At 33.8% G+C, this 72,089-nt stretch overlaps 1 protein-coding gene and 1 long non-coding RNA gene across 5 annotated transcripts in view; one reads left to right on the top strand and one right to left on the bottom strand.

The window, feature by feature from the left end:
- Positions 1-36,502: 36,502 nt before the first annotated feature.
- LOC114171930 (uncharacterized) lies at positions 36,503-41,928 on the bottom strand. The gene is made up of 4 exons (XR_003601737.2): positions 40,948-41,928; positions 40,779-40,848; positions 38,491-38,828; positions 36,503-36,882 (listed from the first exon to the last, which is right to left on the bottom strand). It is a non-coding gene; the product is annotated as an uncharacterized LOC114171930 (long non-coding RNA).
- A 28,799-nt stretch (positions 41,929-70,727) lies between these two features.
- Positions 70,728-72,089, top strand: part of LOC114164137 (RNA pseudouridine synthase 7-like) — a 14,500-nt gene continuing 13,138 nt past the window's right edge. The window contains exon 1 of one of the 4 annotated variants that reach the window (XM_028048678.2): positions 70,728-70,746. The gene's annotated coding sequence lies outside the window, so the exon portion shown is untranslated. Of the gene's footprint in view, positions 70,747-70,843 lie in introns of those variants that run through there. The other 3 variants (XM_028048677.2, XM_085666546.1, XM_028048679.2) reach the window with 3 other exon arrangements.

The raw sequence follows: 72,089 nt of genomic DNA, 5'->3' as shown, positions 1-72,089 counted from the left end.
GAATGAGGGCAAAAATACGCACTCATCCATCCAAAATTTGGTTTTGCAATTTCTTAATTCAATTCCTTTAATATTTCAATTACTTAATTCAATTTTCCAAAATTTCTCCCCCTTAGATTCATGAAACAAAAGTAAGGCAATTAAGAATGACAATAAATGACAATTTTCCATTAATGAAAACACATGATACATTGCAACAAAAACTAAGACTAGAAAGAGAAATTAAAAACTGATAATTTAATAGACTGAAATTTTAAATCAATCGACTAAAAAAATGATAAAACTCAAAATAAGACAATGCAACAATACAAATGTAATGCATGATCCTAAAGGCCAACACACTCAGTCGTCTCGAGGATTGTTTCTAGTCTAGAATGATGTCAACAGATCATATATGCCATGGATTTGGCCGTCCAAGTCATTGAATTCATGCAGTTGGTGAAGAACCATCCTCTCAAACTTGGAATACACAAGGCCTCTATCTTTTGGGGGGTTGTAGAGGACTATGTTCATTGCTCAACCAGTGGGTTCTTATTTTTCCTCTTGATTTAACCCACTTGGGCCAACTTCATGGTCATTGGCATCACCAACTGCAGCACCACCAATACCTCCTACACTCTAAACATTTCCAACCTTTGTAAAGCCCATTTTACGCAGATTGAGATATGATGTCTGATTAAAGAGCCCTGTGGACTCTTCAACTTCATCTTCCACATCTACTCCAAAGTATTCAATGAACTTAGAGACCAACATCACATAAGGAAGCCTGAAATTTGTGAGCCTCTTAGCCTTCAGCATGTGATCACGAAGCACGAAAATCTAGTCTACTTATACATTGTTTTGGATGCAGTACATGAGAATCAATGATGGAGGCATGGTTAGGGACCGTCATAGGGATTTTAGAGTAGTTGATATAATGATGCTCATGATCTTCAGAGAGATCTCAAATTAGCTTCAAATTGTAGAATAATAACTCTTTTTGTAGTTTTTGTAATATTTATGTTTGAGCCTTATTGAACCGTTAGTTATGTTGGGCTTTTTGGTGTTTTGGCCCATGTAACATCCCTAAGGAATATTACTAATATTTAATAAATAAATACGAAATGAAAGTAAATACCTCATTTAAAAGAAATACATTTCCAAAAAAAAAAATGCGGGAAAATTAAAAACTTTAATATACATGTCATAAAACTAGGAGTCCATAATTCATAAAACTAAAGCAATATTCACATGGCTCCCAAATGTTACATATTTATCTCAAAATCAAAATAATAACATATAAACACAAATCCCCGGCTATCCCTCGCTCCGAGTCTATGCATCTCCTGGCCCACCTGTCAAATCATCTACTCCCGGATAACGAATCATCCGATCATCGCCACACACACACAGAAAGGGTGAGCTATGCACAAGATATAAACAAAATACATGAAATAAATATGGAACCCGTCCCAAAATAACTTAATTAAATATCTCATTGTTTTCAAATTATTCATCCATGATCTCACAGTCCTTCATGATTCATACACATGAACTAGGTCTTGGGACTTCACTGTGCTCCCACGAAACTAACTCATTCGTGGTCCAACCCTATGAGCCTATCCCGCTCATAGTCCTGCCCTACAGACTCCTCGTCTGTAGTAAATCATCCAAGCCTCCTCAACTTGGACCTTGGCATGCACGCAATCACCATACTATGGACTCCTCGCCCAATAGTAGCCAACGGGAACATAACAGTTCCTTGTCCATCGTGCGCCCGACACATGTAATCACCATACCAAGGACTCCTCGCCCATTGGTAGCCGACGGGAACTCAACCAGTTCCATGCCCATCATGTGTCCAACCATCAAGCCCATCCCATACCCCTATTGGACTTAGTCCTTCAAGCCCAAACACCACACCACATGCATATACTCCTTATACTTAGGAAAAAGTAGCCAAATCATACACACAAGCACACACAAACATGGGAAATCGCATAAACTCGCTTAAGCCAGGGACTCTCGCCCTAGCTAAGCCCTCAGCCTCGCTTAGGCTAATTCACCTCGCCTGAGCGAGCTTAAAAAAGCAACATCATCACGTTATATCGCTTAGGCGATGCCTGGGTGAGCCATACCTTCGCTCAAATTAACCCACACCTCGCCTGAACGAGGATTCAAGCAACCCACACCAATTCACATTGAGACCTCGCTTAGGCGAGCCATTCTCGCCTAAGCGAGCATGCCCTTCGCTCAAAACTCCTCGCGACCTCGCTTAGGCGAGTGCCTCTCGCCTGAGCGAGAGACCATGTCGCTCAACCCTTTTCTTGGTCGCCTAGGCGAAAATCACGAACCAGAAACCAAAGTGATACTCTACAACTCTTTCTTAGGCGAGGGGGCCTCACTTGGGCGAGACTTGCAGGGTTTCAAGTTTGTTCACACACTCAATTCACTCCAACCTTGCCCAATTCACACCACAAAACAGCCAAAACAAAATTCTATCATTGCCCAGCATAAAACAACGGATAACACACATCAATCATGTTATTTCATCCATTCATATTACCCCAATTCGAGATTGAGTCATCCTTACCAAATTCCATACCAAAACCCTAATTATACCCTATATAATCACAAAGACTTTACACCCAAATGTCAAACCAACCAATTTACATTCATAGTACATAGGATACAGAAATGTACATCCTTCTGAATTCATGTGAGAAAGCCAATAATTCCAAAATCATAGCACACACATAAGAGAATTTACATGCACAAAAACAGCTCCCCTAACCTGTGATTTTGGAATGAAATTGGGAAGAAGATGATTCCTTATTCTAATACTTTGCTTCAGCCCTTTTGCACACCCAAACTCTCCTCTCCTTCTCTCAATTCGTGCTCCTCTCCAAAAGCCAAATTAACAACTCCAGAAACCCTCATTCTCTCCTAAAATTTGGCATTTATAGGTGCCTTAATTATGGGTTTAAAACTAAAACGAAAAATGGGCTTAATTATGTTTTTAATTTCCTATTCATTGTTAACTATGGTTTTTCAGCCCTTTGGCTGCTCCTCCCTCTAATTTTTACCTTTGCCCTTTCAACTCCATTCCAAGCTAGAATTAGCAAAAATAAAGCCTAGTTTATGTCCAACAAGGTTTGAACCCGTGACCCTCCACTCATGAGGCCAAAGCACTACCACACTATGCCAATTCACATTTAGTGTTACACTCCAATCAATGTAAGTTTACAATACCAATTCCATACTCATACTTATCATTAAAATCAATAAATAACCACAACACAAAATTGGCATACATAGGATTCGAACCCAAGTCCTCTCCCACAAACCAAGTACTCTCAACCACTTGAGCTAGTACCTTTCCATGTCACATTAAACAATAATTAATGCCATAAAGGCGCTTTCTACCTGCATTTATTAATTAATTAATTTTCACGGGTCTTACAGCCCATAGTATATAAACCCATGTGAAACACTTTGTATTCATATTTGAGTTTTATGAAAAGTGAGTTTTCTCTCAAGTCTTGAGGTTCTCCTTAGAACCACCAATCTTTATCTTTAAATCTCCGATTCAAAGTGTCAGATCTTCCTCAATTATCTTGGAACCTTTTCCAAGTGGTGTGCTTTCCTCTTGTATTCCCCCCATCATTCTAGGGTTCATACCCAATTTTGTTTGAGACCCAAATTCACCCCAACTCCAGGACTATCCTACGTCAATCAGGTCTCCTTCATTCAAGGTTTCCATGTAGGACTATAATTTTGGTAATGATCATAGCAAGGATCCTTTCATCCACCTTCAGACCTCCAACATGGAAGGTTTGATCGTAGCATCAAGATTCCTCAAACATTGCCCATAGTATTGCACTTTGTTTAACTCTTCAAGAAACCCAATTTCACCTTTCCTCACTTGAACTCCTATTTTCCTAAGTCCAACAACATCCTTCCAAGCCTTCTTGGAATTCTACATTTGAACTCCTTTAACACTAGGCAATAGAGCATCATTTTTGAATTACAGGTTGGTGAAAAATACCTTCACCAAGTCAGGGTATATTTTCCCCAAAAGCTCAAGGAATGTCTTCAACTTTTGATGCTTGAGTTGTTGGAGGAGAGACCCTTCAGTTCTTAGCCATGAGTATCTCAATACCTTAGGAATGCTTATATGTTTCTTGGTCATCTCGATGAGGAACACTTGGATGTTGTCCTCATTTCCTTCAAACCAAGCTTCAATTCTCCCTTGGTGTTCATGATTTGGAGAGCTAGGAGTGGGAGGAGTAGAGTGTTCTTTATCTGATTGGACATGACGTTGTTGACGACGAGGCATGATGACTGTAGGTATGGCTATTTCTAAGAGATATGGATGCAAATGCATGTTTACAAGTGCAATATTTATAAATTAACACGTTGAATGCATAATCAATCAGTTGAATTGTGCATATTTATTTCATTTAATTCTATTTAGGTTACCAAAGCGTAGTAAATGCATCATATTTAAGAATCAAATTAAAACATTATGTTTCCAATGAGTTTTCATGAATAAATTAATCAATTCAAATCATGTAAGGTGCATGAATATTGGAATCACGCGATACATATGCTTTATGGTCAATGCATTAAAAAAAAAAAGCAACAAATAGCTGATGCAATAATTGTTTAGAGTAGTTTGTACGAGACCACGTGACCTTTGCTTTGACCTAGTCAAATTTTGAATCTATTTTTATTCAAATATTTGTTGTTCAAGTGTGATGAGTGTGTATTTTTGCCCTCATTTAATGTTTAATTCTGGGTATTTAATTGAATTTGTGTGCTTAAAGATTGATTTAATTGGGATTTCCTATAATTGGGTTTATTGAGCATGAGATACAAAAACATGTTAAAAATAGCTTTTTAGTTGCATAAATGTTCTTTGGATATTTTGAGGTGTGTTAGTGTAGCTGCAGCTAAGTTGAGCTCATGGAAGTGTGGAAATAAATTGATTAAAACTTCATGACACCTTAAAGATAAATCCAAAGAATAAGAAATTAACAAAAGCACAAAAATTCAAGCCAAGCATTGCATGAAGATGGCAAGAAAAGCTTGAAAAAGTGAAGAAGTTTGGCTAAACCAAGAAGAAAGGAACAAAAAAATTGGACCTTGCGGTTTTCTTTATCTTTATGATAGAAGATAATTTGTGAAAAATATATCTTTAGATATTTTATTTGATATTTTTAAATAATTATCTTATTTAATTATATCATAAAATATTAAAAGATAATAACTACCAAATCTTTTTAAATATGACAAGATCTTCTTGAATCTTTTTAGTTCCACAACAAACAAATATATCTTGAAGATATTGGATTATTTAGAAGATAATTTAAGGAGATTGCAAATGGTTGATTTGGAAAATTAATACAAATAGTAATTGGTGATAATTTATCATATATCTTTAATTAATTAATTAATTTAATTATATTAGATATTGATATTATCAACCAATTATATTTGTCAAATAGTCTATATCTCTCCAAATATTTTTAAATATTTATCTTTATCTTTATTTTAAAAGATATTTGAGAGATTTTAGCAACAGAAAAGCCTAGTCCAATTCCTATATAAAGAGACCAATGGAGAAGTAAAAAGGACAAGCTCGGGACTTCGGAGTTTAGGAACCCTTAGGGGGGCCTAATTTCGTTTCCTTTCTCTTTCTATTCTTCTTCTATTTTTATTTTGCATTCATGGAGTTCTAAACTTCTTGGGTTGATTCCATTGTAATTTCTTAATTGGATTCTAAGGTTAGATCAATTAATTTGTTTGTTCTTTTGATTCTTGTTGAGATTTATTTTCATCTGTCTTTTGTTCTTAATTTAGAAAAAGTAATGATTTTTACATTGTAGCAAGTTAGCATGGTGTTAAATCTACATCACATAACAATCGTATGAGTCAAAGGGTTTTTAAATTTTAATTGAGAAGTTACGTTGATTAATTTTAGAAACTTTCATATGATTGAATGAGTTTTTGCTAATAATTGGTAAGTTACTTTGATTAAAGGTTAAAACTTAGATTAGAATTAATCAAAAAGTTACTTTGGTTAATTAGCTTTTTACTAGATATAAGAGGTAAAAGAATGGAGATGATTAGGATTAGTAATATTTAATTGAGAAGTTACTTTGGTTAAATTAACTAATATTAATCTACAAAGTTCTTGCTTTTGATTGAGAAGTTACTTTGGTTGAAAGTAAGGACGCCAACAAATTAATTAAGAAGTTACATTGATTAATTTGAAGTCTTAAACAAGAAATCAATAACAACAATCTTTAGGAAACCAATGATGAATCATATTTTGAAAAAGCAGTGGAATCGACCTATTTTTCTTTACTATTGTTTTTTTTATTTTTATTTTATTTATCTTTTCAATTCTACTTCTTTCTTTGTTTATCTTAATCCTTTCATAATTTTTTTACTTTATTTGACTAACTCCTTTGTATAGTTTTTATAAGAACTAATTTGTTAAAAATCAATTCCGTGTTCGTTGGGAGACGACTTTGGGTTACTTTACCCTATCTATTTTGTTGACTACTTTCTTAACAATATTGAAGTTATTATAGATAAGTAGTATTAATTTGATCGCTTGACGACAGTGTTGTCAGTGAAATCAACACATAGATTCTAAAAATCAACAGGCTAAAAGTTCATCAGACGCACATAATTTGGTTAAGTGAAAGCACATAGATTTGAAAAATCAACAAATTAAAAGTCATAAAATTTAATTTCTTGTACCTAGATATTGTTTAAGTGAAATCAACACATAAAATAGTAAAATCAATAGATTAAAAGATGTTTCAGATTATGTTCTCAGAATACAATGACTGTTTAAGTAAAATCAATGCATATGTTTAAGTGAAATCAATGCATAGATTTGTAAAATCAACAAACTAGAAAATTTGACAGATTATATTTTCAACATATAGTGATTGTTTAAGTGAAATCAATGCATAGATATGTAAAATCAAGAAACTAACTATGATAGTTCACATTTTAGGCACACATTAGCTTATGAAATGAAATCAATACATGGATTAATAAGATTAACAAGCTAAAAACATATCAGCTTACATTTTTCATATCTAAATGCCTAATTAAGTTCTTAGCTTGTTGAATCCATCTCAAGCTAATGCTTTTTTGAACAAATCAGCCAATTGATTTTCAGTTTTAACAAACTTAATTGCACAATCACCTTTTTGAACATGATCTTTAACGAAGTGATATCTTATCTCAATATGCTTGGTTTTAGAGTGTTGTCTTGGATTCTTAGTTAGATTGATTGCACTGGTGTTATCATAATAAAGGGTACCTTTACCAACTTCACTCTATAATCTGTGAGTTGATGTTTTAGCCAAATGATTTGAGCACAACCATGACCAACTGCTATGTATTCTGCCTCAGCTTTGGAGAGTGCCACATAGGCTTGCTTCTTGTTATTCCATGATATCAAGCTTGAGCCAAGTAATGAACATGTTCCACTTGTGCTTTTCCTAACCAATTTGCATCCTGCATAGTCAAAATCTAAAAAACCACTAAGCGTTATCTTAGAATCACTTGGATACCATATTCCAACGTTGATGGTCCTTTTCAGATACTTGAGAATCCTCTTTGCAGCTTTATAATGAGACACCTTTGGATTGGATTGCAATCTTGCACACAAGCATAGACTAAACAAAATTCCCACTAGACATTAAGTTGTTTAAGAAAGCTTTTTGAAAATTTCCACTGGACATTAAGATAACAAACTATCTAGATGTGAAGGTTCATTTCTCAAGCTCAGGAAAGGAAGAAGAGAGTTGGATTCAAGCTTAAAACACACATGACAATAACAACACTTAAAGAGCAAAATGAAAGAAGAAATAATAAAAATGGAAAACATAGAAGATGAATAATGGAAGAAGCACACCACTCATAGCTAGGGGGGATCTAAGCCAATCAAACCCTAGAGTTGAGTGATGGTACCGCAACTTGCAAGCAAGATAAGGCAAAGGTGAGTTCACTTCTAGGAAGGAGAGCTCACGAAAATAGTGGTTGAATGCACAAAGTTTATAACAAAAGGACCAACCCTTTTACAAGACAAGGAGCACCCTTTAAATAGGAGTTCATAGGGGTCCTTTAGCAAATACAAAAACATGAAAAGGATTAACTAGCAAACCCTAAACCTAATGTGAGAGTGATTCTCGGCCAAGTGAAGGGAGATGATTGATGGATGCATTCCCATGAGGATTCTAGGCCAAAGGCGAAAAGAGGAAGGAGACCAAGTAGCCTTCTAAGGAATAAACCAAAAAGGCAAAAGGAAACAAGGTACATGTCTACTTTTGCTTTTACTTTATGCTTTTTACTTTCCTATCTCTTCCACTTCATCCATGTGCTCCAATCACCATGTACCACCTAGAGATGCTCTACTCTCTCTTAATTACCTACAAAGCAAGACAAACAAGGATTAGCATGTTGGTTTTAGTTAATCTAATCTTGGTCAAAGGTCAACTTTGGTTCAAAGTCAACAAGTCAACCAAAATAAGTCAACTAGAAACCAACTTAGGGAATTCAAACTAAAGTAATGCAAAACAAAGATAAAGGTGATGGAATAGAAGACTCCCCTCTAGACATGCTTCTAGTGATCCTTCTTGAGGGAGCTTCTAAGGATGTGGTATGATGGGTCACGCCTTCATCATCCTCCCCTTCTTGGAGAGAATTCGACCATGAATTCTTAAACCCTACATCAAAATGAGAAAGGTCACAAACATTGAATGAGTTACTTATGTTGTAGCTTAGGGGTAAGTCTAACTCATAAGTATTGTTGTTAATCCTCTTAATGACTTGAAAGGGGCCATCTCCTCTTGGGAGAAGTTTAGACTTCCTTTGAGTAGGGAATCTCTCCTTTCTCAAGTGAAGCCATACCTAATCTCCCTCTTGGAAGATGACTTACTTTCTTCCCTTATTACCATCCTTTTGTTGTTTCTTAACTCTCCTATCAATGGTTTCCTTGACTTGCGAATGCAAGTCTTGGATATACTTTGCTTTGGCCTCACCATCTTGGCAAGTCCATGCCTCATGAGTGGGTAGGGAAAGGAGGTCTAAAGGAGTTAGGGGATTGAACCTATACACAACCTTAAAAGAGGAATGAGAAGTAGTGGAATGCACAACCCTATTGTAGGCAAACTCTATGTGGGGAAGAAGTTCCTCCCATTCTCTAATGTTTTGCACTATCAAACACCTCAACATTTGCCCTATGGTTCTATTAACCACCTCGATTTGGCCATCACTTTGGGGGTGGCAAGTGGTGGAGAAAAGAAGCTTGGTGCCAAGTTTTCCCCACAAAGTTCTCCAAAAATGGCTTAGGAACTTGGAGTCCCTACACTCACAATGGACCTAGGTAGGCCATGTAGTCTCACCACTTCCTTGAAAAAAAGATTTGCAATATAAGTTGCATCATCAATCTTATGGCAAGGTATGAAATGAGCCATCTTAGAGAACCTATCCACCACCACAAAAATTGAATCCTTACCTTTTTTTGTCCTTGAGAGGCCTAAGACAAAATCCATAGAAATGTCAACCCAAGGCTTGGAAGGGATGGGCAATGGGGTATAAAGACCATGGGGTATAAAGACCATGGGGTTGGACTCTAGACTTGGCTTTCATGCATGCTATGCAACTCTTGCAATGCCTATCTACATGCTTCCGCATGTGAGGCCAATAGAAGTGTTCCTTTAAGACTTCCAAAGTCTTGTTTGGTCCAAAATGCCCCATTAAACCTCCCTCATGTGCCTCTCTTATGAGTGATGCTCTTAAAGAACCTTAGGGAATGCAAAGTCTCTTACCTTTGAAAAGATATTGATTGAGAAGGTAAAAGTTTTTGTAAGCCCCTTGGTGGCATTCACTAAGAATGGGGGAGAAATCAACATCCTTGGGATACAATTCCTTAATATGATCAAAAATAAGAAATTTAGTGTCAAGAATGGAAAGGAGGGAATGCCTTCTTGAAAGTGCATCCGCCACAATATTAGCCTTTCCTTGCTTATGTTTGATCACATATGGGAATTGCTCTAAGAACTCTACCCACCTAGCATGTCTCTTGTTTAACTTGCCTTGGCTTTTCAAAAATTTGAGTGACTCATGGTCACTATGTATCACAAACTCCTTTGAAAGAAGATAGTGTGCCAAGTTTGCAAAGTCCTCACAAGAGCATAAAGCTTTTTGTCATAGGTAGAGTAGTTAATGTGACTCCCCTTGAGTTTCTCACTAAAATAGGCTATGGGGTGTCCTTCTTGGAGAAGCACGACCCCAATACCTACATTGGATGCATCACACTCAATTTCAAAAGTTTTGGATAAGTTAGGGAGGGCTAAGAGTGGTGGATTGATCAATTTTTGTTTCAAAGTTTCATAAGCCTTTTCTTGATCTTTGCCCCACTTATAGACCACAACTTTCTTGACCAATTCATTGAGAGGGGCGGCTATGGTGATAAAGTTTGGCACAAATCTCCTATAAAAAACTAGCCAACCCATGGAAGGACCTAAGCTCACTCACATTCTTTGGGAGAGGCCAATCCTTGATGGCCATCACCTTTTCTTGGTCCACATGGACCCCATGTTGATTTATTTTGAACCCTAAGATCACATGATCCATCCCAAACAGACATTTCTCCATGTTAGCATACAAGGATATCTTCCTTAAAGTCTCTAACACACTCCTTAAATGATGCAAGTGGTCATCTTGAGACATACTATAAATGAGAATGTCATCAAAGTACACCACAACAAACTTCCCTAAGAACTCTCTAAGAACATGATGCATGAGTCTCATGAATGTACTAGGTGCATTGGTCAAGCCAAAAGGCATGACTAACCACTCATATAATCCAAACTTAGTCTTGAAAGAGGTTTTCCATTCATCACCTTCTTTGATTCTAATTTGATTGTACCCACTTTTCAAGTCTATTTTGGAAAATATGGTTGCACCATGTAACTCATCAATTAAATCATCTAATCTAGGAATGTATACTTGATGGTTATGTTGTTGATATCCCTACAATCTATGCACATTCTCCATGTTCCATCCTTTTTGGGGACAAGAATCATAGGCATTGCACAAGGACTCATGCTATGTGGCACCCACCCCTTTTCTAACAACTCATTCACTTGCTTTTGGATTTCCTTAGCCTCCTCGGGACTAGTCCTATAGGCTGGCCTAATAGGCAAAGATGAGCCTTGTATGAAATCGATTTGGTGTTCTATACCTCTTAGGGGTGGGAGACCCTTTGGAGGTTCTTGAAAAACATCTTTGAACTCATCTAAGACTAATGACAAGTCTAGGGGACATCTAGAGTGAGGGTTTTGGAAGCAGGGGGAAGATTCACTAGGATAAGCTAAGAAGATAGGTTTTGAGGCAAGCATTACCTTTTTCACCCCTTTGAGGGTGATCATGCTCTTCTTGGACTCATTGCCATGCTCTAGTGCCTTCTTTTGCGCCTTCTCTTCTTTTCTTTTCTTTAACATTTGAATTTGGTCCTCATTGAATTCTCTTAGTGAAAGAGGTAGTAATGTAATCTTTTTGCCTTGGAAGCTAAAGGAAAACTTGTTGGCATGGCCATCATGAAAAGCTTTTCTATCAAATTGCCATGGCCTTCCTAGTAAAATGTGAGTTGCTTCCATAGGCACTAAGTCACATAACACCTCATCCTCGTAGTTTCCAATGGAGAAGTTAATAAGGACTTGCTTGTCCACTTTGATCTCACCTTCCTCACTAAGCCAAGAAACCTTATAGGGCTTGGCATGAGGGATGGTTTCCAAGCCAAGCTTGTCCACAACCCTTGTGCTAGCCACATTGACACAACTTCCACTATCAATTATGAGAGAGCAAGTTTTGTTGTTGATTTGGCACCTTGAGTGAAAAATATTTTCTCTTTGGTTTTCAAATTCTTTAGGCACTTGGCCTTGCATGCGCCTAACCACCAACAAACCTCCTTCATTAGGTTTGATTTCATCCTCACTTGAAGATTAGGAAGAAGTGTGGGAGGAAGAACTTTTAGGGGAGGGGGGAGAAGAATGTTCACTTTCAACCTCTCCTTTAGGGTTCAAGATCATGTTCCTCTTTGTTGGGAAATTTGAAGCAATGTGACCATAGCCCAAACATTTAAAACATTTGATGGAACTAGTTCTTGAACTTTGAGAAGAGTTTGCACTTTCATGGGAGGTTCTAGACGAATTATTCCTAGGTGGGTGGTCTTTGGAAGGTGGTTTCTCATCCTTTCTTTCTTTTCCTTTCCAAGTTCTAGAGTAGTATTCATTGTAAGAAGTATTCCTCTTGGCCTCTTGTTTCTTTTTCAATTGACTTTCAACTTTTAAGGTCAAGTGTAAAATTTTGTCAAGAGTGGAATACTCATACAACTCAACTACATCTTGAACTTCTCTTCTAAGACCACTCACAAATCTAGCTACCTTTTCTTCTTCACTTTAAAATTGGAGTCCTACTTTGAGAAGCATGGACTCCATCATTTTAAAATATTCATTCACAGACATAGACCCTTGTTGAAGCCTTTGGAGCTTCAAAAGAGTCTCCCTGCTATAGTAGGAAGGAACAAATCTAGCGCGCATCAAAGTTTTAATGTCCATCCAAGAGGCCGCGGGTGGCTCTTGGTTAATATTGTCCATACACAATTGATGCCACCATGTCATGGCATAATCTTCAAATTCTAAAACTACTAAATCTACTTGTTCTTGATCACTAACTAAATGAATATTGAAGATTTGGTCCACTTTTTGCTCCCACTCTATGTAGAGGTTTGGATCATTCTCCCTCTTGAACTTTGGAATCTTGATTGGTGGAGGTTGTCTTTGTGGGAGTTCATTGCGCCTTCCACCACCATCATAGCCGTGTCTTCTTCTTCTTCCACCATGGCTAGAGTCCTCGGAAGAGGACCTCCTCCTTTTCCTCTCATCTTCCCTAAGCTCAAGTCTTTGGATGTGCTCTTGTAGGAAGATCTCACTTTGCCTCCTATCCGCCCTCAATTGGTCAAAAGTTTCTCTCCTACTCACTTCCATCTCACGTAAGATGTTGGCAAGGGTCATTTGTCCACTTTCTTGGGCCATAGGAGTCACCATGGGAGGGGAATAAGGTGAGGCCGACTCCTCCTCTTCTTCTACCTCCAAGATTGGATCCATATTCATGTTCCTACACCAAAAACTCACCAAAAATCGAGACAAGGAAGAGGTTAGCTAACAAACAATTCCAAACCCGAGACCAAGTGTGGTCTTCTCAAGCACCCAAGTGTTTTTTATCACACTCCCAAAGCACACAAGCAAGGCTAGCACTCAAAAACCTTCCAAACAAGTGAAAACACCTTTAAAGAGATGAAAACATTTTCAAAGCTCAAACAAGTGGCTCGGCCAAACACTCTAGGAAGACAAGGAAAAGAAAACTACTAAGACAAAACAAAGATTACCTAAAGACAAGCAAGCAAAGCTCAAAAAAAACAAGAAAGTTTAACTTCTAAGGAAACTTGTTTTTAAAGACAAAACTTGAACAAGACTAAAACAATGAAAAGCACTTTTAAGGACTCTATGGAAAGCATTTGAACAAGCCAAGATTATACCTCAAATTATGCATACACCATGAAAGATCATAACCAAGTCAAAGCATGGAACTAATTTGCCAATATCACCCAAAATCCAAGTATAAATTTTGGTAGCATAACACCTAGTAAAAATGGCCAAATGGATTCACCAAGCATTGTAAAAGCTCTCGGCCAAATTGTTTTTGGTCTTGAAAACACTTTTTCTTTTCAAAACTAGGTACTTAAAATGATGAGAATGATGTTTTAGGGTGTCTTGAACACTTAGTTCCTTAAAATTAGGTCAAAATCAATTTCAAGGAGCATACAACAACACAAGGCATAGATCTCAAGCAATAGTTCAAAAACTTAGAAACAAAACAAGAAAACTCAAAGAAGCATATGATAAGAGACTCAAGCAAAAGTTAGACACATTTAAAGACTCAACATGACATACACAAAGACACAAACATGTAGCTATCATGCATTTAAACTCATGGATTTGAGGCTCAAAGAGTAAGCATCAAAAGACATGTTATCCAACCACATTTAGGAGCAAAAGAGTCACAAAACCGAAGCCAAAATTGCCACAACATTACCTGAAAACGTTGTTTTTCGTATTCTCGGCAGCTCTGACCTTTGCTCACTCATTTGATCATAACTCTCTCCACAGAACTCCAAATGCGTTAATTCTTTTTTTGTTGGAAACTAGACTCGCAGAGATTTCTTTTGATATAAAGAACGTTACTTTTGGACCACTGAGCTTGCTGCAGTATTTTTTTCAAAAACACACACGTTGCTACCAGCACTGTTTTTATGTGGACCATTCAAAGATAGCTACACAAGACAAGGTTAGAACATGAAAACACCATATTCAAGGACAACCAACGCTCTAGATACCAAATGATGAAGGATTATCTTGTTTTCTTTTAGAGTTATGAATATGGTGAAGTTATTTAAGAAAGCTTTTTGAAAATTTCCACTAGACATTAAGATAGCAAGCTATCTAGATGTGAAGGTTCATTTCTCAAGCTCATGAAAGGAAGAAGACAGTTGGATTCAAGCTTAAACTCACACGGCATTAACAAAACTTAAAGAACCAAAATGAAAGAAGAAACATTAAAAATGGAAAGCATAGAAGATGAAGCATGGAAGAAGCACGCCACTCATAGGAGGGATCTAAGCCAACCAAGCCCTAGAGATGAGTGATGGTGCCACCACTTGCAAGCAAGATAAGGCAAAGGTGAGTTCACTTCTAGGAAGGAGAGCTCACAAAAATTTAATGGTTGAAACACAATAGTTTAGAAACAAAATGATCAACCCTTTTACAAGACAAGGAGCACCCTTTAAATAGGAGTTCATAGGGGTCCTTTAGCAAATACAAAAACATGAAAAAGGATTAACTAGCAAACCCTAAACCTAATGTGAGAGTGAGTCTTGGCCAAGTGAAGTGAGATGATTGGTGGAGGCATTCCCATGAGAATTCTAGGCCAAAAGAAGAAGGAGACCAAGTGACCTTCTAAGGCATAAACCACAAAGGTAAAAGGAGACAAGGTACATGTCTACTTTTGCTTTTGCTTTATGCTTTTTACTTTCCTCTCTCTTCCACTTCATCCAAGTGCTCCAATCACCAAGTGCCACCTAGCCATGCTCTACTTTCTCTTAATTACCTACAAAACAAGACAAACAAGGATTAGCATGTTGGTTTAAGTTAATCTAATATTGGTCAAAGGTCAACTTTGGATCAAAGTCAACAAGTCAACCAAAATAAGTCAACTAGAAACGAACTTAGGGAATTCAAACCAAAGTAATGCAAAACAAAGATAAAGGTGATGGAATAGAAGACTCCCCTCCAGACATGCTTCTAGTGATCCTTCTTGAGGGAGCTTCTAAGGAGGTGGTCACGCCTTCATCATTGAGCTAAAGATTATATCATCAACATACACTTGAGTCAACACCCAATTTTGTCTGGGTGAATAAAAAAATGTTTTTTAGTTAATGGATAAAAAAAAGTGAAATAAATTTTCTTCAACATTTTCAAATTTTAATTTTAGCAAAACAGAAAGACAAAAAAGAGAGAGATGAGAAAAATAAAAAGAAAATAGAAAGAGGAGCCTAATTTGTTTTTAATTATGATTCTCCTAATGTGGTACCATTATGACCAATTCCTTCCTTATATCATTCATTACAATTAAGGCTAGAATTACATTGGTATTGCAATGTGTGGATATAAATACACAGTCTGTCATATGAAAAGGGATGAAATTTTTTTTCTCTACACTTCTCTAATTCTTTCCCATCACTACTCACACATACACACCTCTTTTTCATCTTTCTTTTGAAAAAAAAAAATATTGAAGGAGGTAAAAGAAAAAGAAAAGAGAAAAGGTAGTTGTGATGTAAAGTAAAAGGGAGTGAGATTGATAGATAAGAAGAGGAATGAAAGAGTTTGGAAGGTACGCCACTCCTATTTTTTCTTTTGATTTGTGAATTTTCAATTGTTATTATATTTTTGTTTTAATATTGTATGTGTTTTTTTCCTACACATAGCTTTGACATTTTCTAGTAGGGACATTATTTTCTACTATTTACAAATATTTTACTCTAAAAATCATAAAAAAATATTTTTTTCTTATTTCTATTAGTGTCTGTTTGGCGGCTCACGTTATGTGACACTCAATTTTAAATTTCGTTTTTAAAAAAAATATATATGCAAAGAACCAAAAATAAAATATAATTTTCTTTGTTTACTTTTTATGTCTGTTTGGCCATTCGCGTTGCATGACACCTATTTCCAAAATAATTAAAAATACCAAAGAACATAAAAAGGTTTTCAAAATCATAAAAAAAAATAAAAATCACATCTTTTCTCAAATAGGTTTTTCATAAATAACTACGTAACCCTGATTCTCCATTGTGAATGAAGATATGTAGGAGCGAGGATTAATCCTCGTTAGACCCAAAAAACCAAAAAAATATTTTTGTTTCTTTTTACATTCTTTTATTATTATTTTTGGGAAAATTAAATATTTTGAAAAAACCACATCCTTTTGCACATTTAATTAAAGGTACCATCTTAGGACGTGTACTATGTTGTGCTAATACCTTCACCATGCGCAGTTTTTTCGTAGTTTTCCATAATAAACTATGGTGGCGACTTCAAACTCAATTTTTTCAAATTTTATTTTTGGTTTGTCGTCCTGTGCCGGTTTCGATTGCAACAACTTGAACAACTATAACATCACTTTCATGTTTTCTAATGAAGAGTTTTATCAACAACACCTCTAACATATCCTTTTGATAAAATAAAATTGTTTAAGCTTTTATACGACTATCGTGGTGTTTGTTTCAAACTATGCAAGGTCTTTTTCAATTTGAAAAAAAAATGATTAGGATATAGGTGATCTTCAAAGCCAGGAGGTTGTAATACATACACTTTTTCATTTAGGAAACCCTTCTAGAATGCGCTTTTCACATCCATTTGAGACAATTTAAAGTTACACATGCAAGCATATGCCAATAGTAATCTCACAACTTCTAGCCTAACTACATGTGCATATGTCTCATCAAAATCAATGCCTTCTTCTTGATTGGACCCTTTATTGACTAACCTAGCCATGTTTCTAACTATGTTACCATCTTCATCCATTTTATTTATAAACACTCATTTAGTACTAATTATATTCATTCATTACTTATAGAATTAGAGACCACACATAATTTCTTGTGAATTCATTGAGTTCATTGTGCATAGCAATAACCCAATTACTATTACTTAAAGAATCATTCACATTCTTAGATTCAATTTGAGACACAAATGCAACATGTTCATAATAAGTAAGTCTACCTCTAATGGATTCTCCCTGATTAATATCATCAATGATGTTGTCCTTTGATAGCACTTTAGGTTCAATCCACTCCTTAGGTAGGTTGTTGTCTACTGTTGTTTCAGTTGACTGTTTTTCCTTTTCACTTGATTGATTTACTATTCCAGATTGCTTCTCCAAGAGCATATCTTCATCATCTGCATTCTTAGACCCTTGATCTTGCAACTTTGGGTTAATTTCATTAAATTCCACATGCATGGACTTTCCAACAATCATTAGCCTTTTGTTATATACTCTATATGCATGACTATGTGTAACATAACCAAGAAATATACCTTCATCCGTTTTATCATCAAACTTGCCAAGTTGTTCTTTACCATTATTTAAAATAAAGCATTTACAACCAAATACTTTTAGGTGAGTCAAAATAGATCTTCTACCTTTGAAAAGTTCATAAAGGGGTTTTCTTTAAAATAGGCATAATCAACACACAATTTAAAACATAGCAAGCTATGTTGATTGCATCAGCCCAAAAATAGTTTGGTAGTAAAATTTCCTTTAACATGGTCCTAAGAAGTTCTTCAACTGATCTATTATTTCTTTTAACTACTCCATTTTGTTGTGGAGTTCTAGGAGCTAAAAAATTTGTGTTTAATGCCACATTTTTTACAAAAATGTTCAAACTTTTCATTTTGAAATTCTACACCATGATCACTTCGAATAAACACAAACTCTTTTCATTTTCTAAAACCTTGGCAAGCATTTTGAAAGCATGGAATGTATCATTCTTGGTTACTAAAAACAATGTCAATGTAAATTTAGAGAAATCATCTACTATGACTAATGCATAAAGGTTTCCACCAAGACTCATGGTTCATGAGAGTCTAAATAGATCCATGTGAAGCAATTCCAAAGGTCTTTCAATTGAAACACAATTTTTGGGTTTAAAAGAAACCTTTGTCTGTCTTTCCTTTTGATAATCTTGACACACTTTATCCTTCTTAAACTTAAGTTTTCGTAAACCTTCAACCAATTGTTTTTTATTCAGTCGATTTAAATGTTGCATACCAAGTATCATCCTCTTTCATAATCAAGCAATGTATGCTATATGATGCATGATGCAGATCAAGCAAGTATATATTGTTAACTCTTTTTCCAATTAACACAATGCTACCACATGCATGAAAGATGAGACAATGACTAGGTTCAAAAACAAATTTAAATCCCTTATAAGAAACTTGGCTTATACTTATCAAGTTATGCTTCAACCCTTCAACTAGAGGCACATTTTTTTATGTTGAATGAGGATTCATTGCTTATGATTCCATTTCCAAGTATTCTTTCTTTGTTGTTATCTCCATAAGCTATGTAGGCACATCTTTCCTTGCACTTCTTTTTCTTTTTCCTATCAACATTCTTCTCCTTTTCTTTGTTATTATTTGGACATTCAATCTTGATATGTCCTTATTTTCCTCAACTATAACAAGAAAAACTAGGAGTATTATTTGACTCATTATGTTTAGAATTGTACCTCGTTGGATTACCTTTGTTACCTTTCCTTTTGAGATACCTTCATAACCTTTTAACTAGTAGATTCAAGTTCTCAATGTCACTTAATTCAGCCACCTCTTCCTCGGGTTCATCACTCTATTTGGTGTTAGTCTTCAAGGATATATTCTTCACCTCTTTGTCACTTGGCTCTTTCTCATTCAGCCTACGCATTTCAATTTCGTGATCCCTTAGCTTTCCAAACAATGCAGTTGTGGTCATAGTGGATAGATCCCTTGATTTTGAGATGTTTAGCTTTTCCTTATCAAACTTTTTACCCAAACCTATGAAATGAGTGACAATGTGAGTGAATATTTTTTGTACTTCAGCAATTGATTCTCCTTGTTGTATCTTGAACCACTTATACTCTTGTATCAAAGCATGGTTCCTTGCTTACTTCAAATCATTGGTTCCCTTATGCGTGACTTCAGCATATCCTACATGTCTTTTGCATTTTTTCATTGAGAGACTCTAAAGAACTCATTCATGTTTAATGAAGATGTGAGAATTTTCATCACAAGAAATATGCCTTTTATCTACACCAAAATTTCTTAGGTAATGGGTAAATTTTGTAGGTAATTCGATATTATCTACGAATTACCAATGAAGAAAATTTCGTAGGTAAACTGCTGGTAAGTAACTTTATCTACAAAAAAATGTGTTCGTAGATAAATTACCTATGCATGTAATTTATGAAACCTTGACATGGGAAATTATCTACGAAATCCTGGCATGGAAAAATTATTCGAATTACCTATGAAAAATTTCGTAGGGAAGTGATCTACGAACTTACCTACCAAAATTTTCGTAGATAACTTACCTACGAAAGTTTTCATAGATAACTCTATGAAAATATGTGTATGTAAATTACCTACAAAATATTTTGTAAATAAGTTACCTACGAAATATTTCATAGGTAATTTACATACATAAATTTTCCGCAGGTAATTGCAAAATAGGAAATATAATAAAGTCATGATCATGTGTATTTTAAAGATATATATATATATATATATATATATATATATATATATATATATATATATATATATATATATATATATATATATATATATATATATATATATATATATATATATATATATATATATATATATATATATATATATATATATATATATATATATATATATATATATATATATATATATATATATATATATATATATATATATATATATATATAGGGGTGGCAATGCGGGCCGGCCCGCCCCGTTTAGGCCCGCCCCGCATAAGGTCCGCACACCACGGGCCGGCCCGCCTCGCCCCGCACATTTTATGCGGGCCGCATACTCTGGCCCGCCCCGCATAAAGGTTGGCCCGCGGGCCGGCCCGCTTTTTTTTTAAAATTTTTTTTTTATTTATTTATTTTTTTTATGATAAAACTTTCAATGTTTAAAAATTGGGAAACTTTAAGAAGTTCACAAAATTAAGTAAAGACTTTGGGGAATTAGATGATAAATTGATAATTCAACATTTTCATCATATTCATACTATGACATACACAATGTATTCTTTAAATTTTAGCACATTAAGAATTACATAATACTTGTCTTTTCCAATTATACAAGAATTTGAAATGTTAATGCAAGAGTCCATAAAAGAAGTAATTAATATACACAAGTGCAAGTTTTTTTTCTTTTTTTTAATTTTATGCGGGCTTGCGGGCCGGCCCGCGCGGGCCGCAGGCTAGCCCGTGCGGGCCGCGGGCCTATGCGGGCCGAGCCGGCGCGGGCCTGCGGGCTCACTATCCTGGCCCACCCCGCGTTTTTTATGCGGGCCTGCGGGCCGGGCCTGCGGGCCAGGCCCTAATTGCCATCCCTATATATATATATATAATTCTAATTTATATCAAAACTAACGATACTTATGCTCATGTATCTATGTTTTTTAAGTATAATAGGAACATCTATATTACACCAAATTATAAAGTTTATGGTGTAAAATCGTGTACGAAGAAAAGCAAGGTGTTCTCAATAATAAAATAACAACAGTGATGAATACACCAAAAGTAACTCAGTAACAATAAACAAAATTGTCGCAACTGAGATCGCGACGGGACGACGCCCGTCTTAAGACAGTAACCTCTTTAATTAAGTGTGCAAGGTAGAATTTTGATGTTTAGAATATTTGTTATTCCCAAAAAATTAAACAAAATAAAAAAAAACATACAAAAATATTAAAGATTAAAACAAAATTATTTTTTTATTTTTTTGGCCCGACGAGGATTATATCTCGCTCCTACGTATTTCCATTTGGAAAATCAAGGATAACGTAGTTCTTTGTAAAAATATTTGTTGTTTGATATTATTTTTATTTCTTTAAATTTTAATATATATATATATATATATATATATATTAATATCAAGAGAACCGAGATTCTACATGATAAAAGATTTAGTTATCAAGCAAATATGAGATTTGACATGATATTTAAAAATGATTTTATAATTTTTTATTTTTTTTATTTTTATTTTTTTTAAATTAAATGCCTATGAAGGAGTGTTTTGATTATCAAGCAAGTTTGAGAATTGACATGATATTCCATACTTATCTAAAAGAAATAATAATTTTTTATTTATTATTTTTATTTAATATTATCTTTTTTAGAGAGAATTAAAGCCTATGAAAGAAACATTTTTAATTGTCAAGATAAATGGCATTCAGATAAAATGAAAGAGAAGAGTTGAGCATATTAATGACAAACCCAAAATCATCTAACGTGCGAACCCCAAACACATTTAATCATACAACATGTCAATCGATCATACATTTGATATTATAAGAGAATATGAGCGGTACATGAATAACATTAGGAGCAGAGAGAGTTTACCTTTCAGGGACACGAATAGAGCAAAACTGACTGAAAGGATAGTAAGGTGACCCCCTTTTGTGTGTGTGCTCTAGTAATAAAAAAAAGAGGGGTTTTTCGAATATTTTTGTGTGTTCTGCATTGGAGAAGTTTTGTGCTTATATAGGCACCTTGGGGTACCACTGAAATCCTAGTCTTTAATTATAATAAAATATATGAGGAAGGAATTGGTCCCGATGAAACATATTATAGAAATTAAATGGTCGCATAATATACAGTGTATTGATTATCATTATTAACAAAATATTGCCTGTAATTACTAGAATAATATATTTTCCGGTATATGAAGATCCTGATCAAATTATAATTGATTCTAATTATTACCAGGAATATTTTCTTCCAATTATTAAAATCGTACCATTCTCTAAAAGCATTATTATCAGGAATATTTGCTTCTAATTATTAAAATAATATATTCTCTGACTAAAAAAACAATGAGACACATAAGCGTAAATGCAAGATATTTATTTAAATTATTATAAAAAATATATTGCTCCTTATATTATACCCTTCTCTAAAAACGGAAATTATAAAATGTCATTTTCTGACATGTCATGTGAAGAGTGTAAATAACAAACAATAGGGTGAAAATATGTATAAAAAATTTGGGCTCATGAAAAGGGTGTGACAATTAAAAACAAATTAGATTCTCCCTCCTCTTTTTTTTTCATGGTAGAATTAAAGTTAAAAAAATCTACCATCAATCAAAAACACATTTTTTATTTTATTTTATTTTATTATTATTTTTTTATTTATTTTTTTCTTTTTATTTTAACAAATACATTTACCCGGAGGAAATTTGGTGTTGACAACTGTCCCTCTTTACTTAGATTTGACTAGATAATATGAAAGTCAAATTTTCATATTATCATAGTAAAAGATAAGTAAAGATAAAAACACTAATTTCGTTCGGATTTCAAAAAGAAATATAGACGAAAAATAAAATAAGTGAAAAATAGTCAAACATATTTAAAGATAGACATGACCACACCCAAGGAGAGGGTCTCCATCCGAAAGAGAGGAACTCAGTGACCATTACCATGTAGAGGGTCCCGATGTGACATAAGAAATCCATGATCATTACCTCGTAGAGGGCCTGGATTTAAAGAGATCGATGACCATTGCCTCGCATAGGGCCTTGATGTACCAAAAGAAAATCTGAACTCGATCATTGCCTCGCAGAGGATCGATATACCAAAAGAAAACTTGAACTCGATCATTGCCTCACAGAGGGCCGATATACCAAAAGAAAACCTGAACTTGACCATTGCCTCGCAGAGGGCCAATATACAAAAAGAAGACTTGAACTCAACCATTGCCTCGTAGAGGGCCGATATAACAAAAGAAAACTTGAACTCGATCATTGCCTCGTAGAGGGCCGATATACCAAGAGAAAACCTGAACTCGACCATTGCCTCGTAGAGGGCCGATATACCAAAAGAAGACTTGAACTCGACCATTGCCTCGTAGAGGGCCAATATACCAAAAGAAGACTTGAACTCGACCATTGCCTCGCAGAGGGCGGATATACCAAAAGAAAACCTGGACTCGACCATTGCCTCGCAAAGGGCCTATATACCAAAAGAAAACCTAAACTCGACCACTGTCTCGCAATGGGCCGATATACCAAAAGAAAACCTAGACTCGACCATTGCTTCACAAAGGGCCGATATAACAAAAGAAAATTTGAACTCGACTATTGCCTCGTAGAGGGCCGATATACCAAAAGAAAACCTGAATCTGACCATTGCCTCGTAGAGGGCTGATATACCAAAAGAAAACCTGAACTCCACCATTGCCTCGTAGAGGGCCGATATACCAAAAGAAAATCTGAACTTGACCATTGCCTCGCAGAGGGCCGATATAGAAACAACAATTTGTAACCATTCAATAAAGAGGGTCCTAATATGAAATTTACATGTGAAAGTCAAATTGAATTTTTTGAATGCATGAATGAAAGAGACTCATATTTGTTCTTGACAAATCATGTGATAAGTGTATACTTGAATCTCTAGATGGACAAATAATATGAAACCCAAAAAGTTGCACCAGGTTATATACATGAAGCAAAATAGATGGCTCAGATGAATTGGTGTGGGAACCTTGTTTAGGGTAAAATATAATGTGTAAAAAATGATGGCAATGTGTGAATACTTTGACTAACATAGAAACAATGTGTAGAAACCTTGGCAAGGTGTAGAAACCTTGGCAAGGTGTAGAAACCTTGATTAACACAAAAACAAGGTGTGGAAACCTTGGCAACACAGAAGGGTGTAGAAACCTTGACTAATACCAAAAACAAGGTAAAACAAGGATTGAGGGCTAGACAAAGCTAGGCTTGATAGCTATACAAAACTGAGCTTGGTGGCCAGATAAACTGGACTTGGGCCAGACAAAGTTGGGCTTGAGGGCTAGACAAAGCTAGGCTTGGGATGGCTAGATGAAACAAGGCTTAAAGGCTAGACAAAGCTAGCTTAAGGTGGCCAGATAAAACTAGGCTTGAGGGGCCAGATAAAACTAGGCTTGAGGGGCCAGTACGAAATTGGGCTTGAGGGGCTAGATAAAACTAGGCTTCGGGTGGCCAGATAAACTAGGCTTGGAGGCTAGACAAAGCTAGGCTCGGGAGCTAGACAAAGCTAGGCTTGGGATGGCCAGATAAAACTAGGCTTGTGGGCTAGACAAAACTAGGCTTAGGGGCCAGTGTGAAACTGGGCTTGGGGGCTAGACAAAGTTAGGCTTGGGGTGACAAGATAAAACTGGGCTTGTGGTGGCCAGATGAATTGGGCTTAGGGCAGAAAAAGTTGGGCTTAAGGGTTAGACAAAACTAGGCTTGGGGTGGCCAGATAAAGATGGGCTTAAGGGGCCATTGCGAAACTGGGCTTAAGGGCTAGACCAAGCTAGGCTTGAGGTGGCCAGATAAAACTGGACTTGAGGGGCTAGTACGAAACTGGGCTTAAGGATATGTAGGTCATTCATATGAATGAAGAGGACCATCAACCCGAGAAATATTAAAGAAGCAAAATTTGTATCTTTCTCATTTTCTTCATTTTGAAACAGTAGGATTCGACAACCGTGCATGTGAATGAAGAGGGTTTTGATCCCAAAGTGACAAAAAAAAATTATTTCATAAAAAAGAACTATGATGCAGGATTATTAAAAGATATGTTATGTATTTTTCTTTTTGAGCATTTATATGATTGTGCATAAATATGCTAATATGATATGTGCATGAATATGTTTGAATGTATATGCTTTATTTTCTTTTTGAACCAAATACTATATAGAGCTTAATTTTGCTAACATGTGTTTGGATATTTTCTGTTTGATGATTGATGTGATATGTGTAGGAATGCATGCAGATGCTAACACATGTTATGAATTTTCTTTTTCTGAGTGCATGAATATGTTGATGCTTGTTATGAATTTTTTTTTTCTAACATTTACATGATATACGTATAAAAATGCTAACACATGCTATGTATTATTTTTTTTAACATTGATTATGATGTGTGATAATGTTGTTATGTTTATTTCGAGCATGCATGGTGAATGATAATGTTGGCATGACTTATGGATTTTCTTTTTTGAACACTAACAATATTAGTGTATGATGCACATGTTATGATCTTTTTTACATGAACAAAGTTTGAAACTTTGATGTATGAATTAATGTATGAATGCATGATGAAAGTTCCTTTGTTTGTTAATTTTTTTCTTTTCACAAAAATGAATGATGTATGTATGATTAGATATGAATTTATGCATGAAGCCTGCCCTCGTGTATTTTTTTCACCTTTTACATCGTATGAAACTTATTTCAATTGATCCCCAATTTGTTGTTATTTTTAGATATATGGAATCCTTCTGTTTTAATTTTTTTTTCTTTGAAAAACATTCCTTGGTCTTATCAGTTTATTGACAAACTCTTTTCTGTATCATTGCTTTTTGAAAACTATTTGAGTGGCATACATGAAATTGCCAAAGGTCTTGGAAAGGATTAGATGAGGTAATTGACTAAGGAATTGCCCCAATTTTATAGTTAAGAGTTAACTTCAGGACATGATGTGTGTTTGGGCTTGTCCCAGTTATTCGTAAAAAAAGATGGAGACTTCAAAAGTTGCCCCAATTTGAGGGTATAGATTGGTCTCAGGGTGCAAAATGTGTTTGAGCTTGCCCTAGTTGTTGATAGCATGAGAATGTTGAAAATGATAGAAGACTTCATACTAGTTGCCCCAATATAAGTCTGAAAATCAAAATCAACAATTGCCCAAATTCAAGATAACCGATTATAATGTATGAACAACAAATGAAACATCTCCCTAATTTAGTTTCAAAGTGAGAATAATGAGTGGTAGGAGAAAGGTATATCAAAGTTTAGGCTCAAAGCAGAAAATATGATAGGAAATGCATGAAGAATAAAAGAATGAGAGGGCATGGCCTTGATTTAACTTGACTACTCGTGCTAATCTTAATCTCTATGGAAACATGTCAACCAAAAATAATCTGCCCCAGTGTTTGAAAGCAAATCTTTGAACACTTTCTCAATCTCTTTTTTTTTTTGGACAAACTTCTTAACATAACATAATTTTCTCCTCTAAATTAAAGTTTTCAAAAAACAACAACCAATCATTGATTTGTGTTGACTTTATTAGGCTTGTATTGTGGTCAAGGCTAAGGGATATAAAATAAATGGATAATGAAGGCTCAAAATAAATGGTATAAAGGTTATTTAAAGCAAGGGTTTGTATCTAACGTTGCACCTAAAATTCATTTGACTACCTTTGTTCACCACTTCTTGTTTTCCACTTTCCAACTCTTGTTTCTCTTCTTTTTTTTCTTTTTTTTTTGCATAATCAATTTTTTTTCTTTTCAAATTTTTTTATTGGTGAATTACAAGTCAAATGAAATAGATGCAAACATTATGTTAACTTCAGTGGGAAGGTGACCCTTGTTTAGGGTAATTAGAAAGAAGTTTTGATTTTGTATAGGCTCAAAATGGGTAACAAAGCAAGATCATTTTTTTACTTGATAAAGAAACATGATCACACATCATTTCAACTCATGATTGTTTTAATTTTAAAAGCTTTAATCCAAAGGGAAAAAAATTCAATCACATTAGAGGTTGCCCTTGTTTGCCCTTACTTTTTTTTGTATTATTTTCTATTTTTTTGTTGTCTTAATTTTTGCCTAGATCGCCCTCTTGGGTTTTCAGTCTAGCAGACTTTTCTTCAATTTTTTTTTTTGTGTTCAAAGACTTACTTCAATTTTAATTCATTCTAGGACACATGCCCCCTTTATGATGATCTCCATGGAATACAAAAGAAAGATTTATGAAGGCAAGGTGATGGGAAAGGAAATGAGTTTGAGCAATTCCATGTACATATATTAGAGCAATGTTTCAAAAGCATGCCACTTTTCATAAAAAAAAATCTATTTATTCAACCAACTAATTTGACCAAAGAATAATTTATTTTCTCCTCTTATTTTTTTTCACCTTTAGCAAGATTCCATGAATTTATTAACAAAAAATAGGAAACAATTAATTTTGAATTTATTATAGTGAAACTTTTTTCAAGATGTGGTGTTGATGCATGTAATGTGTTATGCAAAGTGACATGAAAATGCAAGATGCTACAAATTTAGAAACTACCTATACACATGCATGTGAGTGTATGTATGGTATGTACTATGCAAGGTGGCATGAAAAAACAATGGGATGAATATTATGCATTATACATTGTGACATGAATCCAAAGTGGATTCATGTTACGTGTCAAGTGAATGTAAAAATGTTATTTACCTTAAAACTGTGTGCATGGAACCATGAATGAAGACAAGATGTGGATGTAATGCATGTATGCGCCTCGAGAGACCCTTATTTATACATTGATGCAAATATGACACAATTGAAATTTAACTACTTATTTTTATAAAAATGAAAAGATTGAAAAAAATAAATATATAATGCACACTCCCTTTGTGTCCTAGAAGGTTTAGAGAAAATCTATTTTCTGGTCTATGGGCTTTTTTGTGATAATTCAAGGAATAGTTCTAAATAATCTCACTAGCCTCTAGAGTTGAAGTCAACCTCAGAACATAATCTACAATGATAGGCGACCTAATAGATATGGTATATCAAGAGGAATCAAACTCTAGATGAAGCCTTCACAATAGTTAAGTAGATCTGAGATCTAGCATAACAATCGTTGGACCTCCACTCCTTATGGCTAACTCAGGTCTAGGTATGGGACCCCAATATTAAAATGAATGCACTAGCCTAACATGTGTAGTGTGTGAAGGGAGCAACCTAAAACTACCCAAACCCACAGCTGCAAAACAACTAGAAAATTTCCAAACAAATATAACAATTGTCTTCTACTCTAGGGTTTAATTTCAACAATATAATCATATGAGGACATCAAAGCAAGTAAAGATGACATCAACACAAATAAAGATAGATAATATACATTAAGTAAAACAAAAACAAGGGGAAAACAAATATATAAAAACAACATACCTTTCGCATACTCAACTAACAGAATCGACTCTCCAAAACGTCCCCAGTTAAGTCACCATCTATCGCAACCGAGATTGCGGCGGGATGACAAATAATTTTAAAAAAATAGAGGAGTCGCCACCATAGTTTATTATGGAAAACTATAGAAAAACCTTAAAAGAATGGTCTTTGAAACTAAATTTGGATTTAGGAGTCGGTTACATGTGGGGAAGGTATTAGCACCCCACAATGCCCGTCTCAAGACGGTTCCCTCTTTAATTAAGTGTGTAAGGTAGAATTTTGATGTTTAGAATATTTGTTATTCCCAAAAAATCAAACAAAATAAAAAAAAAACACATACAAAAATATTAAAGATTAAAACAAAATTATTTTTTTATTTTTTTGCCCCGACGAGGATTGTACCTCGCTCCTACGTATTTCCATTTGGAAGATCAGGGATAACGTAGTTATTTATAAAAATATTTGTTGTTTGATATTATTTTTATTTCTTTACAATTTAAATTTTAATATATATATATATATATATATATTATTAATATCCAGAGAACCCGAGATTCTACATGATAAAAGATTTAGTTATGAAGCAAATCTGAGATTTGACATGATATTTAAAAATGATTTTATAATTTTTATTTTTTATTATTATTATTTAAAAAAAAATTAAAAGCCTATGAAAGAGTGTTTTGATTATCAAGCAAGTTCGAGACTTGACATGATATTCAATACTTATATAAAAGAAATAATATAATTTTTTATTTATTATTTTTATTTATTATTATCTTTTTTAGAGAGAATTAAAGCCTACGAAAAGAACATTTTTAATTATCAAGATAAATGGCATTCAAATAAAATGAAAGAAAAGGGTTGAGCATATCAATGACAAACCCAAAATCATCTAACGTGCGAACCTCAAACACATTTAATCATACAACATGTCAATCGATCATACATTTGATATTATAAGAAAATTTGAGTGATACATGAATAACATTAGAAGCAAAGAGAGTTTACCTTTCAGGGACACGAACATAGCAAAACTGATTGATAGTAAAGTGACCCATTTTTGTGTGTATGCTCTAGTAATAAAAAAGAATAGGGGTTTTTTGAATTTTTTCTGTGTCCTACATTGGAGAAGTTTTGTGTTTATATAGGCACCTTGCGATACCACTAAAATCCTAGTCTTTAATTATAATAAAATATATGAGGAAGGAATCGGTCTCGATGAAACATATTATAGAAATTAAATGGTCGCATAATATACAGTGTATTGATTATCATTATTAACAAAATATTGCATGTAATTACTAGAATAATATATTTTCCGATACATGAAGATGCTCATCAAATTATAATTGATTCTAATTATTACCAGGAATATTTTCTTCCAATTATTAAAATCGTATCATTCTCTGAAAGCATTATTATCGGGAATATGTGCTTCTAATTATTAAAATAATATATTCTCAGATTAAAAAAAACAATGAGACACATAAGCGTAAATGTAAGATATTTATTTAAATTATTATAAAAAACATATTGCTCCTAATATTATATATATTCTTCCCTAAAAACAGAAATTATAAAATATCATTTTGTGACATGTCATGTGAAGAGTGTAAATAGCAAACAATGTGGTGAAAATATGTATAAAATATTTGGGCTCATGAAAAGGGTGTGATAATTAAAAACAAATTAGATTCTCTCTTCTCTTTTTTTTTTTCATGGTAGAATTAAAGTTAAAAAAAATCTGCCATCAATCAAAAACACATATTTTTTTTCTTTTTATTTTAACAAATGTATTTATCCGGACGAATTTGAGTGTTGACAAAAATACATTAAACTTAGTAACAATAACTAAAATACATGAAACCTAAACTTGAAAAAGATTCTAATAAAGCATAATTAACTTCATCCTACAAGATCCCCCAGGATGAATTAGCAAAGCAAAATAGTGTTTGGTGGAGGAATTTTGAAGAGGCACTCATACCAATGCCATATCGAAAATAAGTTTATTATTATTTAGATTTCTTACTATGTATAATTTATTTAACTATCGTAGTGTTTATAGTATTTATTTTATTATTTCCTTTTTATACTTTGATATGATACATTTGTTTTATTGTGTTACTTCTAAATATTTTGCACCTTACAAGGTGTATTTTAAATATTTTCACATCATTATTTTAAATATATCGTGTCTATTTAAAGTATAATTGTTTATATTTTTTTAAAACCCTAATAATGATGTGAAAAAAGTCATTGCATAATATACCCTAATAATAAATTTAGTATTAAAAAAGTCATTGCGTCATAGCTTGCATTGATATTATTTATCACATAAGATGCGCTGGAAATAGGACAAGTTATTTAATTCTTTCTGATGTGAAATTTTAGGGATAAAGCATAAACACCTACAATCATCATGTGTAAAAATCATTAATAATTTTTTTTTGCTGAAAATTTTCCTCAAAAATTGTTGAATGGATATAGGTGTGAGGTTGAAGATGGTGATTGAAACTAGTATATGATGGAATGGTGGAAGAAGCATACATTGCCACATAGACATAGGAAGAAGCTTCAACATTTTATTTATTCTATCATTCTTAACTTCTTAGCTCTAACTCCATTCTTGTCTTTTTCTTAAATTATCAATGCTTTTATATTCAATAGTAATGTCAAATTTGGACTCGAACCTATTTCTAAACAACATTTGAAAAAAATAAAAGATTGTTTAAACATTTTATTTCTTTACTCACTTACAAATTGTTTTAACCAAATTTTTTTAAATTATTTTGATTAGTTGCCTTACTATTACCTTAGTTCTCAACCTGGTGATGCCTAATTTTGTAAGGAGTTCACGTGTAATAAATGATAAGTGTAGGTATCATAATTTTAATTAGTAATAAATAGATGTACCAAAAAATAAGAGATATCAGTAAAAAAAGTTATCAATCTAGTACCTTAAAGAAATTTTATCAGGAGAGTGTGACTTTAGGACTAGAACTAGGGATGTCAACGAGTAGGATACGGGTAGTAGTTCCCCCGTACCCTACCTGCTAGATAAATATTTATCCCGTACTCATACCCATATTCGTTGGGTACCCGTTATGCAGGTACCTGCCTATTTTTTTCATATCTGCGGATATCCACGGGTACCCGTAAGTATTTACAAAAATATTTTAAAAAAACAGATATTTAACCATAAATTCAAATAAAATAAAATACATCATTGTCATAAATTTGAAATAAAGTTCAAATAAACTCAAGTTCATATAAGTCCAAATAATTATAAAAGTAAATATAAAATGACGTTCAACACAATAGAAATTCTTTAATTAGTGCTTGAATCAACAAGCTCAGATTGATTTCTAAAAAACAAACAAATAAAAAATCACTAACAATTTATATTATAGTTTATTTTTGAATGAAAGATTAAAGAAATTAATAATTTCATCAATGTCCATATCTTGCAACATTGTATAAAGTTTCATGTTGTCCAATTTTAATCTAGAAGAGCCTGAAAACATAAGAAGTTCATTAAAAATTTCTAGCAATCACTTAATTAAAATATCTAAGTAAAAATGTTAATTTCATTACCTTCCATGTTGGTCCATAATTAGTCTTGGAGACACATTAATGCCTCCACAATATTTGGAAGTAATCTACTGCGATGTGGGGTAAGAATCCGACCACCATTACTGAATGAAGACTCAAAATGTTTTTTACTAATATATATATATATATATATATATATATATATATATATATATATATATATTAGGGTATTTTTGTGAATTAAAGTTTAGCGGTACGGGTATCCACGAGTACAAATACTATGATACTTGTACCCGCCCCGTTAACATGCAGGTATCAAAAATACATGTACTCGCAGGTAGCGGGTATCCATTTTTAATATCCGTTTTCTACCTGTTGGGGGTTTTATCCACAGATACCCTCGGATACAGATTTTTTTGACATCCCTAACCAGAACTTTAACCTTCTCACCAACAAAAACGTCAAGCTAGGATTTCAGATGGTGCAACTTTGTCCACAAAAAGAAAATGGATAGATATGTGCATGAGTATAAAAATATAATCTAAGACAAATTAACACACCTTAAATTTATTAAAATCATGTGCTCATTAAGATAATACAAATTTCAATGTAAAATGCACCAATGCATATAAATGAAGTTCAGTGTACTTCGAGGTTAAAGTTTAGAAACAAGTGCAAGAATTCATCCAGATAAAATGGCAAATGAAAGTACACAATCTAGGACATAATTACTACTCAAAAAAAATGTCTTGGGTGTTAGCATTTTATACTATGTAATGATAACTAGGTTCAAATCCCATTATACATAATGGAATTTTATTATTTGGTTAGGAGGGTAACCTTTTTCAACCCATAATTCAATGGAAAATGTGTTCATCACCAAACCAGTCGTAATAATGCTTTCCGTAAAGGTTGGTGCAAAAGACATTACTACACATTTAAAATAAAATAAAAAGAAACTAATTTTGTCATTTTGTTGGTTACTTACAACTCTTCTATTATACCCTGTGTTTTTCATTAATATGGTTACTTACAACATTTTTTTTTCTTTTTCTTCTATCAGCAAGTAAAAGTTATATTCATATGGCTATATAAAATAAATACAGAGTACATCAATTAGTAAAGATAAAGCATAAATTTAGGGTTTTGCATAGCAATATAATCCCCATAAACCTTTCATACTACCCATTCAAGGACAAAGCATATATATATATATATATATATATATATATATATATATATATATATATATATATATATATATATATATATATTACCCATGCAAATTTTTAGGTCTATATGCAATGAAAAGGGCTAGACATGTTTCTTTATGCATGAGCATGTGAAAGAAAGGCCTAAACATGATCAAATATGCTGGAATCACAAAATCACCTATAAAACAAAGCTTGACAACACTTTTAGTAAAAAAAAGGTTTCATAGCACATGAAAGTTGGTGCAGATTTTGTGTTCTATTTGTGTGCTATGTATGAGATGTTGTTTTTATAGTTTGAGCATGTATAATATGATGCAAACTAACTCTTAAAATACAGAAATGCCTAAGATATGCATGGATTCATAAATTGTAAATTTGAACCTAGATGAATGCAAACTATCTACTACGAATTGATGAAATTATGCATCTGAATATGAATTATGAGTTCCTTGAACTGTGAATTGTGTGAAAAAGTTCTAATACACTGAAATATGTAGAAAGAATGATCATAATTGTCTAGTAGCCACAAATTGCACATACTTCACAACTTTGTTAACACCATTGGAGTTATGTGTTTCACAATGAAAGGGCTTAGTACGATGATTAGAAAGGTTTTTGCAAAACCTGCATTGGTATCTAAACATGTATTTTTTATTTAGAAATGATTACAAAACAGTGATCATTTTTTTATCAAATAGTTATGAAAAAGTAATGTGATTTTCATTTAAAGAGCTTATGAACAAACATCAAATTCAAGTTCGTCTTTTTGAATCGTTTTCTCATATATTTAGCCACATTATGCAGTGGATAACATTAATCTTCTTCCATGATAAAAACATACCACACTAAGAAAGGAGATATAGAGGCAAAAAAAGATCAAGCATTGACCTACATGAGGAGTTTTAATCACTACATTGCCCAATCATCTTTTTCTCGCTAAGTTAAGATAAATTAAGTATAACATTAGATTTCATAGCCTTCATATATGGCTAGTTGTATCTTCTTGCTTGAAATTCATACATGATTATGGTAAGAGTGGTTAAACATCAGCATATACTCTTTTCCAGACAAACCAAATTTAGCTATAGATTTTGACTTCTTTTTATAGGTTTAACTTCCGCAAATCTCTAACAAGTTCATCAAAAATGGTGTGGCATGAAAAGGTGGAGGATTCAAGAAAACTATCATATCTAAACAACTCATTTATATTATATTTAAAATTTAAAACTATCATTTATTACTCATTACTTTTCTTATACCAACCAGTTTTTCTTAATTTCTAAATAAAAACTTTGTGCTCTACCTCCCATATTCTAAGCCTTGTAAGACAAAAAGTAATCAAATAGCCTGGGAAACAAAAATACGAGGTGGCAGAATGCAATGAGATGGAACACTAGAGCCAAAGGAAGAAGCAGACTAACAAAACTAAAAAAACAGAGACAGAATCGGTTGAAACAATGGTTTAGCCACCAACATACATCCCAAAAAGTAAAACCTTAAACCCATCACTTACAATTCTTTCCCAATTCGTCGAGGGTTTTTGATTCCTTCCCAACCGCATATTTTTGGTTGGTGAAGGGGGTTTTGTGAACGTGAACGTGAACCTCATTTTGGCCAGAGTTGGAACCTCAACCTCAACCTCGTTTTGGTTTGGCTGGAGCTGGAACATGAACGCGCAAAGTAGTCGCGTTACTACTACATTGTGTGGGATGAAGACGTCAGCTGCTACGTTGTGTGCTGCTACTCCATTGAGGTGTCGAAGTCGAGTGAGTGTGGAGGTTTGGAATGAGTATGGAGGTTTCGAGGGAGGTTCAATTTTTTCGAGGGAGGTTTGCACGATCCAATTTTTCTAACTTCTTAACTTAGAAAAAAATTTGCCTTAAAGCTACAATATTACATAATATGTTTGTAGCTTAAAAAAATTATATTTTTAATAAAAAATAATTTAACTTTTACATACGAAATATTTTCTTAGGTAAGTTTCTTTTAAATAATTTTTATTGTTTTATGATATTAGTTATCTACATTGAATTTCGTAGGTAACGCTTCATAAAAAAGATTCCCACCAAAGTTAATCATGCTTACCTACAAAAGTTTCATATGTAATGTACTGGTTTTTTTCCTCCGAACTTTTACGTTATCTACGACCACATTTTGTAGATAAAAAAAAATCTATCTATGAATTAGATAATTTTTCCTAGATAATAGGCAATTTTCTTGTAGTGGTTCTTTGTTGTACAATCATATTGAGCACACCTTTTTTCCTCATTTGTCCATTCATTCCAAGGCTTATCAACCTGCTTGTTATCAATATGTTTAGGAGTGCAAGGTCCATTAAAAATTGTAATAGGAGATTAAAAATTGTAATGGGAGATTGCATATCTCGTTAAGACTCTTGATATGAGTAATGAGAAGTTGTATACATTGTCAAGGCTCACTATGAGAGTAATGGGAAGTGACATCTTTGGTAGGTTGCCTTCAAGAATAAGTTGGGTGGTTGTATATGAGAGCATGCCATACCATTGATATTACTTGGTGGTAATATGTTGGATTGCATGCTTGGTTGTGAGGACATGTGATGGATTGTTAACTTTGTTAAGTTTATGTATATGTTGTGATAATGTAAGGTGAGTGATATGTGAATATTATGTTGTGGAATGATGTTTGATAGGGTTAGCTCACCCTTGCATGTTTGTGGTTATAGTTTCCATCTGTGATGATTGTATAACTTGTGTTATACGAGAGTAGATGTTGATGTAGATACAATTGGAGAAGCTTAGTTGTGAAGAGCTCGTGGGGAAGCTTTTGGATGTTTTGAGATATTTGAAAATGTTCCTTTAAATAAAATGTAATAGATTAGTTGTTTTGATTTTTTTGAACTTGGAAGAAATTGGTATTAAGTTTTCTCGTTATGAATTAATTTGGTTTGGTTAATTTAATGAAGGTTATTTTGAATAATAAAGTTTCATTTGGATGAACTTTTGGACCGTGGACTTTTGAAATAAAATAGTTGTGAATTTCCTATTTAATAAGATAGTAGCAGAGTTTTATGACTGGAAGTTTTGCAAAAAAAAAATAATTACACATGGCATCTCAAAGGGGGTGTTATATAAAAGAATGAAACAATTAAGCTAAAAAAGGTAACAAACAATTAACATATATCAATGTTGGCTATTTGGCTAAGTAGCTTAAACATATCAAACAAATGTCTTTATCCTTTCTAACCAATTATGTGATTATATTAACAAGAATCGGGCAAAAATTAATTTCATGGAAATAACTGCTTTCCTTACAACTCTCTACTCTCAAGTTGATAACACTTATATGCTTTCAACACTTAAATGTTTCTTACTCAAATATCCAAAAATCTGGTGATACTTTCACACTAAACAAGGACTGACTAAATATAAACATATCAAACCATCTCACAATCAATGTATGCCACAAGTTATCTCAATTGTATGCACAATTATGAGACAAGAAAATCATTACTCAAACATATTCTAACTTAGTTGACCATCCAAACATTCAATTCATATATTTTGAGGACATGATTAGAACAAGTTCAGAGAGAATTTCATAATTAAGCATGTTAAGACAAATTAAAAATATTGGGTTGCCTCCCAGCAAGCGCTTGTCTAACTTCTTTTAGCTCAACGCCTTATATTTAGTGTGACATTTTTTTTTCATTTCTGTAGGTCGCGTGTTGAACCAATACCATATGCTTCTTTGTGTCTTATCTTCATTTTCATCAATACCTATACTCACAATAACACAAAATATACTTCAACAAACAAATTATCCCAATTTTTATATAAACAAAAATTTAAGAATTGGAAATTTATAATAATAACAAAGAAACAAGTGAAAATATAGAAACAAAGAAAAAAATTTGCAAAACATAAGCACACCAACCAACTAATAATTCCAATATGTAGAATGATTAAATAGATTTTCCAAGCAACCTCACTCAGATGTCTCTTGTTGGGAAAGTACTCAGTACTCGCATTTGTAATGACTACTACTTTCTCTATCCTTTAAGATTAGACACACAAATGTCTCTTATAATGCCTATCTAAGTATGACATACCTTACCAAATCTCTTGGATTAAGCATGCATCAAAACTTGCATTAAGAACCAGAATAGTGGGGGCCAAACACACAATCCCATCAAAATATTTGTTTTATTTCTAATTTGCTTAAAAGAATCATTGTTTGCTTGTTTGGGGGTTTTATTTCTAACTACTCATTTATTAGTAACATTTTATTTGATTGGAAATGTCTTCATATAAAATCAAATTTGTTTATGTGAGAAATTTGTCACTTACTCTCTTTATTTCTGAAATTGAGGAGTAATTGAAGAATTTTGGGAGGATTCGACTTAACGGTGTAATTATAAGAAATCACAAGGTAGATTTTTACATTTCAAATCATTATAGTCAGCCATATTTGATGATGTTGCTATAGCAGCTCAAATATAGAAAATAAATTATTTTTTAGTGTTGTTTTTTTCTAAATTTGCAAGTATGTAGCTTATACTTATTTTCTTGGAACCTTTTTCTTTTTCATATTAATGGTTATTTTGACTTGATCAACAATAGGGAAGGGCAGAGGTAGGAGTAGTTGTAGTTATCAATCTAAGGCACAAAAAGGGTAACTTGGTCCATGGAGCTATGACAAGGGAAGTGGGCAAGATGGAGGTGAAAGGGAGTACAACATATTGTCGAAGAGAACGAAAACCTGAAGCTTGTTGTTAATGATCAAGAAAACCTTATTGTAAATGTTGTACTACTATGTAGATATTTTCTTCATTGTGAAATTGTAATGTTTTTGTTGTCATAAACTTTGATAAGCATTATAAATGAACAATGTTGTTTGGGATATGAGCGACCAAGTTATGGACAATTATTTTCATTTTCAATTGTTAACTTTTATGTGTTTGAAGTCATGGGTAAGACTTCAATCAATACAATACAATTAGTGTTTACGAAGATGTTTCTCATAAACACACATTACATCTAGTGTAATTTATTCCCACATTGTCCAAGCAACTAGGTAAAGAATTTTATTTCCTATAATAAGAAACACTTTAGAACCTTTTAAAAAAAGTTAATATTTTTTTTATATAATTGATAAAGTAAGCTAAGATGTCACCCATGATCTAAACAAATTTATGTTACATATCATGAAGGGGTCATTTAGAAACCGTGACCATGTTATGTTAATAGAACTTCCTGGTGTGAAAAAAGTGTAACATCACCACACATTTACATATTTACAAATATGTCATTTTGATGAGCAAAATTATAAAACTATCATTATGGACTGCAAAATTAAAAAATTGTCATTTTGACCCAAATGCTTACATGAAAATAGGGTTAGTGTGGCACTAACGTGACACTCTTCTCTTTACAAAATAAGTGTCCAAGTCCAAAAATAATTCACAACAAAACCTGAAATAATTAAGAAACGATAATTAGATCAAGTAAATTCAAATTAATTAAAATTCGAGTTACTGTTCCAATAAAGCCAAATAAAAGGAAATACACTAATAATATACAATTAAAAATTAAGCATCAATTAAGTAAATACGAAAAAATAATAATTCATCAACAAGCATCCCTGAGTCAACATAATGCTTCAGAAACTTCCACGATACAACTCCACTGTCACACCTCATCGCTCTGGTCGCTCCAGGTGTTACCTAAAATCATAATTTGAAAATACCATAACTGTGAGCTGAATTAACAATAGTCAGTTCACCACATGATGGGAATTTCGACAATAAATCTTAAAGCAATAAACCAACAATTAGAAAAGGCACAAGCTAAAGCAGAAGCGGAGCAATAATGTTTTAGAAAAGGCACAAGCTAAAACTATTTGAGCAAAGTTAACTTATTCATTTTCTCCAAATTAAAAGCTCCAATAACACACTTAATCAATGGATGGCCTACTGCAAGACTTTAACTCTAACCAAGAACAATCAACAGCATGTCAATTTATGAAAAGGGTAATCAAGTTCTGTAACGTCCCATTTAATTTAATACGTAAAATTAAAGGACACGTCACACATAGATAAATCGACAATGCAGTCCTGGGGTTCATAACGTCACCCCTACAAAACCAGGCACACCACGATGCCAACAAAAAGCAGGATGAACAGTTTGACTAAGAGTTTACAAATCCGGTAACAACAAAATACAGGGGCCATAGCCCTAAAGAAACATGAAAGAAAGACGTTCGAAATCTAGCCCGGATGGCTAAGCTGCTGGATCACCACTCCCTTGCTGACCACGAAGACCTCGCCCATCTGCTCCCATCAACCAAGTTGATGATCATCGCAAGAAGAACAGCCACATACATCACAAACATGCAACAAAACGGGTAAGCTAGAGCTAGCAACATGAATCATGCAGTCAAACATATTTTCATCATCTCATATCCACATAGCAACCAAACATGTTATGACTCTTCATCCAATACACTACGACTCGACTCGACTCATCCGGATACGTATAACTTGGTCGGATTCAGCGGATGCTTGCACTTGTGTGGGTACCTCTGCTCGATCCTGAGCCATGTATTACCAGTGTTGCAATGAATCAAATCTCTCCCACCACAAGGTTAGCCCTTAGTGAGTTTCAGGCCTCCTGCTACTCCCACCACAAGAGTCAGTCCGCTCTAACTGAGACTGACTGGCTCCTCGGAGTGTCAGGATGCAACCTTACCTTGAATCCTTACCTAGTTATACAGATGGGGCACCACCATGAACACCCACTAGCAGGGGCCATGGAATTACGTCCCGACCACTGAAGCGCAACCCCAGAGGTCTCACCGAGAGACCCCAAGGAATTACACGTTGACACGGACCAACATTCATAAAACAACATTAGGAGAATATCGAAAACATATTTACAACCTCATACTCATCCATGAGATCTATTCCTCATACGCCTCACATTTTGAATCCATACCTCTGATCATCACCGTCCCATGAGTCTAGGGTCTCATCTCATGACAACCCCATGTTCCTTTAATTTCAAACTACCCATTCATTTATTTCTCATGCCAAGTCTCATACCAATCCATTCATCCACAATTCATGAATCATGCCAAATATATATTTCATACTCCATTATATACATGTCCATCATCACATAATCATACTCAGCCAACATGGTTCATTCGGGAAACATTAAACAACCAAAACACAGCACGGTCTCGCCCAGCATCTCGCTCAGGCTGCGGGGTCTCGCTCAGGCGAGACGTGCTCGCTCAGGCGAGCCTCCCCCCTCGCCTAAGCGAGAGCGCCAAAAACAAGGGCATGGGCAACACGGGATCTCGCTTAAGCGAGATCCCTCTCGCTTGGGCGAGTTGCCTGCTCGCTCAAAAATTGAGCGAGCCGCCCGGGCGACGTTTCGCGCAAAAAACTTAGGCGAGCTCCCTGTTTCATCTCGCCTAGGCGAGATGGACTCGCTTGGGCGAGATTAACAGGTCTCGCCACTGTTCTTCACTGTACGGCCATGATTTCCGGCCAAACATCACATGCAAGGTACTCTCACACACCCAAACGACAGATCCCACCATACATTCAACAAATAACGCACAAACCATTCAAAAAGAGACTCGAAACCATAACCCTAACTTCCCGTACCTGGAAAAGAGCTAACGAAACTTCGACGCGGAACCTTGGAGCACAGTAGCTCGAGCAATGGACCTAAGAACTGGCGGAACAGCGGTGAACACAATGATTTTCGGATTTTAATCGGTGGAAACGAATGTAAAACCTCATAAGGTAAGTACAGTAGGTTAGAGTTACTTACGTGGAGCGGGAATCACTAGTCGAGCTCTCGGGATGGACTGGTTCGAGACGAAGAACGAACCCTAGCAGAAGGTGTGGCGGCTGCGGCTCAAGGTAAGGGCAAAGGTCCTGAAAATGTAGGGTACCCTAGGTTTAGGGCAGACCTAGAACTTATATGCACTGGGCCAACCCTTGGGCCCATTAAGAGGCAGCCCACTAACCTTTAGGGCTGGAAAAAGAAAAAGGGTTCTTACAAGTTCGGGCTGAAAAACAACCAGGAATGTTATAGCCCAGACCATGATCAAAATGTGGATGATTAATCAATGTGAAGTTAAGTGGTTCATTTTCTAAAATTATGAATTTCAATAGTACATGTCATCAACTAGGGTTGTCATAAGAACCACCAAACAATGACATACATCCACCACACTCTTACACACCAAAATAGGGGTTAGCACAAAACCTTAAACCCCAAACAAAAAACTCAAAAATAACAAATGCACCAACAATCAAATAAATAATAAAGATGCCAATGTGGGATACACAACGTGCAGAGGTGCGGTCAAGTTTCGTGATGACATTCGCAAATAATGTGTAGTTTTTTCTTACCGAAGTGGTTGTTCGAAAATGCGATAAAAACTCACAACTTCTTCAACGCTGGAACGATGACCTGGGCACAACAACCAATTCCACCTTTTGCCACGGTGCCAAACCTCAGGTTTTTCCCCAATTCGTAAGTGTTCGCGTTTTCAACGACAACGGAGAAAGGCAACGTTAATCAAACCCTTGCGTAATCTGCCTTCACAAACACAAAGTGGTGGCACCAATGGCAGAACAAACGGTGAGGGTGTTCTAGAAAGAAGAAAGAAAAACCACTGAGGAGGGAAGAATGACCTAGGGTAGTTTCAAACAAAATGACATTTCCTCCCAACGTGGATTTTATAAAAACAAATTATAAAGTCAAAACAATTATTCAACACTAAATATGTATTTAATTACTTTAGTCATTAATAAAATTTAAACAAAATTAAAAAACTTTGTACTAAGACTAACTTTTTTTCCTATAATATTAAAAAGAAAAATATGAAAATATGGTATTATTATACTGAATAGAAGAAAAAGTAAACAACTTAACATTTTTATTTAACATTTTTTATGAATAATGAGAATAAATCAAAATCAAAATAAATAATAAAATTAAAATATAATTAAACCATGTTTTATTCATATAACCTCGAAATAACTAGTATGGTTTGACGCTTTATAATAAAGCAAAATATTAGATAATGATTTTAATTCAATTACAAACGCAAAATGAACCCTCTGAGTTCTCCATACAATAAAAACCGTTGTAGTATTCCTGCTTAACTTCATGACAGAGGGTAAAGCACCGAAAAGGTTTACAGGGGTTCATTGGCGTGATAAATTTGCATTCCACATGATGAGGTTCCATGGCTAAGACGACCAAGATTGTGAACACCATGATGATAGCCAACTTGTTTGACATTTTTTCTGCCATCAAAACTCACTGATTTTTCCTTCAAATTTTAGGATGCTTTTGAGATATCAACACAATAGTAATTGGTTCTTCCATATTTATATATAAAAAACAGTCTTCAATAAAAATATTAGTTAATTTCTTTAACGTGACATTCAGTTTTATAAATATAATATTAACACTATTTTATTAAATATTACGTATTTTTATATGTAAAAAACATTCTTCAATAAAAATAATAGTTAATATTAATTAATTTCGTTAACTTGACATTTAGTTTTATAAATATAATATTAACACTTGTTTATTACATTAGTGCAGAAATTCCTTTTTACCTCGTCTTATATGCCTCGGTTATCCAGGAACTGAAGTATGTAATGGCGCGGTGACATTTTTACAATTTCAACCAAGTTTTATGCCTCAGTTCACCAAACACCCGAAGCCAAAGAGTACTATAGGCCTCGGTTCGCCCAAAACCGGTGCCAAAAAGTAATATTACGTAACTATCTTTTTGAATTAATTACTCAAATGTAATGATAAATCAACAACAAAACAAATAAAGATTGTAAGTAATTGGAATATAATCTTGTAGTAAATAAAAATAAGATGTGTGTCTAACTATAATAATAATAATAATACACTGTAATGATAAAAATAATTATAATAATATTAATACAACGACTTCATATATAAAAAGATACATGATGTCTTATTTTGTTTTTACAATTATATCATCTTAATTATTATTTTTTAAAATTTAAATGATTATTTATAATAAAAAATTAATTTTTAGTTTTATTATTTTACTAATTTTAGTAACTACTTTTTTTGAATTTAAGTAATTACTCGATGTAAAGATAAATCAACAACAAAACAAATAAAAATACAAGTAATTAAAATATAATCTCGTAGTACGTAATATGTATCTAAATACTACAATTAAAATAATAATAACAATAAGATTGATATTAATATAATAATATTGATATTATTTAAAATAAAAATACAAAATATAATAATAATAATAATAATAATATTAATAATATTAATATCAATATCAATACTAATATTAATTATTGTTTTTAAAATTTAAATGATTATTTATAATAAAAAAATACATTTTAGTTTTATTATTTTTCTAATTTTAGTAACTACTTTTTTATTTCAACTAATTACTCAAATGTAATGATAAATTAACAACAAAGCAAATAAAAATATAAGTAATTAAAATATAATCCTATAGTATATAAAAGTAAGATGTGTATCTAAATACCGCAATTCAAATATAAAAATGAAAATAATTAAAATATAATTTTTTAGCAAATTAAAATAATAGTAATAACATTATATTATTTATGATAAGAATAGTACTACTACGAATAAATAATCATAATAATAATAATAATGTTATTAATAATAATAATAATAATAATAATAGTAATAACAAAAATAATAATAATATTAATATTATTACAACTAATACTTCTAATAATTTTCATAATAATAAAATTAATATATAACAATAATAATTATATTATTATTATTATATTAATATCAATACTAATACTAATTATTAATTTTTAAATTTAAAGGATTATTCATAATAAAAAATTAATTTTTTAATTATTATTTTACTAATTGTAGTATTTACTTTTTTTAATTCAACTAATTATTAAGATGTAGAGATAAATCAACAATAAAGCAAATTAAAATGAAAGTAATTAAAATATAATTTTGTAGTAAATAAAAGTAAAATGTATATGTAAAATGTATATGTAAATACTACAATAATAATACTAACAATAGTAATACCATTATAATAATATAATAATAATAATAATTACTAACATAATATATTATTAAAAATATTAATAATATGAGTAATAATATTAGTAAGCATAAGAGTAAGAGTAATAACTATAATTATATTAATAATAATTATTAATATTATAATTATAATAAAAAAAATAATGATATAATAATAATTCTCGCTTATTATAACTAATAATAATAATATTTTTTTAAATTTTTTCTTTCCCATACTAATAATAATAATAATAATAATAATAATAATATATTATATATTAATATTACTAATAATATTTGGAATGTTATTACTATTAACAATATTAATAAATTTAATAATAACAACAATAATAATAATAATCATAATAATATATAATATATAAAAGCAATATGTAATAATAATAATAATAATAATAATAATAATAATAATAATAATAATAATAATATTAAGAATAGTAGCAATATTAATAATTTCATTATTAGTTTAAGTATTGATTTTCTATATTATAGTTAATAAAATAATAATATTTTTTCAAGTTATTTTTTCCCATATTTTGATATATAAAAAGATTAATATATTATATATTAATATTACAAATAATACTATATAACTATTTTTACCGCTATATGTATTAATTTAATAATAACAACAATCATATAAAATAATAATAATAATATATTATATATTAATATTGTTAATAATACTAATAATAATAATATCAATAATTTTACTACTACTAATAATGTTAAAATTTTTAATAATATTTTTTCTAGTTAATATATTATACATTAATATTACAAATAATACCTACAATAATAATATTCCTAATAGAATTTAATAATAACGGTAATGATATAATAATTATAATATATATTAAATAATAGTAATATATAATATTAATAATACTAATATAATAACAGTAATATTAATAATATTACCATTAATAATATATATAATAATTATTGTTATAATAATATAATATCTAATAATAATAATTGTAATATTACTTTTAATGAAATTTATCATAATAATATTACTAATAATTAGAATAATATTATTAAAATTTATAATAATAATAATAATACTTAAAACCATTTTAATTACTTTTTCAAACAACATATCTTAGAAATAGAAGATACTGTTGTTCTCTTTAAAGTATACTAGTAAAAATACAGATGCTATTATGTTTGTGTATTCGCATTTTTTTAATTTTTATAAAAATTTGAGTTAAGATCAATAATATTTATTTTTAAAATATATATAATAAATTTTAAAAATAGTGGTTAAATAAAATAATTATTAAAAAAAGTTTTTTAAAATAACAGTCTAACATAAAAGAGATTTAAAAAATGTCAAAATATAAATTAATTATAAAATAATTAATTTCTAAAATAATAATTAAAGATAAAATTGAATATAAAAAGAAGAAATTCTTTTTATATATTTAAAAAATAAAGAAAAAAGATAATTTTTTTTTATATATTTATATATTGTTATAGATTATATATTATAAAATATATAAATCTGTGAATTGAGTTTCTTACGATTTATTTTATGGAAGAAAATTAAGATTAACTTTCTTAACGTTGATGTGACGCAATCTACAAATTATTTTTAACTCATGTGAACTGTATATACGGACGATGCACTTAAAAAGATAGATAAAAAAAGAAAGTTAGAAAGTATCTAGTCTAACATTTAATGTCCTTAATTCTTTATTTAATGTTATTAATGATGTTATTTAATGTTATTAATGCATTATTTAATGATACACAGGTAACATGTGTTCAATGACGTTATTTTGTGCAAAGATTATGTTAACAAGTGTCTTTAATAGTTAATATATATTAAATTTTACAAAAATACACAATCAGTGATATTAAATAAAATATAATCTAATAATTATTAATACAATTTTATTTTATTTAAAAAATAAAAATATTCATAAAAATTATATATGTGTTTAATATTTTATTTAATGTTGACCAATAAAAATAAAAATATAATTAAATAATAAAATAACTATATTTTAGTGTGGTTAAAAGTTAAATATAATTAAACATAAAAAAGTTTAAATTAACAAAAAAATAATGTTAAACATCTAAAAAAATTACAAAAAAATAATTGAAGTAGAGATCTTAAAAATTTCAAAGTCCTTGTTTTATATCATAAAATTATTATCTAAGAATTTAAAATGATACTTTTATCTTTATAAAATATATTATATGCATTTATATTATTTTAATTAATGTACTTAATTATTTCAATTTTTAATGAAAAAATTGATGGAACCAATTTGCATTAGTTATTCCTTAATCAGTGTTCTTAGGATAGTGATTAGCACTCTCCTTTATATAATGATATTGTTTGAGATTACGGTGTAAATTGATATGCAGGTGATAATGTTGTCGTTGAGACGATCAAATTAGGATTAAAATAAATTTTAAATTAAAGATAAAAAAATATTATAAAATCTTAATAAATATTTTTTTATTATTTATTTAATTTATTTTACTTATTTGAATATTAGGAAAAATTAATACTTTCATTTTGAATATAATATCATAATGTTTTAATAAAATATTAATAATATAATATTATAAAAGTTTTCAAATGTAAACGTGAATAATAATAAAATATGTTATGATGGATAATTAATTGATTTAGTACATATTAATTTATTTTTAATATAGTAAGACAACAAATTATATTATTGGTAGAAAAACTTTAACTATGTTCATTTTGTTTGACTTTGGTTACTGTTTAAAGTAATTGAACTTCTGTTTGATCTTTAATATTTAATAATTATCTCATGGATTTATTAAATAAAAAATAATAATATTAATATATATTAAAATTTGTTATATATTAATTTTTTTCTTTTTATAATTATTAAAGACCAACACGTTAACAAATTTCAAACCAAATTAATGCTATTGTGTATTTTCTTTCTTAATATATTGAAAACAAATATTTTAATTCTTATTTTAGTAAATTCAATATTTACCCTAATTAATTAACTATTACAAAAAATTATCAATATATAACATCTAAAGTTTTATAACAAAAAAATTTATCAATTTTTTTTTTTCATTTTTGTGTGTGCTACCGTCACAATCCTTTCTGCATAAAAAGTAAATATTCTTACCCAAACACATTATTAGTATTTAAAAATAACACTAAATTTTAATTTTAATTTTAATATGATCGTAATAAAGCATAAAGAGTAAAACGATGGTACAAATGTGGGGTCTTAAAATTTACAACTGGAGGACTATTGCTGTCTGAACCCTTCATCAAGAAGAGAAAAAGACTCAAATATCCTTCACCATTACACTGCATTACCTCTGTTGCTGCTATTCCTGCCATCATAGTCACCATCATCACTGCTGCAGAAGAGAAAGAAAAAGAGTAAGAGAACGCTGCAAGGAAAGAAGAAGAGAGAAAATGTGGAAAAAACTCACTGAAAAACTCATTCAAAAAACATATTCTGAAATACATTTGGAAATTCTGTTTCAAAAATCATTTTTCTGAAAATTTCATTCAGGAAATTCTGTTTTCGAAATTTTGTTCTAAAAATCTTGTTCTCAATTCCAAAAGCCTTGTTCCAGAAAGTTTCTGGGATATGTAATCCCAATTTCACTTTTCAAAAGGGCAGAATTGCTGTTTTAAATATTTGAGGGATGTATGAAAAAATTGTGGAGGTGCAAAAGTAAAAGCCCAATTTGAGGTCGGTGTGTTTGCACATATTTAGTGGCTTGAGTAACAACATTAAGGGGCTTTCATCTTGCATCTTTAAAGATTTCTTCCCCACCTCTAAAATTTTTTAAATTCTAAAAATATTCTTTGACCATTCAAATAAAATTACATAAATCACACCTTTAAAATTATTTTTAGATGTCAGTTTCCAATAAAAAATACATTCAAAAATCATTTAAATAAAATTTTAGACTTCTAAAAATGTCAATATATATATATATATATATATATATATATATATATATTTCTTTTTTTCGCATTTATTTTTGTTAAATTTAAATTTTAATGACTTTTAATTTTATTCACTTTTCAATATATACATTATAAAAAAACAAAATTATATATAAAACTTTATATATAAAAGAAACTTTATAGGATTTAAAAAATATAAAAGAAAAAATCTCACAGGCAATAATTTAGGATGCTGTTTTTAATTTAGAAGTTGAATATACTTAATAGGAGTAATAAAAATGTGGAATATTGCATTTTCTATACAAGTTATCTCCAGGCCGATTTGTGTATTTTTTAATTATATATTGGTGTTCTTCCTTGTATGTACTGAATGATAAACATTTTAATGTATTCTGGGAGTATAATATTATGGGTTGGTTTATTAGTTGTGTTAAAAATGAGGAGTATAATATTATAGGTTGGTTTATTAGAGTTGTATTACAAATTGTCTATTCAACCTCATTTATTTTTCTTTGAGTTAAAAAATTTGTAATTTATCCTAACTTATTTGTAAGTTAGTGGATTGGATCATTTAAATGTTTTACTTTTTTATATTTAAAATTGAGTCAATTATATTTTTTATACTGATATAATTTTTATTTATTTTATTAAATATTATTATAAAAGTATCCAATTTATTTAAATATTATTAATGAAATATTTTAGTCCTTTCAAGAATTTATGGTCTATCTACATGATTAGATTATAAGTTGGAGTCTATTAGTTTCAAATCCGTTTAATTTGTGAGACAAGAGAATTAGATTCAATTTAGTTCACAATTAAAAAATTGAACATTTTTTGAACCTAACCTTAATTGAATCTTTGATAAGTAACATTTAATTAAGAGTTAAACCCATTTATACATCTCTAATTCTACATACTAATATTCTAACCATACAATAAACTAAGGTTAGCATTTTGATTTTTATATTTCTAATTCGTCTTGATTATGCATACTTAAGTACATTTATTGTTCGTTTCAGAAGTTACTATAGGTGTGCTCATCGAGAGTGCAATGTTAAGAAACAAATCCTACGCCATTCGAACGACGATGAACAGATCATGGTCACAACGAAAGGACACATACTAAAAGTGTATATTAAAGTATAGATGCAAAAACTGTGTGTATATTGCTTCAAAAAAGGCTACTTTATAGCAAGTAAAAAAAGATAACATACTAACATCAGACTAGCATACGTGACTAAGCTAATGCCTACAAAATAGGAATCCTATAGACTCGCATTTATTAAAAACAAAAAAACAACCCACTAATAAAACCGCTTCATTCCCTCCCTTAAACCAACTGCAGGTGCAATTAGTTTATTTCACTGAGATCAACCATTCCCATCTTGTTTCTGGGTTTTTGAAAAGCCTCCAATTTCAAAGATTTAGTCATTACATCTGCAACTTACTCCTGAGTTCCACAATACTCCAACTCAATTTCTCTATCTTTCACAAGGTCCCTCAAAAAATGAAACCGCACTCTGATATGTTTGCTTCTACCATGCATGACCGGATTTTTTGAAAGTTTAATAGTTGAACTGTTATCACACATAATCAGAGTGCTCTTTTGAGAGAGAGTTAAAAATCTCATAATTCTTCTCAACCATATTGCTTGACAGGCACTAGCAGCAGCAACTACAAACTCTGCTTCGATACTTGAAAGAGTAACAATTGGTTGTTTCTTGGACATCCATGACATTGCTCCTTAATTGAATAAAAATACATAGCCAGATGTACTTTTAGAGTCATCCTCATCTCCTGCATAGTCAGAGTCCGTAAACGCAAGCAGATTTTCTTCCCTTCCTTTTCTGTACAAAATTCCATAACTTGCAGTTCCTTTGAGATACCGTAGAATTCGTTTGGCCACTTGTAGGTGTAGCTCAGTTGGTTTGGACATGTACCTGCTAATTAAACTCACACTGAACATAATATTTGGTCGAGTAGTATTCAGATACATTAAGCTTCCTACAATCTGTTTGAAATGAGTGTCATCCACCATTACACCGTTAGTATCTTTATTAACTTTATTACCTGGAACAATTGGACTCTTCATAGGTTTGCTCTCAAACATTGCAAACCTTTTCATAACATCATTGGCATATTTCTGTTGACACAAAAATATGCCTTCGGGTTTTTGTAAGACCTTTATGCCAAGAAAGAACCTCATCTTCCCTAAATCAGTCATATCAAAGGCCCGCATCATACACTTCTTGAAATTTGTCATCATGTCCACATCATTACCTGTATAAATCAAGTCATCAACATAGATACTGACAATTAGTATGGTCTGGTTAGCACCCTTTTTGATGAATAATGTTTGTTCACTTGGACATTTTTGAAAGCCATCATTCATGAAGTGTGCTTCTATACGGCTAAACCAAGCTCTAGGTGTTTATTTTAAACCATACAAAGCCTTATGTAGTTTGTAGACCTTGTGCTCCTCCCCCTTTTTTTCATAGCCCTTTGGTTGTTCCACATAAACATCTTCATTTAATTCCCCATGCAAGAAAGCAGATTTAACATCAAGTTGAAAGATATCCCACCCTCTGCATGCTACAAGAGCTACAAGTAGACGTATTGTGTCCATGCGTGCAACAAGAGCAAATACTTCAGAGAAATCAATTCCATATTGTTGTGCGTAACCCTTAGCTACTAACCTTGCTTTGTACTTATCAACTTCTCCCAGCTCATTCAATTTTGTCTTGAAAATCTACTTGACTCCAATTGTCTTGGCTCCATCAGGTAGATTCATTAGTTTCCAAGTTTGATTCTTCTAAATCGATTGGATTTCATTATCCATCGCTTTCCTCCATTTGGCATGTTGGACAACTTTTTCAAATAGAGTCGGGTCATCACTCATGACATTTTGGACCATGTAGGCTGCTCCCTCTATTCCTTCTACTTTTTCTTCTTCTTCACTTAAACCTGCACCACTAACAAAATCTCTCATCCAAGTTGGTTGTCTTCTTTCTCTCCTTTGATTTTCATTTGTTTCATCACCACTTTTGAGCTTCATGTCTTCCTCTTGTGCATCTTCAGCATTTTTGTCACTATATTGCTACTCATTATTATCATTATAGAGTTCATCATCACCCCACATCAATTCAGTTTCTATCTACTCTTTGTAATTTGTACTCCAATTCCAACTCTTTTCTTCTTCAAACAAGACATCTTTGCTAATCACAATTCTCTTGGTTTTAGGATCAAATAAGCGATAACCTTTCAATTCACTGCTAACACCTAGTAAAATGCAAGGAAAACTTTTATCATCAAGTTTACCTCGTGTGGCATCTAGTATATGTACATGAGCTAAGCATCCCCAAACGCGAAGGTGTTTGATTGAAGGTCTGATTCCACTCCAAGCTTCTTGTGGTGTGATATTCTTCATGGCATTTGTCGGACAACGGTTTAGAAGATAAAATGCCCAATTTACTGCTTCTGGCCAAAATTTTTTTGGAATTCCTTTTGCGGAGAGCATACATCTCACCAGGTTCATAACAGTCCTGTTCTTACATTTAGCGACTCCGTTTTGATGTGGCGTGTAGGCAGTGGTAAGTTGTCGCTTAATACCATTTTCATCACAAAAAGATTTGAATGCAAGAGAATTAAACTCACCTCCTCTATCGGTTCAAAGACATTTGATGGACGTTCCAGCTTCCTTTTCCACTAGGCTTTTGTATAACTTGAAACACTCCAAAGCTTCAAATTTTTTAGAAAGCATATACACCCACCCTTTACGACTATAATCATCAATGAGGCTTAAGAAATACCGTTTTCCACTGTGGGAAACAGGTTCTATAGGTCCACATATGTCTGCATGTATAAGCTCCAAGATAGTGTGTGCACGCTACTTGCTTGTCTTAGGAGTTGGATTGCGATGCTGTTTGCCAATGATGCAATCAAGACATGCAACATCCGAGGAATCAAGTGTTGGAAGATCATGTACCATGTTTAAGGTTTGTAGAGTCTTTAGACCTTTGTAGTGTAGGTGACCGAGCCTTTTATGCCAGAGATAAGTAAGGTCAGTGGAGGAAGTATGTAAACACTCGTTAGTGGGAGGAGAAGTGTCGCAACTTTCATCAAGAAGAATGAACATACGATTTTTGCTCATATTTGTGTGGGTAATCAAACCTTTGGATAGGTGATAGATGTTGCACTTTCCCTTCTGTATAAGGATGGAGAGACCCCTTTCCTGAAGCTGACCAATGCTTAATAAGTTTTTTTGAAGCTCTGGTACATAATATACATCCCATATTAGAAAAGTGGTGCCATTGAAAACTAATTTGATACTTCCTATGCCAACCAAACCATATGTGAATCATTTCCATATTTCACAAAATGCTTAGCCTCATACGTCAAGTCAACGAAAGCCTTTTTATCACCACAAATGTGATTAGAGCAACCAGAATCTAGAAACCATGTTGTCTTCTTGCTAATTTGTTCCACTACAAAAAAAATTGAAATTACCGACGGAATTTTACCGACGGATATACTTTTGTCGGTAAATTTGAATTATCGACGGATTTTACCGATGGATTCTCAAATTTTAATACCGACGGATTTCCGTCGGTAAAAAAAATTTCATTTACCGACAGAAAAATCTGTCGGTAAAATCCGTCGATAATTCAATTTTTTTTTACCGACAAAATTACCGACGAATTTTTCCGTCGATAAAAGAAGCGGGAAATTTTCCGCCCAAATTTGAATTATCGACGGATTTATCCATCGGTAAAAGAAGCGGAAATTTTCCCGCCCAAATCTCACCTTATAAGAAGACGAGGAGAAGAAGAAAAGAAGAAAAAGAAAGAGAAGAAGAAGAAGAAGAAGAGAAGAAGAAGAAGAGAAGAAGAAGAAGGAGAAGAAGAAGAAAAAGAAGGAGAAAGAGAAGAAGAAGGAGAAGAAGAAGAAGAGAGGAAGAAGGAGAAGAAGAAGAGGAAGAAGGAAAAGATGAAGGAGAAGAAGGAGAAGAAGAAGAAGAAAGAGAAAGAAGAAGACGACGGCGGCGGCAGCGACGGTGACGACGACGGCGACGGGGACAACAACCACGAAAAAAAAATTGAAAGAGGGAGGAGGAAGAAGATGAATAGTGTAAAAAATTTACCGACGGATATTTCGGTCGGTAATTAACGACAGATTTTTCCATCGATAATTACCGACAGATTTACCGACAGATTTTTCCTTCGATAATTACCGACAAAACATGATTTCCGTCGGTAAAATTTTACAGACAAGCATTTTACTGACAAATTTTTAACCGTCGATGATCCGTCGGTAATGTTGATTTAGCGACAGATTTTGGCCATTACCGACGGATTTTGATCGTCGATAATAATGGTTTTTCTTGTAGTGTTCGTTGATCGGTACTCCTATCAAGAATTTGCTCGAAGGCTGTTCGATCAATGGCTTGGAAGAGGTAATGCTTTACCTTATGATCCTTCAGTCTAGATTTCTCCAACTTTGTTGTTTGCTCAATAGTTAGAGTCGTGCCCTCTTGTGGCTCCTCGACACCAGTTTTGACCACATTCCAAAGACCCTTGGCACAATGAAGATTCTCCATTAATTCACTCCAATGGTCATAGTGTTGACCATCAAAGTAAGGTATTTTGGTCGATAACTTCTCGCTTTGCATTTTGAGACTTTGCTTCTCACAAGTAAGCTGCAGCTTTTGTATCAGGCCCTGTAGAGCTCTGATACCAGTTTGAAAGTGTATATTAAAGAATTGGTGCAAAAACTGTGTGTATATTGCTTCAAAAAGCTACTTTATAGCAAGTACAAAAAGATAACAAACTAGCATTAGACTAGCATACGTGACTAAGCTAATGCCTACAAAATAGGAATCCTATAGACTCACATTTATTAAAAATAGAAAAACAACCGACTAATAAAATCGCTTCACATACACACCCTGTGGATAAGTTAGTGGAAACCTTTGACCAGATCTTAGGCAACCTACTCATAGGCAATCTACTTAGTAATGCACCTCCCATATTAGAATAGAACATGAAGGAATTATTATTGGAAGTTAATGGCAAGTCTTCTTAAGACATGGCACAATGTAGTACGTTCTGTTATGGATTCAATAAATAATCATCAAAAAAAGATGCACCTATCTAGAAAAATCATTAACTTCTATAAACAAAAATTTGTGCAGATGCATAGACATAATTTTGACTGTCTACACACTAAAATACTATATCATAATCCTTAAACAATTTATAAATCATACACATGCACATGGAAATCATCTCATGTTGGAACCAAGATCATATTGCAATCATTTCCACCCAAATTCTTTGCCAAACACATGCACATGACAATCATGAGCAAGATAACAGTAACCTCACCTAGTAAAACAACATACCTCGTTCTTCTATTGCGATACGTAGCACTAACACTGTCTTTTACCGCCATACAATGGATCAATTTATCCATGACTTGGTTATCATTGTCGTCATCACCGGCAAGACAAGATGACGAAGAGGAAGACAAAGAACAAAGTTCATCGCGGGTACAATAACCATGTACCCCTTCACTTCCATTAGATTCATCATCGAAGTTACGAAAAGACATTGATCTCTCCTCACGATCACTACTCTCACCTTTGGAAGTTGTTGACTGAAAAAGTTGTCGACCCTTCAACTTTCCTCTTTCAATAGCCTCCCTACGTTCTTGGAGGATCTCTCTGACCGACACATCTTTGATTCTGGTCACGTTCTTCAATGGCTCAAGAGGTGACGGTGACTCTTGTTGAAGGTTAAACATGAGTTCCTTGGGAGAATATTTGCGGGACTTGTGAATGGTTAGGTTTGAATGGAGGGAATGTTTGTGTGTGATGCTTTTGGCTTGGATTCCTTATAGGCTTCCCACTCTTGTTCCAACTTCTTCAAACGTTGTTGAAATTCTTCTGTTATTTTTCCTTTCTCTTTTCCTTTTCTTTCGTAGTTTTCCATGGTGAGGATGTTGAAACTATTTTTCTCTTTGTTGTTATATGCTCTGTTTTCAACTTCATTTTTTTCTATCCAGATTGTATATTTATTTTATTTATTATTATTATTATTATTGTTTTTTATTTTTTATTTATTATTATTACTCTTTTGTTATTATTTTTATTTTATTTATTTATTTATTTTCCATCTTATCTTACTTTGATTTTATTGTGTTTTATTTTGTCCTTTTATCTTATTTTATTTTTATTTTTTCTATTTTTATTTTGTTTTCAATTCCCTTCACTTTTATTTATTTTATTATTTTTATTATTATATATATATATATATATTATTTATTTTATTTTTACTATTCTTTATTTAAAAAAATAGAAAAGATAAAGAAAAATGAATTAAAAAAAAGGGGTAAAAAGAAAAAAAAAACAGATTTGAAAAAATAGTAAAGAGAAAAAAAGGTGTGGAACATTTAATTTTCTGTTGCCTCAATTGTCTAGCTCTTTCCTTATTTGATATCAATAAGGGATGCCATGGTGACTGACAGGAGGGGCATGGATTGATTGAAGGGGAAAAAGTGGCTCTACCAGATATAGAGCAAGGGAAGAAAGCAACCGCCACTTCCCACCTTACGTCTCTGGACCGTGAACAAAAAGGATAAGCTCTCAGCACATTCGAAAGAGAACACTCGTAGGAGAGGATACACAATTTCAAAATACAATTCATGTAAAGAAACAGATAGCAGGGCAGCGAGAAAAAAGGAGAAAAAAAATAGGAAGGGACATAACAAAAAAGAGTGAGAAGAGATTATAGAAGTTCTGGGAATAAAACAAAAGCCATAGTCAAAGGAGAAAGGACCAACGCGAGAGAAGGGAGCATCAAGAGGTAAGTATCGCTACTTGAGTACTCGCGTGTATATAAATTGAAATGTATGTCGCTTGTTGTGCATCGTTAAATACGCAAATATGATGTTTTGTTGTGTTATGTTCTTTTGCTTGTTGATTCATGTGTCCGTGTAAAGGTCGTTGTGATCTATTGTAGTCTCCATTTACAATGTGCCTATGCCTTGCATCTAAATAAAAACCAAAAAATAAAGAATCAGATTCCAACCACAGCAACTAACGTCAACATCACATAACACCCTCCATCTCCACTAGCAGAACCACTCACAACCTCGATCCAGTATCCCTGTACTCACTCCCTCATTGTACTCAATCCCGACTATCACTCCCGACCATCAGTTTTCCAACGACTATCTCCATATTCCCTTATTCTTTACACAAGAAAGACGCAACACCTATCACTCACCACCACCATCATCATACCCACCCTAATCTTCTCCTTCTTCATATTTCATTTCTTATCATGGGTTAAGAGAGCCTTCACGCACCACTATTCAGACCATTTTCCAGCCTCATTATCCTTTCCTCCTTCATATTCGACCTTCATCTTCTTCCTTCACCTGCACAAAAACCAGAGAGAATAGGAACCCAAAATCAGAACTCACACGCTCAGAACAGTAGATTCACGTCCTCTCAATCATCTCCATTCTACTTCATCACCCATTAAACGAAATCATCATCACTGTCACGCACCTTTTCATCAAAACATCAAAACAGAGAAACCAAAGGATAAAGAAAATATCACCGACAGCGTTACCGTCGGCGAGTCGGAGCTTCACCACGATGCCGCAAGTCGAGTGCAAACTAGTGCTAGGGTTCAGCCACGTTGATACAGGCGTGGTTCGTGATCGTCACAAGGATTTCAGAGCATTTGATGGGATCATGCCCAAGACCTTCAAAGAGATCTCGGATTAGCTTCAGATCATAGAATAAGAACTCTTATATTTTTGTAATGTTTTTGTTTGGGCTTTATCGGACCTTTAGTTGTGTTGGGCCTTTTGGTGTTTCGGCCCATAGTATATAAGCCCTTGTGAGACACATTTGTTTTCAGATTTGAGTTTTATGAAAAAGTGAGTTTTCTCTCAAGTCACAAGGTTCTCCTAAGAACCACCAATCCTTATCTTTGAATCTTCGATTCAAAGTGGCGGATCTTCCTCACTTATCTTGGAACCTCCTCCAAGTGGCGTGATTTCATCCCGTTCCGCAAAAAACCCCCAAATCGACGTCCTCCATTTTCCCCCTTTTCGTTTTAGGGTTCATACCCATTTTCGTTCTAGACGAATTTCATCCCAAATCCGAGACGATCCTTCATCATCTGGTAATCAGAGCTCGGTTGGATTCTCTTCGTTGCGGATTTTGTTTTCCTTGGGTTTGTTTTTCGTGTTTTTTTGTGTTTGGTGTTCTCGTTCGTCCTTCAGTTGTACACTCCCGTATTGGCTCCACAGCGACATTGATAGGTTGGTTTCTCTCCTTCAAGATTCGTTGCGGTTTGTGTTTTTAGTTCCGAAGTGGGTCGTGTAACATTAAGGTGCTTGGGTTACTCCATCGAATTCATGAGCTAGGAGTGTGGAAGTGTTCATGGATTTTGGTTACTGGTTGAGTTCACTGCTTTGTGGTAGATTGCCCAAAGTTTGGGTGTTACAATCAGAATTGGCTCGGGTGGTGGATTGCATACCACGTGTTTGAGAAAATGGCCCATTGAAGATAAACTTGAAGTTGAGGTGTTCTAAGTTGATTCGAGTGGCCATTTTTACTGCTAGTGTTTTCTGGAACGTGAATTGCTTGAGTCAATCAAGGACTAAGACAACAATCAAGGTGTGAGTGAGTTCGAGAAGCTGGTCCATCCGACTTACTCATGTGGAGGAAGATTTTTGAAGATTTAATTCTCGTATTAAATCGGTGAAGCTGTAGACGATTGGCTGATGTGGTTGGATTGGCACTAAATTTGTGAATACAGCAAGGTGTGTTGTGTTGCTTGAAGTGGTGGATACTAGTGCAGAGTGGAAAGAGTGGAAACTTCGTGCTTGAAGGTTGTTGGCCCCATCTTGAAGCAACAAAGTTTGGTGAAGTGGTGTGATGTTTGATTTGGTGCAGTCGCAGTAGCCAATCTGTTGAGGCAGCAGAGTAGCGTGAAGTTGGGGAGACATGTTGAGTTGGTGAATTGTTGCCACGTGAAGCCTGAACCCTTGGTTAAATTCTTACCATTTGACAACCTCATTTGGTGCAGAGTCGTTTTGAAGCTGGCTGGATGGGTAAGCTATAATAGCCAACTTGAAGCATAACATAGAATTGAAGTTGGTGAAGCGCTGTAAGTTAGTTTGGTGTGCCAGTTGAATTGGTTTAGGCCTGTCTTAGTTATTTTGTGCAGCAGAGACATGTTTGACAACATCAATTGCAAGTTGGTGCAGTGAAAATTGTGTAGCAGTTGGACTAAATACAAGATGCTTGCGCTATGCAATATTAGTGTTGTTGAAACGATGCAATTTGGCAAGTTTTTGGTGCAGTAGATGCTTGTTCGAATCTGTCACATGAGTTGTTTGAATTTCCAAGGTTGGATGCTAAAAGCAAGTGCCAAATAAATAGCTTGGACTTAATTCACACTAGTGCAAAATGGTGATATTAGAACATGATATAAGATCGGTTGAAATGGAACCAATTTAATTTAAAACACGGTGGCAATTTTGTAAATATTGGAAAGTATTTTAAATCGGTTATAGGGAGAACCGATCTAATATATGCATATTAGATCGGTTATATAAAGAACCGATCTAATATGTACATATTAGATCGGGTACATATAAGATCGGTTAAAAAACAACTGATCTAATATGTTTTCTGCACTACAAATTGCGAAAACCCTTTTCATTTTTCAAACTTTGTCTTCTCTCTTGTGCCTCCTTTGGTCTTCTCTCTTTCGCCTCCTTTGGTCTTCTCTTCCAAGCGCCATTGACCACCGTCGCCGTGCCCTACCATTGTCGCATCGTGCTTCAACAAGCTTCTTCTTCTCTTCCATGCCACTCTTCAACAACCAATGTAACAAGTTAGTGTTTTTTTCCCTCATTTTCTCATGCCTAGGGTTTTTGTGTGTGGAGAAAGCTCTCTTTGTAGTTGTCTTTCTCAGTGCTTGGTGCTTTCCCATCTCCTTTGCAAATAAAGCAAATTTGTGATGCCGCTACTTTACCGAATGTATGCTGGTCCCCATGGTGTTTCGTGAAGTCTCTTAGTCAAGTTTGCGGTTGGGGTGTGGTGTTGGTCTATGATGGTTTGTTGGTGGTTCGTTTCTCCTATGCCCCTTCGCATGGTCACTTTCGAATTTTTTTTTTCTTTTCAGTAAAAGATATTAGATCGGTTGTTTCAAAACCGATCTAATATGTCTTTGACATATTACATTAGTGTATATTAGATCAGTTGTGGAACCGATCTAATATACGCTCCAGAATCGATCTAATATACTTATTTTGCACTAGTGTCGGTGCCAGCCATATATGCTTTTGGTCCAGTCGGTGCAGCGAATTGCAAGAGGTATTAAGCAAGGTTGCTTGTCTCGAAGTGGCGTGTTCAACTTGCAAAGCTGTGCTCTAGGTGTTGCTTCAAGCGGTGGCATTAGAAATTGGCAGCATTGGCAGATTCAAATTGCTGCAGCTACCTCACTCGATGCCTTTAGTGCCTATGGTGTAGAAAGGGTGAGCAAGGTTGACAAATAAAGCATTTCATGTGGTTGTGTTCTTTTAGAACTTGTAGTAGCAGCCCCACATTTCCACACTGTAGTGGCAATCTTCTTGTGGCAGCAAAGTCAACAAGGCTTCATTAGCTACAACATTTTATTTCTTTGCTTTTGGAATTCTTGGCGCAATTTGGATTCTTGCAACTACACTTCATACCAGATTGGTGAGTGATGTTAAATGAGGGACCACTTAAGATTGCTTGAGTCTATTGTCCATCATTTCTCTTTGAGTTTGATTTTCCTTGGTTTCTTGTGTTGTGAGGCAATGTACCTTGAGCTAAATTGTTGGAAGTATTGCTTGTGGGAGTTTGAATTAATCATCACATTTTAGCTTGAGTATTTTGTTTCACATTTCTAGTAGTAATTCTAAATACACTGTTTAGATTACTCTTGTCTTTAAAAGTGCTTTTTCTCGTTGTCATAGTCTTAGTTTTGTCACATATTTACTCCCTTTGGTTTAGCCCTTTCTTAATTTTGGTGCTTTTTTAGTTTATCTTTAAATTTCCTTGGTTTTGTCTTGGAGTTTTCCTTTCCTTGGCCTCTTGAGTTGAGCTTAGATTCGTTACGTCTTTCACTTTGATGTTGAATTCTGGATGGGTTGATTGGAGGTTCTTTGAAGAACTGAACATGAACTTGAGAGCGAGTGAATATGCTTTGAGAGTGAAACACGAGTGGAATTGAATGTAAACACGTAAGGAGTGGTGAAGCCCATTTGATAATTTTATCTACATTACTTTTGCTAACCACTTACTGTGTTTTGTGTTAGTTCTTGTTTCCTCTCTTTCAGTGCAGAAATTAGAAATTTTGAGCATTCCAAAATGTTCCATACACATTCGACCTTGATAGAAGATATCAACTTCGTTGTGTCTAGAATTATCAGGTTGAATAAAAAACTTGGGCATCTTAGAAGGGAGCACCATGAAGATAGACGATCATTGCCAAAAGACAAAACAAGTGTTATTAGATGCACCAAGTGTGAAGTTTATGGACATAAAAAATATCAATGTCCTAATTGGAACGCAAAGTACATGAATCTTCAGGAACTCCAGGATTAAATTATATACTTGAAAGAGGTAAAGAGGAGTGTTAGGCGAAAGCTCGAAGTTAGGCAAGAGCAACAAGCAAAAAGGGAGCATGAAAAAGCGGAAAGAGCACTAAAGGGAATGTGAGTAAAAGCAAGACAAAAGAGAGAGCTAAAAGAGAGAAAGGAGCAAGAGCTAAGAGAGCAAGAGAAGAAAAAGCAAGGAGAAAGAAAAGAGCTAGAGATGAGAGAAAGAGAACAAAAGATGAAAGAGCTTAGAGAAAGAAAAGAAAAAGAGCTAAAAGAGCGAGAAGAGAAAGAACAAAGAGCAAAGGAAGAAGAAGAACAAAGAGAGAAACACAAGAATGAGTATCTCCTCACACCCTTGATATGCATGGTTGAGATGAAATCCTTAAAGGGGGATGATAATGTGTTAAATTGTTGTTCCCATTCACATCATGATTTTTCATTTTCATTGGGAACACTTACTAACCCCTCTCTTTTTGTCTTAATGCCTAGGAAAGACTTATACATTAAGGAGCAATGGCATAAGTGTAAGACCCGGGAAAAAAATAAATAAATAATTAAATAGTTATTTAATTAAATGCGGAATGTGTGATGTGGAAAAGTACTAGCTCAAGTGGTTGAGAGTACTTTGATTGTGTGAGAGGACTTGGGTTTGAATCCTATGTATGCTATTTTTGTGTGTTATTAAATTAGCATTATTTTTATGTGTATTAAACATGTTGTGGAGTTTTATAATAATTGAATTTTATTGTTTAGTATGAGATATGAATGGGTTGAATGGTTTGGCATTGAGTAACAATTGCATGAGTGTGGGTTCAAACCTTAGAGGGACTCAAATGAAACTCTATTTTTGCCATTTTTAGGTTTGTCTTGAATTTGAAAGGTTAAAGGAAACCCTAGTAAACTTAGCAGCCAAGGATGGCTGAAAAGATAGAAGGTATTATGCAATTGAAGGGTAATCAACACTGTCATTAAACCTTAATTTCGTTTTTAACCATCAAGCATTATTAAACCTTCATTATAAGGCTCATTATGGGTAAAAAGGGGGGGTTTGGTTAGCTGGAATTGGAGGAGGTGCGGTGAGGACAAAGAGTTCAGAGAGGGACAAGTTTCTGGAGTGATAAGCGAGTTGAGTTAGGAGGGTAATTTGGGAGGAAGCCATTGGTGAACATTGGAGTTTTCAAGAAGTGAAATTTTGAGCAAGGAAAGTGTTAATCCAGGTTAGGGGAGCTGTTTATGTTGGTTTTATTTTGGATATGATAAACTATGCCATGTGTGAATGGAATTGCATTGTGTTTTCTGCGTTTTATGATGTTTTTCGTAGTTTTCTAGATTTTTCCCAGAAACTGCCTGGCGGTGTTGAAGGACAGCCAGGCGACTCATACGTTCAGGACCCAAAAATTGGGTTTTCTTCATGCACCGCATGGCGACAAGGTGCTGCCCGCCAGGCGATACAAACTGGTTTGTCCAGTTCTTGCGGGTTTTGGGTGTTTCTGCGATGTTGGACGTCTGGGTTAATTTATATGATGCGTGTATGATTGAGATGTTGTGTGATTACCTATAATCGCGAAATTGAGGGAGGATTTCATGAATTTTCATGTGAGTTGGTATTTTAGGTTTCGCTTGGGTTTGGGAATGAATTGTCATAAGCGGTGATTGTGAATGGTGAATTGTTCGTGTGTGATGGATGATAATCTAATTGTAATCTGAATCTGGGTGTGATGCATGTGAAATTACATTATTGTAAGGGTGAACTGTGAAACAGTGGGGTGGGTGGGTGAGTCACAACGAATGCGGGAAGAATCTGGGCGGAGCCCAGTTTTTCACGTACCGCCTGGCGGTACTGAGGCTGCCGCCAGGCGACCTGTCAGTAAAGTAGCAGGTTCGACTTGGTTGGTGCCTTGCCATGGGGCACATTGATTTGGGGTTCTTATTGTAAATATTTTGAGAGGGGATGGATTTTATTACCTAGGATGTTTAAATAATAAATAGAAGATTAAATATGTGCATGGGGTGTTTCTTACATGTTGGTAACTGTTATGTTAGTTAGGTGTCCAAGTATATGTAAAATACTGATCAGATTGGGGTGGAATGAATAAAAGAGTGTAAAAGTTTTAGAAACCGGGGTATATTGAGTATGAGACCCAGTTTAAGGTAATTAAAAGGGAAAAGGGTGGGTGCAAGAATTAATTGGGTATATGGCAATACTTTGAGTATGGAATGTTTACAGAATAACATGTATGATGATAAGTGGTAGGGATGCTATTGTTATTTGTGGCTTGTTAGGTTTGAAAGTCAAATGAGGTATGTTATGACATGATAATAATTGAGTTGGGCATGAATTAATTGAACTAAGTGTGTTTTAGTTTTGGTGATATGTCTTAAATACTATGAGTGGTGTGTGGAATTAGTATTGCAAGTTGAGGTATTCAGAACTGTAAAAAGTGCCAAAAACCAGTAGCATTTCGCTACTGGTATGGCACCTGGCCGTGCGGGGCAGACCGCCAGGCGGTAGTCCCTTAAACCAGTGGCAGTAGCCACTACCCATAGGAGGCGCTTGGCGGCAGGGTTGTGTCCGCTAGGCGGTGATGAAGAATTACGGGTTCTGTTTTGTCAGCGGCGCCTGGCGGTGGGAGTGTGACCGCCTGGCGGTTTTCTGTCTGTATCCGCCTAGCGGTGTCTAGACGATGTTTGTGGCTGTAAAATTTGGGTTTTATTTTGACTAGTGGACTTGAAGGACTAAGTTCACTTGTTTTATGCTTGGGCTTGACGGACTAAGTCCAATAGGGGTCTAGGATGTGCTTGAGTGGTGGAACGCATGATGGGCATGGAACTAGTTGAGTTCCCGTCGGCTACTATTGGGCGAGAAGTCCTTAGTATGGTGATTGCATGCGTTGGACGCACGATGGGCAAGGAACTGTGATGTTCCCGTCGGTTACTGTTGGGCGAGGAGTTCATAGTATGGTGATTTCGTGCGTGCCAGGGTCCAAGTTGAGTAAGCTTGGATGTTGTACTACAGGCGAGGAGTCTGTGGGGATGGACTATGAACAGGATTGGCTCGTAGGGTTGGACCACGAAAGGGATAGTTTCGTGGAAGCACAGTAAAAGTCCCAGAACCTAGTTTCATGCATATGTCTCATGAAGGAATATGAGATCAAGGGTGGATAATTTGTAATTAATATATATCATCAAATTTTTATTGGGATGGATATCATATTTAATTTGTTTTTATATGCATAGCTCACCCTATCTGTGTGTGTGTATAGTGATGATCGGATGATTTATTATCCGGGAGCAGATGATTTGACAGGTGAGCCAGGAGACGTTTGAGACTGGAGTGCGGGATCTTATGGGCTTTTGAAGACTTGAGTTTTGATGTATTTTTTTTAGTTTTGAATATTAGCCATTTTGGGCTTTTATAAGTTGTAATAACTTTGAATTGTGAACGTTTATAATGTCTTGAACTTTGCGATTTTAATTTTCCCACGTTTTGGGAACATGTGTTTATAAATGAGGAAAGGATGTTTACGTCATTTTCAAAGTAATATTCCTTAGGGATGTTACAATAAGCAATGGGGTGAGGAAAGGATGATAGAAAAGGCAACAACAACATGGGCAACACATGAACCTGACGTTAATCATCTGCTTGCGTGTTTGTCCTATCCTAAAAATCCTAAGGGATTTCAGGGACACTCTTTTTCTATTATGATTACTATGGGTTGTTTTCCTTTTTGTTTCATTGTGAATAGTATAGTTGTGTTGAAACTCTTTGATGTGTTCTGTAGGTTTATCTTTGATCTTGAAGGACAATCTCTAAGCACCTTGATAATAAGAGATTGACCTCTCCCATGATTTCAATCTCATTTTTTGACAGCATTTTATTTATGTCTCTAGACTATTCTGGTTTCGTATGCTTTCAGCATTTATGTTTGTGTGTTTTTGTTGTAGCTAATATAGCGCTAAAGTTTGAGGTCGAATTTTCTCCAACCCGGAGGCAATGATGGAGGCGTGGTTCGTGATCGTCACAAGGATTTCAAAGCAGTTGATGGGATCATGCCCAAAACCTTCAAAGAGATCTCGGATTAGCTTCAGATCGTAGAATAAAAACTCTTATATTTTTGTAATGTTTTTGTTTGGGCTTTATCGGACCTTTAGTTGTGTTGGGCCTTTTGGTGTTTCGGCCCATTGTATATAAGCCCTTGTGAGACACATTTGTTTTCAGATTTGAGTTTTATGAAAAAGTGAGTTTTCTCTCAAGTCTCGAGGTTCTCCTAAGAACCACCGATCCTTATCTTTGAATCTCCGATTCAAAGTGGCGGATCTTCCTCACTTATCTTGGAACCTCCTCCAAGTGGCGTGATTTCATCCTGTTTCACAAAAAACCCCCCAAATCGACGTCCTCCATTTTTCCCGTTTTCGTTTTAGGGTTCATACCCATTTTCGTTCTAGACGAATTTCATCCCAAATTCGAGACGATCCTTCATCACACGTTGATGTGAGGAAGGAGAGAACTGAACTAGAGTCTCTAGTAGTGTTCCCTGTTCACGGCAGTGACGCTGTGATGGCCGCTCGAGTTGCACCTGGGAAGAGTGAGCGAAGGTCGAGCATCCATGGTTTCTCGACGTCGACGTCGACGTCAAAGTCCTTGGAAACTCGTGCACCGGTGGTGCCTTCGGCAAGCTATGACAAGGGCGGCAAACTCTTGGTCTTGGTTGGTCACGGAGATGCGACGAAGAAGCCCTGGCCGAGAAGGGAAAGCGGAGTCGAAACAACATCGCCGACGTTGGCCTTGGTCAGCCATGAGGGGGAGCGACGCCGGTGATTATGGATCTAGAGGTTCGGCTAGGTGGAGGCTCGATGAGGGATGTGGCTGTTCGAGTTCGGAAGAGGCAGAGAAAGGATACGATGTTTGAAAGAGAGATTTAGTTTAATTAGGGTTAGAGAAATTTGGGTCTGTCTCCTTCGTGCATCCCCTTTTTTTAATCTTTGCACCTCCTTTATTTTGTGTTGTTCCTGCTGTATATTTTTTTTCTGCGTACCCCTGTTATTTGCTAGCATCACACCCCTTTTTGTTTTGGACTGGTTTACTGTGTTACTGTGTGTAGCCCATGTTCCACTTCACACCCCTCTAGTAACTACCTGATGCACCTCAGGTTTACTAACTCCACCACTCATTTGTCACTAACACAAAAAGCCTTTTAACGTCCGACATTTTCGACCTTTGACGTCTGCCCAAACACCGACGTCGTACCGGGTGACGTCAAAATAATGTCGAAAAAATAGCAGACGTCACTTGACGTCGGTCATTAAGAGTCCGACGTTATCCAACGTCGGGGCCAGTAACAACATACGTCAAATTTCGCGCTGAAATGAGCCAAAAACCTGAGCAATTTAACGTCTGTCAGAGCCCGTCAGACGTTAAATAACGTCGGCCCTGGTACGGTCAGACGTTAAATTGCTCACTATACTTCATAATTGATCTGAAGATCTGACCTGCACAGTTTTGTGAATCAAATCCTTCCGTTGTTGAGGATTAGAAACATGACAAACAACCTCTAACAATTCAATTCCTTTTGCTCTTAGTTTTTCTGTCGCCGCGTCAACATTTTGCTGCGGCAATTGAAGGAGATGAAGGTGAAAGATATGAAGGGAAAACCTAAAATTGAGTGGATGGAGAAGAAATTAAGAAAGGGGAAATGAACCTGTTTGCGAGAAGAGATAACAACGGATGCACCTTCGAGGCCAAGCCTCTCGGCTATGGCTAAATCGATTCCTTACGTGGAAATGGTGAAGTCAAAGAGATTTGAAGTAAAAAAAACCTTTCTATACAACTCCTCAAAGATCGAGAGAGAGCAGCTGCAACCTCTTTTGAATCGCCAGGAGCCAACTAAAGTCCAGAAGCAACAACTTGAATATAAACAAAATCCCATGTAAACATATAACCAGTAAACACAAGTAAGAAAAACACCATCCAATAACCTTTAAAGGGAATGTATATAACCATCAAAAGGGTTCAGTTCAACATGATACCTCTTAATCTGGATACTGCTGGCTGAGCAGTCTCGACAACAGATGAATGACACCCTGAAAGAAAAAGCCACAGCTTAATCTTATCGTATAAGTCTTCCCACTCCCCGTCTAGCAAGTTCAAAAACACAACATCATCAGACTCAACAACACAGGAGCAACAACAACAGGTCAAAACTAAAAGTTAAATTAAAAGTCAACGGGAAGAAGAAAAACTTGTCCATATAAAACTGAACCATTGAAACTAGCCAAGCAATGTTCCACCAGTGGCACACCAACATGTTCGAAAATATCCAGCTGAAAAACAAGACCCCAAAGCTCATCAAACACCGAAATAAATAATTCTGAACAAATGGGAACTTTGAGAGGGAGTCTAGGGTCTCCACACACTGTTGGCCAAATGGGAATGAAGAGCAAGTGGGACAAATCTCAAAACGCTGCAAATGGAGATGAAAACGCAAAATAATAAGTTCAAAACGCGTAAAATCAACCCATAATCAAACCCTAACAAATTTGATGGCGAAAACCTTTTGAAACTCACTTGGAGGGGGTCGAAAATGGCATCGCCGGAGGGAACTCTCGCGGAAACGATGAACAACGCGAGGGTTTCTGCGTTTCGCGCAGAGATAAACCAAAACTTAATGTCGGGGGTGTGGTATCCGACGTTAAGTGACGTCGGGGATGGGAGGGGCAGACGTCAAGGGACGTCTAGCGCGTGCTGGTCCGACGTCCTTTTTTGAGTGACGTCGGGGTATTTTTTAACAGACGTTAAGTGACGTCTGCCCGCTCCACGTCGGACGTTAAAAAGGTCCCGTTATTTACAAAAATGCCACCGATCATTTTTAACGTTGGACTTTTTTTAGGCAGACGTTATTGGGGTGACGTTAAATGGCTTTTTTGTATTAGTGTGTGTTTTATTCCTATTTTGGGTTTGTTTTATATTTTACTCGTTGCACTCCCATCTCTACTAAGTACACCTCATATACTTCATGCATTTTATTAATTACTCGTGGACTCTCATATTTTGTTTTTCACTTTCATATTTCTTAAATAAATTGTTTCTTTTTATTTTATTTTTATTTATTTATTCATTATTATTTATTATTATAATCATTATTTTTTATTATTTTTATTATTATTATTTTATCTCTAAATATATATATATATATATATATATATATAAAATAAATATAAAAATATTTAAAAATTATCAAAAATTGCAAAAAAATAGAAAAAAATCTAAAAAATAAAAATGTTCTCTTTCACTTTATTGTGTCTATCCGGTCGCTCGCACCGTGTGACACTATTTTTCTAAAAAAATACCAAAAATATTTTCTTTTTTTTTGGTGTCTGTTCGGCCATTTGCGTCGTATGACACCATTTTTTAAATAATCACAAAATCACAAAAAAATACAAAAAAATTTAAAAATACAAAATATCAACATTTTCCAACAAATATTTTTTTAAGAACTATGTGATCCTTGTTTATCCACTGTGAGATACGTACGAGCAAGGCCAGTCCTTATCACGTTCAGTTCCAACAAATTTAAATCATTTTCCAAATAGTTTTCCAAACATCTTTTAAAGAACTACAAAACCCTGATTTCTCACTTTAGATGAGAATGCGTAGGACCAAGGTCAATCCTTGTCAGACCCAAAAATCAAAAAAATATTTTTGTTTCTTTTTAGCATTATTCGTCTCATTTTTTAGGGAAAATTAATGTTTTGAAAACCAAATCTTGCATGTTTAATTATCAGGTTCAGTTCTAACAAATTTAAATCATTTTTCAAATAGTTTTCAAAACATCTTTTAAAGAACTATATAACCCTGATTTCTCACTTTAGATGAGAATGCGTAGGACCAAAGTCAATCTTTGTCGGACCCAAAAATTTAAAAAATATTATTGTTTCTTTTTAGCATTATTCGTCTCATTTTTTAGGGAAAATTAATGTTTTGAAAACCAAATCTTGCATGTTTAATTAAAGGTACTGCCCTTGGGCGAACGCTGTAGGGGGCTAACACCTTTTCTACGCGTAACCGACTCCCGAACCCAAAAAATTTGGTTTTTCGCAGACTTGTTTTATTTTTATGGTTTTCCATAGTTTCCCATATAATTATGGTGGCGACTCCAAATCTTTTTTTAAACTCGTTTTCTTTTTTCGTTAGCCGTCGCGATCCCGATTGCGACGTATCTCAATCTCATCATTTGTGTGGGTTGTTGAAAAGATAACTAAAATTTAACTTCTTTCGTCACTTTATTTTGAACATGATAAACAAAGTAACCACTTTTTCTTGAAAAAACTCAAGTGTAAGATTTGTTAAATAATTAAAAATAATTAGTTTAGATTAGCAGAATCTAGATTTACTTGTCAGGAATAGGAAATTTCATTAGGATCCTATTTTGAAAGCATCACAACAGTTATTGTTTTTATTATAAGATTTAACTTTGTTACATTACTAAAAACTGTTTTTGTTAATTTCTTTATGTTATCAATTTTTTTAATTACTTCTAATTATAATTAAATTAATACAAATACTAAAATTTAATTAGGAGATAAATAAAGAATAGATTGAAAGTGGTAAATGGTTAACAAAATCAGGTAAAGAAGCAAGAAGTTAATTTAAGGAATCTGAACAAAAATGCACATTTAAAAGAACAAGATACTAATAATATCTTATCAAGAGATTCAAATATATAAGAATTTTACTATTTAAGTTGCGTAATGCAATTTATGATCTAATATGTTAGTATTTTAGCATGTGTATGAAGTAAAATAAATATTTATTTTATGTAATTAAAATTTATTATAAATGTATTTAAAAATATAAATTGTATTATGCTGAAAATTTGTAAATTTTTTTTTTAAATATATTTTAGATTTACAATAAAAGTGTCCAATAAAATAATAGATTGAAAGTGATGAGAATTTTACTATATAAGTTGAATAATGCAATTTATGATGTAATCTGTTAGCATTTCAGAATGTGTATGAAGTAAAATAAATATTTATTTTAAATAATTAAAATTTGGGATGGATGTACAAAAATAAATATAAATAAATAACTTGTAAAATAAACATATAAAGTAAAATAAATAACTAGTAACTCCAGCAATATAGTTTGGGATCGATGAGATAAAAAAACATATGAACAATATCACTTTTTAAAATGTGAAAGAAAAATATTTAAAAAATTATCTATTGAAAAATAGCAAAAGTAAATACTGAATCAAAATGCTAAAAAAATCCAAAAAAATCAATTTTGTAGTTGCACTTGTAATGGGTTCCTTGGTCCCCTAATCACAATCATAGTGCTAAGTTATTGTGTCTTGAGAATCACTGACAACCCTTTCAATTCAGGATATGGGTCCAACCTTCTAAAATTGTCTTCTTCCATCACTGTTTTTAGTCAACTTTAATAGGCACAATGACCCTTTCAAAACCTTCACCAAACAATGCTTCGTTTGGTTATGTCACAATAGGAATCATGTGCTACACCAAAAGTAACGGGAAGGGTGACCTTAGGTCACGAAAACGAATACGAGGAATTTTCACACACAAACCTTTACATTATACCAAAAATATTTTGTTACAAAATATTTCATTCCATGCATAAACTAACCTTCAAATGGTGAAACTTATATGCGTCAAATAAATCTTGTTTAATGCATTTCGATGGTCACTGAAGAAGTAAAATATAAAATTAATATATAAAAAAATAAACTTTTTATAAACTCACTTTATAAAATTAAAACTAAATTTATTTTCTATTACTGCTATATATTAGTTGTTGTTTTAAGTCAAGTCTTTTAGATAACATGTTACTGTTAAAAACAGCAGCAGAGAGGTGAAGCCACCAACACAGCTGACAGGAACCGCAAGAGGTAAGTACTTTATCTGAATACTTGAATGTTTGAGATGAACTTGATGCAGTTGCGTGCTTAGAATGTAATAGTTTATTAAATTTTGCGTGACTCATTGAATCCTCTATTATCACCCTCGACTCCACTGAATCCTCACGCCCTCGTAGCACCTCCGACTTTTAACAAAGTTTTATCCCGCAGCATCACAACACCATTCTAACCTGCAAAGAGAACACACAACCAAACCAGAATCACACCCATTCTTCATCATCAATAGAAACCATCCATTGTTTCTGTTACAACCCCATTCCTGCAATTCAACATCACGGACCAGAACCCCGTTGCAGCAACAAACATTCATTTCTATCCTTTTCCCATCATCTTCATCCATCCACAAAATCAGAACGGAGAAATAGAGGGAGAAGAGCGTGACGGTTGCGAACCCAATCGCGGTGGCGGCACGGTGGTGGCGAGTCGCAGAGCCTATAGCATCTTTTTCTCTCGCGGAAGAGAATCGAGGATTGGAGATGAGTGAACGACCTGCGTCGGCTGGAATCGCTGACGGTAGTCTCCGGAAATGAGTGGCGTCGGCGGCGATGAGGAAGAAGAAGCGGTATGTCTCGCCCAGGAAAAAAAAAATGAAGAAGAGAATTCCCAAGGTTCTCATCCGCACCGGCGACGGTCTCGAGCACCGCAGCGGCAACATCACCGGCTGTCCAGAAATGAGCGGCGGCGAGCTCCAGAGGTGCGGCTAGGTGGAGGTTCGACGGAAGCGACTGATGTTGGATGGGGGTTTACGAATCAGGAGTTAGGTTAATTAGATTCACTCAATTTCTTTTCTTTGGGCAGACCAACCTTTCTGCACCTTGCACCCCTCTATTTATTTTACTTGGGGCTGTTTTCATTTCTCGCTTGTGCACCGCTGGATGCTATTCTCATTTTGGACTTTATTGGACTTTATTGCTTCCAAAGACCACTACTTTTTACAGCACCCTGCCACACTTGTTTTCCTTTTTTTTTACTCTGCCCACTCTCTCATTTGATAACCCCGCGCCCCTTTGTCTTTGTTTATTATTTGTGGACCTGTTTTTATGCTTACTTCATGGACCTCATATATTATTCATTCATTCTCATATTTTTATTCTCATATTTTTATTGTCTCCATTTTATCCTTTTATAATTAAATCCCACCATTATAATTTTCTTTCTAAAAAAACAAAACAAAAATATTTTAAAATTATAAAAATTACAAAAACTGGAATTTTGAAAAATGAATTAATGTTTTTTTCCTTTTGTTGAAATTTGTGCAAGAATACAATTTGTTAAATCATACTCCTTTGAATTCTTCGCTCACGTATATTTCT

This window comes from Vigna unguiculata, chromosome 9, assembly GCF_037176805.1.
Source record: "Vigna unguiculata cultivar grain cowpea cultivar isolate G323 ecotype 2 chromosome 9, ASM3717680v1, whole genome shotgun sequence".
NCBI lineage: Eukaryota > Viridiplantae > Streptophyta > Magnoliopsida > Fabales > Fabaceae > Vigna > Vigna unguiculata.
This window is presented reverse-complemented; position numbering and strand designations above follow the sequence as displayed.